General features: G+C 42.2%; 7 protein-coding genes across 14 annotated transcripts in view; 3 read left to right on the top strand and 4 right to left on the bottom strand.

Moving 5' to 3' along the window:
• The first annotated feature begins 866 nt into the window (after positions 1–866).
• Positions 867–9,543, top strand: eno1b (enolase 1b, (alpha)). The gene is made up of 12 exons (XM_055912711.1): positions 867–976; positions 2,125–2,219; positions 4,196–4,291; positions 5,620–5,678; positions 5,862–5,931; positions 6,121–6,254; positions 7,160–7,382; positions 7,584–7,781; positions 8,136–8,337; positions 8,617–8,725; positions 8,874–8,932; positions 9,088–9,543. Exons 2-12 carry the CDS (start codon positions 2,135–2,137, stop codon positions 9,152–9,154), a joined length of 1,302 nt encoding a protein of 433 aa, XP_055768686.1. The 5' UTR covers positions 867–976; positions 2,125–2,134; the 3' UTR covers positions 9,155–9,543.
• Positions 9,544–9,849: 306 nt separating this feature from the next.
• On the top strand, positions 9,850–20,596 carry rereb (arginine-glutamic acid dipeptide (RE) repeats b). 5 transcript variants are annotated; one of them, XM_055912710.1, is made up of 17 exons: positions 9,850–10,064; positions 11,434–11,482; positions 11,768–11,892; positions 12,394–12,493; positions 12,707–12,805; positions 13,197–13,277; positions 13,476–13,629; positions 13,784–13,864; positions 14,302–14,495; positions 14,652–14,819; positions 15,042–15,155; positions 15,403–16,667; positions 16,880–17,093; positions 17,623–18,343; positions 18,792–18,953; positions 19,093–19,296; positions 19,469–20,596. In XM_055912710.1, exons 1-16 carry the CDS (start codon positions 10,039–10,041, stop codon positions 19,293–19,295), a joined length of 3,756 nt encoding a protein of 1,251 aa, XP_055768685.1. In that variant the 5' UTR covers positions 9,850–10,038; the 3' UTR covers position 19,296; positions 19,469–20,596. The 5 variants fall into 5 exon arrangements, with proteins under 5 accessions (XP_055768685.1, XP_055768681.1, XP_055768683.1 ...); XM_055912706.1 differs by having other exon boundaries at positions 19,093–19,291; XM_055912708.1 differs by having other exon boundaries at positions 18,816–18,953; positions 19,093–19,291.
• Positions 20,597–21,566: 970 nt separating this feature from the next.
• LOC129844449 (PPARGC1 and ESRR induced regulator, muscle 1) lies at positions 21,567–32,053 on the bottom strand. The gene is made up of 4 exons (XM_055912705.1): positions 31,959–32,053; positions 25,554–29,262; positions 24,741–24,857; positions 21,567–24,420 (listed from the first exon to the last, which is right to left on the bottom strand). The coding sequence occupies exons 2-4, from the start codon at positions 29,260–29,262 to the stop codon at positions 24,311–24,313; spliced, it is 3,936 nt and encodes a 1,311-aa protein (XP_055768680.1). The 5' UTR covers positions 31,959–32,053; the 3' UTR covers positions 21,567–24,310.
• Positions 32,054–32,665: 612 nt separating this feature from the next.
• On the bottom strand, positions 32,666–35,431 carry LOC129834557 (RING finger protein 223). The gene has a single exon (XM_055899667.1). The coding sequence runs from the start codon at positions 35,346–35,348 to the stop codon at positions 34,632–34,634; it is 717 nt and encodes a 238-aa protein (XP_055755642.1). The 5' UTR covers positions 35,349–35,431; the 3' UTR covers positions 32,666–34,631.
• A 3,845-nt stretch (positions 35,432–39,276) lies between these two features.
• On the bottom strand, positions 39,277–45,230 carry c3h1orf159 (chromosome 3 C1orf159 homolog). 4 transcript variants are annotated; one of them, XM_055912713.1, is made up of 9 exons: positions 45,140–45,230; positions 44,267–44,351; positions 43,381–43,465; positions 43,094–43,189; positions 42,898–42,954; positions 41,693–41,827; positions 41,555–41,580; positions 41,354–41,384; positions 39,277–41,095 (listed from the first exon to the last, which is right to left on the bottom strand). In XM_055912713.1, exons 2-9 carry the CDS (start codon positions 44,336–44,338, stop codon positions 40,995–40,997), a joined length of 603 nt encoding a protein of 200 aa, XP_055768688.1. In that variant the 5' UTR covers positions 44,339–44,351; positions 45,140–45,230; the 3' UTR covers positions 39,277–40,994. The 4 variants fall into 4 exon arrangements, with proteins under 4 accessions (XP_055768688.1, XP_055768687.1, XP_055768690.1 ...); XM_055912712.1 differs by having other exon boundaries at positions 41,007–41,384; XM_055912715.1 differs by lacking the exon at positions 43,094–43,189 and having other exon boundaries at positions 41,007–41,384.
• Positions 45,231–57,531: 12,301 nt separating this feature from the next.
• On the top strand, positions 57,532–61,990 carry LOC129844584 (uncharacterized). The gene is made up of 7 exons (XM_055912716.1): positions 57,532–58,090; positions 58,869–59,031; positions 59,271–59,431; positions 59,539–59,587; positions 59,690–59,765; positions 60,078–60,193; positions 60,470–61,990. The coding sequence occupies exons 1-7, from the start codon at positions 58,035–58,037 to the stop codon at positions 61,754–61,756; spliced, it is 1,908 nt and encodes a 635-aa protein (XP_055768691.1). The 5' UTR covers positions 57,532–58,034; the 3' UTR covers positions 61,757–61,990.
• Positions 61,991–62,090: 100 nt separating this feature from the next.
• Positions 62,091–69,577, bottom strand: part of kbtbd12 (kelch repeat and BTB (POZ) domain containing 12) — a 9,268-nt gene continuing 1,781 nt past the window's right edge. Inside the window, exons 1-5 of the mRNA XM_055912718.1 lie at positions 67,551–69,577; positions 66,614–66,884; positions 64,458–64,608; positions 63,797–63,994; positions 62,091–63,066 (exon numbers count right to left, since the gene is read on the bottom strand). The exon at positions 67,551–69,577 is cut by the window's right edge and continues 1,781 nt beyond it. Of these exons, the coding sequence (XP_055768693.1) occupies positions 62,897–63,066; positions 63,797–63,994; positions 64,458–64,608; positions 66,614–66,884; positions 67,551–68,629 (1,869 nt within the window). The 5' untranslated portion in view covers positions 68,630–69,577 and the 3' untranslated portion in view covers positions 62,091–62,896. The remainder of the gene's footprint in view (positions 63,067–63,796; positions 63,995–64,457; positions 64,609–66,613; positions 66,885–67,550) is intronic.

Below are 69,577 nucleotides of genomic sequence, written 5' to 3' on the forward strand. Positions count from 1 at the left end.
TACATGTAACACAGGAGGTTGGTGGCACCTTAATCAGGGAGGAAGGGCTCGTAATAATGACTGGAGCGGAATTAGTGGGAATGGTGTCAATACATTAAACACATGGATTCCATATGTTTGATGCCATTCCATTTGCGCCGTTCCAGCCATTATTATGATCCGTCCTCCCCTCAACAGCCTCCACTGACTTGTAAATATCGGACTATAAATATAAAAATATATATATACAGTATATATAAACATTGTTAAAAATCTGTTGTTCTGCCCCTGAACAAGGCAGTTAACCCACTGTTCCTAGGCCGTCATTGAAAATAAGAATTTGTTCTTAACTGACTTGCCTAGTTAAATAAAGGTAAAATAAAAATAATGTTTAAAAATGGATCCTTCCTGTATTACATGTATGCTAAAATGTTTATTCTATTCTAATGCCATTTACTTTATGTTCGTATCTTTATATTTTCTTATTTCTTATTGTTGTTGCATTGTCGAGAAGGAACCTTCAAGTAAGCATTTCGTTGGACGATGTATGCCATGCTTATCCCATACATACGATTTAAATTAAACTTTAAATTTGAAACTGTAGGCCCTACTCCTAAGCCATAGGGGCAGTGTGGAGTTTTCTTGTTGGTGATTCCAGAGAAGAAGAGCAAAACACAGAAAAGGTTTACAACCACAAAGTGACTATATCACTAAAATGTGCTATTTGGTCTTAATTTAAGGTTATGGTTAGTCATAAGGTTAGCAGTGCAGTTAAGGTTAGGGTTAAGGTTATCTTTAAAATCACATTTTACGAAGCGACGTTGTAGAAATGGGCGGGGTTTATGACTTTGTGGCTGTGGTAACTAGTGACGATCCCAATGAAAAGGAACAAGCGGAAATCTCTTTGCGACGCCTCTCAGAACTTCGCACTGAACTGGCCGGCATCTCGAGAAAGACTGCTCTTCCTGTCACCTTGACCTCTATTTTAATTACAAAGGTAAGTGACTACCCACATTCATCTGTTTTGTGAGAAAACGTAGTGTTTTCACAATATTCAAACCGTTTTGAAGACATAGCTGAGTTGTTCCCATTGGTGTATAAAATAAGGTAATTCGTTTCCGCTAGCCAGCCCATCCGCTATCATGTTGATTCATTCTCTGTTTTCAAACAGTGCAATTCGCTCTTTCGCACATTTACTTTTGAGTAACTTTAGTTCGATTCCTAGCTCATTTGGCTACGCAACATTTAGTCCAGTGACTGTGTTAACAATGATGTAGCCATCTGTAGTGCATTTTCCTGTAATGTGATACAATTCATCTTCATCGCAGTGATGTTGCCATAACTGCGTGAGTATCCTTTAAATTCATAACGTGCATTCTCAACCCACGTACGATACTTTTTGCACACCAATTCCACGTTCAAGGGACGTTCCATTGGGAGGATTTATAGGGGATCTCATGTCAATCGGATCATTTGAGATCCTTGTATGTATCATTCTAAGAAAAAACGTACACAATGTCATCCACAACGCCAAGAATAGATGGCTTGCACCGTTCAGAATGATAAATTATTGGTTTGACTTCGTCTATTGACATCCAGTAGTCCTTCTAGCCTTGACCTAAAGATACCTTACCAATGCTGCAGTCCAGTGTCATGTGATTTGTCAGATGGACAGTAGCTAATCGAATTAGGCAGCCAACTCACTGCTAGCACGACTAAGCTTTAAAACCGCCTGGAAGGACACTTTTTTTGGGGGGGGGGGGGATCTTGAGTGAAAGATTCTTAGTTTTTAACCACCACTGACTGCTTGTACTGAACTTGAAGGGTTATTTGTATTCATCAGTCAAATAATGGGCTCTGATATGGAAAGGCCATTTGGGGCAGTGTTCATGTTCATTGCCTTGACCTGAGGTCAGATGATCTCTGAAACTTCAGTACCTCAAATTACTGATAAACTGAAAGAGACATGCTGATTCACATTTTCAGGCTCAGTAGAGAGTTTGCACAATGGACATTGAGGTATCATGTTTTATAGGACTAAGAACTTGTGTCGTGTTTTATAGGACTAAGAACTCGTATCATGGTGAGACTATCTGGTAGTCTTTAAAAAAAAAAAAAAAGTTTTATTACTTTTCTCCTCCAAAGGTCAAGCACCATGTCCATCCTGAAGATTCATGCCCGGGAGATCTTTGATTCCCGTGGCAACCCCACTGTGGAGGTGGACCTCTACACTGACAAAGGTAAACGTTGCTATCGGCCTAACATAAAGTTAAGTGGTCCTCTGTAGCTCGGTTGGTAGAGCATGGCGCTTGCAATGCCAGTATAAAACATTCAGTGCGTGCATACATTTTAAGTCGCTTTGGATAAGTGTCTGCTAAATGGCATATAAAATCTGAAAATAGCCTAAGCCTAACTTACCCAGATAAACACTAGCTTACAAAGAACTCGCAAGTAAAAGCATTTACTTCATGATATTAAAACTAGGTTAGGGCCTTTTGTTACCTTTTTGTATTGGACAGGACAAACCCATTTTCACGACTTCTGGTATATCATCAAAATAACTTAATCACAGCACGTTTTTGGACTCATTCAGCAGTTTTATCTGATTTAATTAGAATACTATTGGAAATTAATGTTGAAAGTGAAATGTTTATTCCTTAAACATCAGTTGAAAATGATTGTCGCTGTTTCCTATTGACAAGAACTTTTGATACATTTCTTGATGTCAAAACACAGTTTCTGAAGTGTCCAAAATCAATATGCAGAAACAGTTTATGATACTTTTGTGTATATATAGTGTATGTGGACACCCCTTCAAATGAGTGGATTCGACTAATTCAGCCACACCCGTTGCTGACAGGTGTATAAAATCGAGCACACAGCCATGCAATCTCCATAGACAAACATTGGCAGTAGAATGGCCTTACTGAAGAGCTCAGTGACCTTCAACGTGGCACCATCATAGGATGCCATCTTTTTAACAAGTCAGTTTGTCAAATTTCTGCCCTGCTAGAGCTGCTCCAGTCAACTGTAAGTGCTGTTATTGTGAAGTGGAAAGTCTAGGAGCAACAGCGGCTCAGCCACGAAGTGGTAGGCTATACAAGCTCACAGAACGGGACCACTGAGGGCTGAAACAACACTCACTACTGTGTTCCAAACTGCCTCTAGAAGCAACGTCAGAAAAATAATTGTTCGCCGGAAGCTCCATGAAATGGGTTTCCATGGCTGAGCAGCCGCACAAAAGCCTAATATCACCATGCGCAATGCCAAGTGTTGACTGGAGTGGTGTAATTCCCCCTCCAATTTGATGTGGTCAACATGAGTTTGTGTAATTTTAGTTACGCATAATGTTCACATCAAGGAAAGTTGTGTAATATTAAATATGGCTTAATTTAGGATGATAGTAAATGAAGCAAACGCAAAGACTGTAAAAAAATAAAAATAAAATATATATATAATCATCATCATACACTGAGTGTACAAAACATTAGGAACACTTCCTAATATTGAATTGCGCCCCCTTTTTGCCCTCAACAGCCTCAATTTGTCAGGGCATGGAGTGTCAAGTGTTCCACAGGGATGTTGGCCAATGTTGACTCCAATGCTTCCCACTGTTGTCAAGTTGGCTGGATGGCCTTTGGGGTGGTGGGCAATTCTTGATACACACTGGAAACTGTTGAGTGTGAAACCCAGCAGCTTTGTAGTACTTAACCCACTCAAACAGGTGCGCCTGGCACCTACTACCATACCCCATTCAAAGAAACTTTAATATTTTGTCTTGCCCATTCACCCTCTGAATGGCACACATACACAATCATGTCTCACAGGTTAAAGAAGGGGTTTTAACCTGTCTCCTCCCCTTTATCCCCACTGATTTGAAATGGATTTAACAGTTGACATCAATAAGGGATCATAGCTTTCACCTGGATTCACCTTGTCAGTCTGTCATGGAACGAGCATGATACTCACAATGTTTTTAACAGTCAGTGTATGTTTCTCACTAGATTATACATGTAGAGTTTTAAAAAGGCTCTTGTGCACAATTTAACCAGGCGCTCTAGAAATAGCTCCCATAGTAGTGACTGTGCAGCAGCCTGTTCATTCACCCTCCCTACCTTTTTTATACAAATTTGACAGTGAGTTCCTCCTATAGGTGATTTCCCTACTTTTCATGAGTCAGTATTTTATATCTCTGTCACTGTTCTCCATCTCCCAGGTCTGTTCAGAGCAGCTGTACCCAGTGGTGCCTCCACTGGTATTTATGAAGCCTTGGAGCTCAGAGACAACGACAAGTCACGCTACCTTGGGAAAGGTGTGTATCTGGGGTTAATATAGTGTAACTTAAATATACTGTATGATTATGATGGCAGTCTCTTCCAGGGAGGTCTCTAACTTGCCATCTGCAATCTTCACACAGTCTTCCTTCCTTTTTTATACTCTTCCCCTCTGTCAGGTCTAAAAAGGCCTGTTAAATTGGTGAGTGTGCTCCAATTATGTGTGTAAACCCTGGATTATCGATGCTATGTATTGGCCAATGAGTCTTTAAAGCCACAGGCTGCCATATTGGTTCTCCTCAGAAGGAGAATGAGTGGAATTCTACAGTATTTCAATAAAATGTTTTAATGACAAAATTACATGTATTTGTTGTAGTTGGGACTTTAGGATTAGTAAAAAATAATTTATTTTTTATTTTTTTATTTTCATTCACATAATATAATTTCAAAGTATACGTTAATGAAGCCTGCAGTGGTATTCAAAGTTGTTCAGCCAGGGACCCCTTTTTTTTATTTAATTCCACCAGAATTTCTGCTGATATGTCACAATCTTAAAATTGATACATTTAAAAAAAAATCAAAATAACCTTAAATTTATTACATTTTAATCTCTTATCACAAAGAAAAGAAACCTATACATTTAATTAAAAATGCTCTTTCTCAAAAACATTTCTATATGGTACCATAATTATACAATTGTACAATCTGTACTCTAAATTTTTTTGTCCCCCCCCAAAAAAGGTTTCAAATGTATATCTTTTTTTGAAGGGTGGGGGAGTTTAGAACACGACTTTGAATATCACTGCCTTAAGGTGTCTGTCATAGAATATACTTGGCAAAAACGAATGTAGATATTTTTATTGCTTTTTTACAATTGAGGAAGAGTACCAAAACAGTGCCCTCTGTCTGTCATACAGGGTTTATACACATTGAAGATTTGCTAGACAAATCAACATTCATATGTATCGACATACTGGAGAACTACGGAGTAGTAGTGATCACTTATGCATGATTTTTTTTACAAATTAGCTTCATTGTTTATCCAAGGCATCTTTCCTGTCTTGTTGTGTGATGTATGTTCTTGATGACTTTGGAAATGAAAAGCAGACTGATCTGTTGTCTCAACTACTGTACTCATCCTTGTGCATGAAGTCAACACTTTGTCACAGTAATGGTTGTATGATTCACCAAGCTTGATAACAAGGAAGCTAAAAAACATATTGGATTAGTAGTGCTCTGACTGTTTTGAGGACCATTTGTTTGCGTCTGAAAAAGCATACTGGATTGTTGATGTTGCTTGAATTGTTTCCAAATCCCCCATCTGTCTCCATGTTTCTTAGTCAGTAATGTTTCCTTGGCCTTTCAGGTGTTTCACAAGCAGTGGACCACATTAACTCTACACTTGCACCTGCACTCGTTGGGCAGGTAGGAACATACTACTTTTAAAAAGTTGCTGTTATTCTGGCAATGACATGGCATGTTGTATTGATGTTTCCCACCCTGGTAAAGATAAGCAGGTCTAGTGTTCACTCCACTTCCACATACTCCTAGTTCATGCAGGCCTAGTTCCTCAGTGTGCCAAACACTAATTTTATTTCTACATCTCAGGAGGTGTCTGTGGTTGAGCAGGAGAAAATCGATCAGATCATGCTTGACATGGATGGCACCGAGAACAAGTGTAAGTTTTTTCAGATTAGAATTTATGAGATGACAATTGTTTATATTGTCTTATGTTTTACCTAGTTTAGTTGAATGTACTGACTGTAAGCCACTCTGAATGAGGGCGTCTGCTGAATGACTAAATATTTCCCCCATATGAAAGTGTATCTATTTCACTTATTAATTTTTCATGTTTTTGACACATCAGCCAAGTTTGGTGCCAATGCCATCCTGGGTATTTCCCTTGCGGTGTGTAAGGCTGGTGCAGCTGAGAAAGGCGTCCCCCTGTACCGTCACATTGCTGACCTCGCTGGGAACCCAGAGGTCATACTGCCCGTACCGGTGAGCACAGGGCATACTTTACTCTTATTTAATATTGAAGTGCGCTCACACATGCCGCCTTGTCTTCAGTGGTGTAACGTACTTAAGTAAAAATACTTTAAAGTCGTTTTGGGGGGTATCTGTGGGGCGGCAGGTAGCCTAGTGGTTAGTGTTGATCAAATCCCTGAGCTGGCTAGGTATTAAAAAAAAAAAAAAAAAAAAAAAAAACTGTTGCTCTGCCCCTGAACAAGGCACTTAACCCACTGTTCCCCGGTAGGCTGTCATTGTAAATAAGAATTTGTTCTTTACTCACTTGCCTTTTTAAATAAAGGTTAAAATTAAAACATCTGTACTTTACTTTATATTTTTGACAACTTTTACTCCAAACATTTTCCCTGACACCCAAAAGTACTTGTTACATTTTGAATGCTTAGCAGGACAGGAAAATCGTCTAATTTATGGACTTATCAAGAGAACATCTCTACTGCCTCTGATCTAGCAGACTCACTAAACACATGCTTCGTTTGTAAATTATGTCTGAGTGTTGAACTGTGCCCCTGGCTAGCCGTTAATTTTTTTTTTTTTTGAAATCAAGTCGTCTGGTTTGCTTAATATAAGAAATGTTTAATGATTTATACTTTAGATACTTAAATACATTTCAAACCAAATACTTTTAGACTATTACTCAAGTAGTATTTACTGGGTGACTTTTACTTGAGTCATTTTCTTTTAAGGTATCTTTACTTTTACTCAAGTATGAAAATTGTGTACTTTTCCACCACTGCTTGTCTTACAGCTTGCTGTGTAGTTACATTTCTCCACCTAGGTCTCTTTGTCAAAAGATCCTAGGGGACTGATTAATAAAATAAATAGATTTTATTTAATGAAATGTCATTTGAATAAATTGTGGATTTCTGATTTCCCAGGCCTTCAACGTGATCAACGGTGGATCTCACGCGGGCAACAAGCTGGCCATGCAGGAATTCATGATCCTGCCGGTGGGTGCCAGCACCTTCAAGGAGGCCATGCGTATCGGGGCTGAGGTCTACCACAACCTGAAGAATGTCATCAAGAAGAAGTACGGCCAGGACGCCACCAATGTGGGAGATGAGGGAGGCTTCGCTCCTAACATCCTGGAGAACAAGGAAGGTACGAGAGCGACGGGATCAGAGGGTTTTATTTACAGCCCAAAAAACTATATTGTGATACTTGATTGGATTCAGCTCTTTTACATTAAGGGAAAAACTCACCTCATCCACCCCTGTGTAGTACCCACATGATCACAGGATGCTGCCAATATCTAATGAACCATATTTTAATAAATTTACATCTCTGCTTAATTTTCCATAGCTCTGGAGCTGATCAAAGAGGCTATCAGCAAAGCAGGATACACAGAAGAGGTGGTGATCGGCATGGATGTGGCAGCCTCTGAGTTCTACAGGGATGGGAAATACGACTTAGACTTCAAGTCCCCTGATGACCCAGAGCGTTACATCACTCCTGATGAGCTGGCTGACCTCTACAAGAGCTTCTGCAAGGATTACCCAGGTGTGTGTCCTGTCCTCTCTTGTTGACCTATTAGTCATTCCTTGATAATTGTTTTAAACCTATGAAATGTTGTCGCTGGCTGGATCAGCGTTATATGTATTTTAATTCTCACAATTCAATCATTGTACACTACAATGGAGATGGGCACTGTGTTGAATAGTATGGTTCAAATACCTATTGTAGGACTGCTCTGAGTTGGCAATTGAAATTAAAGTTATCAATAAAATTAAATTGTTGACTGTTTCATAAAATTATCAATTGTCCTTTTCTATGGTTGTCTACTCTGTAAGGTACAGGACCATGACTTTCCTCTCTGTATGTGATCACTTATGATCAATGTCCCCTCTTTGACAGTGGTATCCATTGAGGACCCCTTTGACCAGGATGACTGGGAGGCGTGGTCCAACTTCACCGGCAGCACGGAGATCCAAGTGGTGGGTGATGACCTCACAGTGACCAACCCCAAACGCATCACCAAGGCCGTGGAGGACAAGGCCTGCAACTGCCTGCTGCTGAAGGTCAATCAGATCGGCTCTGTGACCGAGTCTCTGGCTGCGTAAGTTTCAACCTCCCTTTACTCCATAATGACTTCTACAAGAGGAACTCCAGCCTCCTTTTATTTTGTGCCTTTTCTAAGATTTGAGTTGACGTAATTACACTCTAAATATGCATTACAATCATGATCTATTCATGAAACGATCAACAAACCGAGATGCGTCTCATAAGAGTCAAGGCAAGTCAAATAGTCTGACAGTTGCAAGTCTAACGTGAGCCTTACATTATATAATTTCCAACTGAACTTCTACCTAATGACTCCTCTCTTCCCACTGTCCAGGTGCAAGATGGCTCAGTCAAGTGGCTGGGGAGTGATGGTCAGCCATCGCTCTGGGGAGACAGAGGACACCTTCATTGCTGATCTGGTGGTGGGCCTATGCACTGGACAGGTAAGGGGCTTCCCAAAGGAAATACTCTTGGTATTCAACTGTATATGACAGTTGAAATACCAATTTGTATTATAGTCATTACTGTATTTTAGTTACTGTCTTCATTATTGCTGTTTAAGTAATGTTGCCTCTGTCTGTTCATCTCCAGATTAAGACCGGGGCTCCTTGCCGCTCTGAGCGTCTGGCCAAGTACAACCAGATTCTCAGGTGAGGGTTCATGTCCTTTACAGCCTAATCAATGCTGTGACGCTTGTAATTTTTGTTCTGCTACAAAGGCTTTCTTATTGAGCATGGTTTTCACATATGGCATAACAATTGTATTATTGAGGTTTGCTAAACTTTATATCCCTGTTCATTTTCAGAATTGAAGAGGAATTGGGAGACAAGGCTGTCTTTGCTGGGAAGAACTTCAGGAACCCCCTGGCTTAAATGAGTGCAATGGGAACATAATCATGGGCATATACACACAACGGTTTAGCAAGCATTCTAATGATTACTTACAAATGCTAAAGAAGCTTACTGATAACCAAAATCTGAAAGGGTTACATACACATAACAAGGTAGCTAGAAAGACTCATTCAAAGTTCCAGTCCAATACCATAGGTTATTACATACATTCCCTAGTCTACCTACATTCCGCTGCCCTAGATTAACAAATTACCTGTGAGTTGCAATGAATGTCTTTCACTGAATCTATTTCAATATAGAGCAAAATAATTATATCCATGAGTAATCAATGTAATGGATTGTGAAATTGCAAAAGCTGCAGCCTACCTGTGGCTGTAGATGCTGTGAATAAACCCCTTTTTTGAAACTGAGCCATTTGCAATTCTTTTGTCATTTATTCTCAGCAGGATGTGTAAATGTTTGATTGTCAAGCATATTATAATAAGTGTGATGGGTGAATGGAAATCATGAATTTAGTTATAGCTAACTGTTTTTTGTAAGGACAGTTTTCATTTAACCTAATCAGTTTTCTCGCTTTCTACAATCTTCCTGGAATTCTGAATTATATTTTATACGTTTGATCTTCTGTATTTTTTTGCGTCGTTGCTCGAAAGGGGCACGGCTCTGTGGACATCAAGTGGATGATCCTATTAGGGACCGCGGCACATGCTCAGTTATGTCTACAGAGAAAGGAACTTTGAAGGCTGCGTGTGGGGGCTGAGGTCATTGCACAGCTTAGTGGTAGGAAAAAAATCGACTCCTCGTAGCCTCCATTTTGAGTAGTAGCTATGAAATAGAGGAATTGCATAGTTTGTATCGACCACTACGCTGGCAGTGTCAACATAAAAACGACACAAGCCTCCGACATGGACGACTTGTTCAGTCCGAGAAGGTATTCGAGTTGCCTCGTTAAATGTATATGTTTTTGGACGCGAACATCTTGTATTGTAATGTTTACATTGTCATTTTTATGACATACTTGGGAATTGCAATTGTCGCGATGGAGTTGTTAGCCTAATCTATGTAAAGCTAACAAGCTAGCTACCGTACGGAGAAAAAATCATTACATTAGCTAACGTTAGTGAATTTTTGACTTTAGTGTCATACCGGTATGTGTCAAATCAACTGTGACAGAGTTGCTGTGGTTTCTGTCGATTTTCTGCTCCCTGTAAAGATGGCTAGCTAGCTACACATTGGAAAAGAGTATGTAGCTAGGTTATATCAATACTCCATTTTGCGAGACTTGTCGTGCCACGTAAATAGACGCGTTGACGACATGATGTTGATTATTTTAAATCTAAAATATGCGTTATACGCTCGAAAGCAATAAATGCTTGTTGACAATTTGTAAAAAGATGTCAATGTGTGATTGATATGTTTGCAAGGGCCTCGAGACGAGTCTCGTTTATGTAATGCTTGGAGGCGGGAACGTAATAGCCGCACTCAGATTGGCTCTTACTGATGGATGGGCGGGATTAAAGGAAAGCACTGCCCAATTGTAATGCAATTTTAAAACAGTAATATTCTGATATTTAGATTAGGGATTAAAATATTGCCACTACTCATATAGCCTATTTGCCTTGTGATTTGTGTCAAATATGCATAATCACGGTTGCATATAAACAACACATGCATTAGTATGTCATAAAAAGGGAGGTATCTAGCAGTAGATCTAGTTCTCTTTCCGTTTTAGAACAGAACATGAATTGTATAGCAATAAACATTTAAAATCCAATACAACTTTATTATCCATATGTTACAGCAGACAACAGAAATTTGATTGAGTTGAGAAGAGCATGGAATCAAGCTGCAGTGTAGCACCCCTGGATGAAGAGCATGTTGTGTGGTTAAGGGTCCAACCATAGGGGATTGTTGTTAAACTGTGAACCCAGCAGCTCTCCAGTTGCCAGATCAAATCCGCCCTTTATTTCCAGTGCCCGGCCCAGGATTCAAACCAGCAACCAGCTAATGTGACAACTCCTTAGCTGCTGGGCTACCTACCGGCCATACAGTGTTTACTTGATTAATAATACAGTTGATGAAATTGTGTCAAGTTGACTTGATGCAACAACAAATAAAATGACTTGTGTTTCTTGCATTGCATTGTCCCAAAAATATTTATCTTGGTTCCTTTCTGTTCATATCAGTTGCAAATATTATACACTAAAGGCTAGTTAATGTAATGAAATCTATAATGTAATAATATAACAATGTAATGCTATATGTAACTTATGTTATAACTGAATTATCCCTATTTCCAGGAGCCTGAACAGCACGCAGGGGGAGATCAGAGTGGGATCAAGTCATCAGGTAATAGTCCAACAACCCCCTGTAGGCAGGATGTCACTCTGTCTAGTCTGTATTGCCCATACGAGACCTTAGCAGTACCGCTATGTCTTTGACAATCTCTGTTGCAAAATCTGTGAGCTACTTGATTCATACAGTGTGTCATCATAAACTATCTCACGGTCATAACCTGTCATATATTTGCCCGTATTTGTGAATTACATGGTGCAAAAGTCATATCATTGTAATAAACTGTCTGTGACGGTGAGACTAACATTGTACCTGTCTGTATTATTTGTGTGTATGCAGGCCAAGCTCCCTGAGCTGCAACCACGCCCTGTGTTTGGTGTGCAGACCCAGACAGAGAATGAAGAGTTGGTGTGGATGCCAGGGGTCAATGATTGTGACCTCCTCATGTACCTCAGAGCTGCCAGGTTAGTGTCAACTCAGCAGCACTCAATTTAGCCTGGTCCCAGATCTGTTTGTGCTGTATATCCAACTCTTGTTGTTGTTGGCTATACAGCACAAATGGGTCTGGGACCAGGCTACACTCATACTGTATCTCTTGTGTGATGAATGGTGCATACGATTCCTGACAGATTTAAAGACTGATGGGATGCATTCAATACCTTGGTGTCTGTCAGCGTTGCATAACACTGGTGGTGAGAGGGATGTGCATTACTATGGTCATTTCAGATTAGTGAGCATATCAAGAAAGTGTGACTGCTGCTGGTTTTTAGTTGTCATTTAGTCTAAAGACTTGTCCTATCAGAGTTCTTCGAGCTAGCCTGTCAGGTCATTATTGTTAAAGATAATGTCATTTAAAAACACTTCTGTTGGGGTCTGTAGTGTACAATGCTTTTCATGCTTGTCATCCTGACTGACTGCACAGCCCTCCTAATTTATTTATATTCCCTGCCTCTTCCTGATTGAAGGAGCATGGCAGCGTTTGCAGGAATGTGTGATGGAGGATCCACAGAGGATGGTTGTTTGGCGGCCTCTCGTGACGATACCACACTCAACGCTTTAAACATGGTCAGCAGGATAACTTTGCTGCATCTAAATGGGAATATGAAATGGAACAATAAGATCATTTAATTTTCACCTGTTTTAATTAATTTTTTCTGGTAGAGAAAAAAAAATGGATTGAAAAAATATCCAGTGTACAATTGTGTGAACAATATATTGCTACGAGTAAGATCTGTAACCCTTCTCAGGAGCTCTGTGTTCCTTTGTCTCCCTCTACAGTTACACGCCAGCCGCTATGACGCGGCTAAAGCTCTGCAGCGCCTAGTGAAGAAACCTGTGCCCAAACTTATTGAGAAATGTTGGTCAGAAGATGACGTGGTAAGGCAGCGTGCACCATGCTTACTTCAGGTGCAAAGACAATGTTTAACTTTAGACACTATGGACCCGATTCAGAGTTGAGATGAGCGTTGCAGCTCAGGCTTTTGCATAAATCATTCCTTGATGTCAGCGCAGATATTTGAGTTAAGCGCTCAAATTTCAAGACAGAATATGGCTCTATGTGCTGTTAGGGCTGCTCTGTGGTTGCATCGGGTTACTCCAAGCAACAATGCTATGCATGTTCAATATGAATTATGGCCATTGTGTAACATAGACAACAGTGCAACATTACGAAACACGTTTACACTGCATGGCATATTGCACAAGACAAATGTTTGGGAACAATGTTGACCTTGTTTTGCTTCCACGACAATCTTTTTACAATCAACAGAAGCGGTTTATCAAAGGATTGAGACAGTACGGTAAACATTTCTTCAGGATTCGCAAAGAGCTGCTGCCCAACAAGAAAACGGTAAATGAAAACACCTGGTGTAGTATATTTTACTATCGTACTGCCTCTCATGTCTGGCTAGACATAACGGACAGATATAACTGGACATAACTATACACACAATCAACAGACCTAACTGTTTGCGATGCAGTCAGTATCTTCATTGGAATCTGCAATCTGTGCCCCTCCTCAAAATCACGCGTGTTGTGTTGTTGGCAGGGTGAGTTGATCACATTCTACTACCACTGGAAAAAGACGCCCGAGGCTGCAGGCACCCGGCCCTACCGTCAGCACCGTAGACAGCCATCCTCACGCAAGGCCAAGACTCGCGCTGCCCTTGCCACTGTGAATACCCCCTCCCAGGCCCAATCATGTGAGTGCCGGGGATGATCAATTCCCCTAAGATTTAGCTGATTTTATGGCAGGCCGTTAGTCTATCTTCTAGTCCAGTAACTGTAGATAACACAGTAAGATCGGAATGAATAGGAGTGGGTATAGTCTTTAATCGGATCTCTTCTCTCCTGCAGTGGACGTGAGTTCGGCCAGTGAGGACGATCTGGACAGTGAAGACAGCGAGCAGGGAACCTGTGGACACTGTGCTACTACCAGTGAGTACAGCTGAACTCTCCATTTATCTTCAGAGAACACAACAATGTTATTCCCCAATTGATTCTATTAGCTTGCATTGATGTCATGTATCGTACTTGCTCCACCAGCCACCAGGGCTCAGGTCAATGGGTTCTGATGCATTGTGTGTCTGTGTACTATGTAGCTGCCAAATCCAATTTCTCCTTTCGGGATCAATACCGTTGATTAAATTTAACTCCATCCCACAAAAACAGGCAAAAATGTATACTAAAAGGGCATTATCATCATTTCCACAATTTCACAGTATTATTCCAACCTCGTAGTGTGGAAATATGTATACATACATACATACATACACGCACGCACGCACGCACGCACGCACGCACGCACGCACGCACACACACACACACACACAGAGGAAATTGCCTTTTTTGACTGCACTGGGCCTTAATTTCAGCCTCTAAGGACTGGCAGCACGGCGGTAGAGATAACATCCTCTTGTGTACCACCTGTCGGACCTTCTACAACAAACATGGCCGCCTGCCGCCCGGCCCCAAACCTGCTGACCCTCCCTTCATGTTCAAACCTGTCAAAGAGGAAGAGGAGGGCAACGGGAAGCACGGCATGAGGACGCGACGCAGCAGAGCACCGGTAAGGCTGAGAACCTTCAATCTTAGCCCCATCTAGTGGATACCTCCCCTGCCACCCTCACTCATTTGTCTCAGTCAGTACCGTCCAGATCTTTGTCTATTGTTGTTATAATCATTCTCTCTTTCAGTACTTACTCAAAGTTGTATCTCTCTCCAGTTGTCTTCACTAAGAAGTGGCCACAAGAGGCGGACCGGCTCTCCTACCAGTGAAGACCAGCAGTCCAGTAGCCATCCGTCTCCTGCACCCAGTGGAGCTAGTTCCACCTCCAACACATCCAGAAGCTCCTGCTCAGACAAGACTGACTCCACAAAGAAGCCTGGCAAGGTACATGTTCTTTTTTACATTTTTAAGTCAGGGATATAGATTTGTATTCAATGTAATGGCGCATTTGTGAATTGAAAGTACACTTAATCTCTTAACAAATGTCTAGTTGTATATCTGCTATTCAGACCAGAGCTTCCTCTTCGTCCGAAGACTTTTGACTGCATTGTAGGTAAAACGTGGAACTGAATTGAATAACCGAATTCTATTCCTTCCATCCAACAGAAGATCAAGGAAGAGGTGCCCCTACCAAAGAGTACTAAACGTTCCAGGGAGAGTGCAGCCCAGGACCCAGAGGAGCCTGAGAGAACAGCAACTAAAAGAACGAAAACACAGCAGGTGAGACTAAGACGGTAGCGAGGCAATGACAGCGAACAGGATCAAGATCAGTGAAAAGCAAAATGTACAAAACCAGCTCTCAGAAACGCTTTTGTTTTCTCATTATTCTTCAGTTAATGTCTTATCTTCCTGCGCTGAGCTACATTGTTGGGTGTGCCTGGAACTATCCAGTGCCTCTTTTCGTGTAACATTAACATGATGAGAACTCCCCTCATCAACAATTCTAACCGTGTGTCATTCCTCTCAGGGTGAACAGGTGGAGTGCCGGTCAGAGGGCGATGGAGAGGCAGAGGGGGGAGAGGTGGAGGAGGAGTGCTGCTCAGACAGCCGCAGTGCCCAGGACGACGGCAGCAGCGACACCAAAGACATCGACCAGGACAACCGCTCCTCCTCCCCCAGCATCCCCAGCCCTCACCAGGGCAACGAGGGCAACGAGAGTGACTCCGACTCCTCTGCCCAGCAGCCCCAGGGTGCCCACCAGGCGGCAGCAGAGACCATCAGTGCCCCTGCAGCTGCTGCCCTGGCTGTAACACAGACCGCACCGACTGTTCCTCCAGCGCAGGCTGCAGTCTCGACCACATTCCTGGCCCCCCAGGGCACCTCTCCCTCTGCAGAGCCTGGCCAGGTACAGGCCCAAGCACCCCCCTCCCCAGAGCCCCCCCAGCCTGCTCAGGCTGGTCAGTCAGCTGGCTATGAGTCAGGCCCACCACACAGCCAACCCCCACCCCCCTCCTCTCACCCCATCTCTGGCCCATCACCCCTCCCTCCACCACTGGGACAGGCCCTTCATCCTCCATCTCCTGTGTTCCAGGGTCCTCTTCCTCCACCTGGATCTCTTCCTCCCACCCTGCCCCTCCATGGTGCTCCCACCCAGGGCCCCCGCTCCCAGCGACCCCCTCCTCACATAGCCAGGGAACCTCCTTTCTCCCAGGCGATCACCCTTACATCTGGTCCCCAAATCAAACCACCCCCAACCACACCCATCCCACCATCGCACAAGCAGCAGCCACCGCACCTCTCCTCTGCTCCCCCTTTCCTCCAGATGCCGTCCAACCTACCCCCACCGCCAGCACTGAAGCCCCTCAACTCCCTGCCCAACCAGCACCCTCCCGGTGCCCCTCCACCCCCCCTCCAGCTCATGCCCCAGTCCCTGCCCATGCAGCAGGGACTCCCACCCCAGCCTCCCGTGCTCACTCAGCTGCAGAACCTCCCTGGCAGAGGCAGTCACTCCCACTCCACCCTGCCCTCATCTGGCCCTTCGGCCTTGCACCCTGTCCCCTCTGCCTCTGCTCCCTCTACCATGGGTCCAGTCCCTGGTCTCCAGCCCTCCTTCTCCTCCATGCCCCTGCGCCCCTCGCCCGGAAACCCCATTGGCATGGGAGGGTCACATGTCCAGATTAAAGAAGAGCCATTGGATGAGTGTGAGCCTGAGAGCCCGCCCCCTCCACCCAGAAGTCCCTCGCCAGAACCTTCGGTTGTCGACATCGCCAGCCACGCTAGCCAATCAGCACGGTACTTACTGCATGACAACGCTCATGGCGGTCCTATAGAATAGGTCTCCTTTACAGATTTAATTGTGGCCATATTGTTGACCTTCTTGTGGTGTTGTGTTTCTCGGTGTATAACAGATGTTGTTCATCTGAGTTTGCTACATTCTCAAACATAATGTTGTGTGATTTCAAAATATGCTGTTTTGATACACTGTCCATTGTTTTTCTTTTCAGGTTTATCAAACACCTGGACCGTGGCTACAACTCGTGTTCCAGAACAGACCTGTTCTTCACCCCTCTGGCCTCATCCAAGCTGGCCAAGAAGAGAGAGGAGGCTGTGGAGAGATCCAAGAGAGAGGCTGAACACAACGCCCGAGAGAGGGAGAGGGAGAAGGACAGGGAGAGAGAGCGGGAGAGGGAACGAGAGAGGCAGGAAGAGAAAAATGCTGTGAGTAATATGCTGTGGTTTTCCCTCTATTCCTTGTTTGTTTTCTTTGACATAAATAAATCGTGGCCCATTCAGAAGGGAAACCCGAGTGTGGTGGCATCAGCGGATATTGCACAAGTTGGATTCGCACTCTTATTTACATGCGGTCTATTTAAGTCGACCAGTTCTACGCATGCTTCCTCGATGTCAGGCGCACGCATGCGCTGGTGTCTCTTGCTGCCGTGCTGCTGTTACTCGCTATGCTTGCTGTTTTCTGATCCTACCCCCAGCCTCCGCCTGTCTGATTTCTGTGTTTCTTCCAAGGGATTTGATGGAGCATATTGTGCTCACTGCTCTGGCACTGAGCTACATGAAGGAGCAGAGCCTATCGTTTCCTTTCTGAAACTGACATGTCTTACCATCTCCTATCTCAGCAATGATATTATTACATAGTACAACAACGTAATCAGTTAATCAGTTAATGATGCCTGTAGGGCTCTATACATTGTTTTCTCGCTAATTTTAACCACCTAAATGTTCCCTCTTCCAGAGAGCGTCCAGCTCGTCCCACGACAGCCGTATGAGTGATGTCCAGATGATCGGCCAGGTCCACATGCGTTCCTCCTTCGAGCAGCCCCCCACCAGCGTGGCGGCCGTCCCCCCTTACATCGGCCCCGACACCCCGGCCCTGCGCACCCTTAGTGAGTACGCCCGACCCCACGTCATGTCCCCCACCAACCGCAACCACCCCTTCTTCGTGTCCCTGTCCCCCGGGGACCCCCTGCTGGCCTACCACATGCCCGGCCTTTACACCGCCGACCCCAGCATGCGAGAGAGGGAGCTCCGCAACCTCCGAGAGAGGGAGCTCCGCGAGAGGATGAAGCCCGGCTTTGAGGTCAAACCCCCGGAGATGGAGACCATGCATCCATCAGCCAACCCCATGGAGCACTTTGCCCGACATGGAGCCCTGGCACTGCCTCACATCGCTGGGCCGCCCCACCACCCCTTTGGCCACTTCCATCCGGCCATGCAGAACCACCTGGAGAGGGAGAGACAGGTGCTGGCCCTGGCCGGGCCCCAGATGCGTCCGGAGCTGAGCTACGCTGAGCGGCTGACTGCCGAGAGGCTCCACGCAGAGAGGATGGCGTCTGTGGCGAACGACCCGGCCGCCAGGTTGCAGATGCTGAATGTGACGCCGCATCACCACCAGCACTCCCACATCCACTCACACCTGCACCTGCACCAGCAGGACCCACTCAACCAAGGTGAGGGTAAGGACACTTGTATGTTTTTTTTGTGTTTTTTTTCTTGATTTTGTTTCATCTTCAGGATATGTGTGTACATATGTGTGCTGCATATTCACAAATCGATTATTGTTTTAGTTCTGTCTTCTAAAACAATAAAATCCAATCTTTTTTTTTAAAAAGCACAGAATTAAGTGGTAATAGTTGTTCCACATCTATGGTGAGTTAAGCTTAAGGACCAGGCTCTGCTACAAGGTAGCTATCTTCATTTAAAAAAAGATTCATTCTTATTTAATCTTAGTCTTTGGTAGTCTTATTTATTGTTGAGAGAGGATGCTTCTCAATATTACTGTGTCTGCCTACCAGTGTAATTGTCAGTTGGTATGCGTGTATTACTCATCCCCCCCCGCCCTATGTTAACTGATGTGTGTGACATGTGTTAATTGATATATTGTTTGTTCTCCTGCTTCATTAGATGATGTGTGTTACTGTCACCCAGGTAATGGCCCCCACCCTCTGGATCCCTTGGCTCCAGGGCCCCGCCTGGCCCGCTTCCCCTTCCCCGGAGGCCCCATCCCCAACCCTCTGCTCAACGACCTGCCCCATGACCATGACATGCTGCGACACCCACTGTTTGGTGAGAAACCTCAACCTTCACTGTTTTATATGGGAACGCACACATTCAGTTCACTGTATTTAGTCTATATTTCTGTGTTATTGTGAGTTGACTGAGACTCACTCTGAGGTTTTGTGTCCCTTGATCAACATCCAAACAGCCTATGCCGCTGTTGCAGGAGCAGGGTACCCCCGTGAGCTTCAGGGCCCCATCCCACAGATGTCTGCAGCCCACCAGCTCCAGGCCATGCACGCCCAGTCGGCAGAGCTGCAGAGGCTGGCCATGGAGCAGCAGTGGCTGCATGGACACCACCACCTACAACATGGGGGGCCTCTGCCCGGGCAGGAGGATTACTACAGGTGAGGTGATTACCACCTCGAAAAACAACCAACAACAACAGTTTAGCTGAACCACAGCGCTTTCATTTATGCATTTATTGAGAAGTCTTAAATCACTAGACGAAAGTAGGATCTTGGTTTATTGATGAGCTATTGCACTGGCATTTAATATTGTATTGTTGTTGTTTTCCTCCGCAGCCGCCTGAAGAAAGAAGGTGACAAGCCATCGTGAGACACCTTATGGTGTGAGTCACCATGAAAATACATAGAGATAGCAATGCTGTGTACTTTTGACATTATGCGACAACTAATCTTAGTGTATCCTTTTCTATAAGTCTAAATGTAATTGAGAATTAACAATCTTTGGATCTGTATGCTTGTTTCCTGCTCAGCACTTAAAGGGATAGTTTACCCCCAAATCATCCACGTTTGTGAGACTTTTTCATATTTCAATAATGGTCTGGTTATAAAAATAGAAGATTAGCGTAGTCTCTATTCCCTGCCATTTGTTGTCTACCACTTAATATGGATTTTGTCATTTCTACAGTTCTCCTAATGCAATATATAGCGAGTGCGGAATATGGCTCACCTTTTTGGGAGTTATGAAAACATCTGACAAACTCTGATTTGGGGGGGTGAACTATCATTTTAATTTCTAAACAATCTGAATGATCTCCTTGTACAGAATGACATTTAATATTAGATGTTTGGATGATTGACTGTAATAACCTTGCATGACTGTTTCCCTTTCGATTTTCATCAGAACTTAAGAGTAGCGTTGTTCATTTGTGTTTAGACAACTAAAAAGCATAGTAGATTAATTTTATTCTATATCTGCTAAATATTTGTCTAAACCCTAAAGTTTTATATATTTCAAGATAAGTTTTCACAATTTAACCTAAGCTCTGACACACACAGTACATTTTTGAGATTGTAAATAATATATGTTCAATATTCTATATTAATAATTATGATTATTATTAATATGAGGTGTGAATTCTTGACTTGCAAGCTGGCACAATAAAGTTAAATTATTTAGATATACACACAGTATATATAGCGCTATAAAGTAAAGTGGGTTAGCACAGAAAATTATAAATTGGAGTATCACTATTGTCACCCCTGACAGAAAACGGTGTTTAGAACAGTGGATCCGGATAGTAATATTGTGTTGGTTAGACGAAACAGAAAAAGCATTATAACCTTGGCATCCATACCATGGACAAATCCTGTTTTAATATTTATGTGAAATAATAATAATATGGAAAAACAAAATGTATGCATTGCATATTTATATGAATAAATAATTCTGCAATAACATGATAACATTTGTTCAAAGTATGTCTTCTGTATGTATGGTTGCTTAGGATAGAACTTTTGGGGCAATTGTTCTGGTAACAGCATTTGGCCAATAGGGGGCAATCCTCACCCTTCCTCATTGAAGCTGTGCTGTTTCAGTATGATCACTGTACACTCTGTGGCAATTTCAAATCCCAACACACTGAGTGTATGGTAATGTGACCCTACATCCAGACTTGTGCAATTATATGTAAATGAAGTGGAGACTGAGAGGAAGAGATGCATAGTGGTACATTTAATTGCTAAACAATGACAAATAGCTTCTTGAAGTTATTCCATCAACTTACACACACACAGCACCATATTATTATATACACTTTTCTAAGGTGAAAAGTGCTAGTGTTTGATATTCATTTCAAATTTCTCAAATATTGCAGATACCATTTGGCCTTTCTTTCCACTTCCGAGAAAACAAATCGGAGCCTTGCATAGACTATGTTAATATTGGCATTTAAAATCATGCAGAATCATGCTGAAGTACATTCAGTTACTTTAATAGGTGCACAATGTGATATCATATGTTGTGTACACAACAGAGCCCTTGGTGGAAATGTAATTGATATCTGAGATGGTAATTTGCAACAGCTGAATGATTTGTTTGGACTGACCATCGTTGAGATCCTTTATTACACAGCAACCAACCACGCTTTATCAAATTGTATCAATTCTTTCATTTAGACATACTTAAAACTCTTCCTCCAATTCTTTTTCTTCGCTCAACGTAACGCTTTGGAAGGACATTCTGTCATGAAATGTATAATACACTATATGTACGTTGACCATGTACAATACACTATACGTACGTTGACCATGTATAATACACTACGTACGTTGACCATGTACAATACACTATACGTACGTTGACCATGTACAATACACTATACGTACGTTGACCATGTATAATACACTACGTACGTTGACCATGTACAATACACTATACGTACGTTGACCATGTACAATAAACTATACGTACGTTGACCATGTGCAATAAACTATACGTACGTTGACCATGTACAATAAACTATACGTACGTTGACCATGTGCAATAAACTATACGTACGTTGACCATGTACAATAAACTATACCTCGTTGACCATGTGCAATAAACGATACGTACGTTGACCATGTACATTCACATGAAATGTTGCACATCTCCCTTTTTGCAAGCACAGAATATTTAGCACGTTTCTCCCGTTTGCATGCATGACAAAGCAAAGACATATACTGTAGGCTGTAGCCTCTCTCCGAGCATCAACACAAACCTACCAGGCTGACTGACATCTTTGACTTACACGTAACTCTTGACAAATCCATTTTCTCCACATAGACTTTCTACATACAAATTGCGTTAATTTTGCTTTGCACATTTGTCAAAAATAGACACTATGGTTAGCTTTCAAATTCTCTTGATAAAATGTAGGAACTGATCGTGCTGACTGACTTAATCACAACAAATGCTTTTTACAAGACCCAAATACTCTGTTTTATTACATGAAGGCACCACATAGTCATGCTTACCATGTTACTGTAAAGTTACATTGACATACTGCACAGTCTCTATTAGTCTCTATGGTCCACATCAACCTCCGTTCACCCAGAACATTTTTATCCCTGCTATTTAGGTGTGTTTAATGCTGTCTGAGAAATATTTGCATACTGAACATCGTAATTTAGGTAATGTCTCACTGTCAAAATCTAATATCATTTACCAGCTCAAGCTTCCTGTTGAATAAAACATTAGTGGCCTGTGTCCCAGACACAGATTAAGCCCAGTACCAGACTAAAAAGCACTTTCGATGGAGATTCTCCATTGAGCCTGCTTTTCTTTGTCCCGGACTAGATTTAATCTGTACCCGGAAAACTGCCCCTATGTGGATTAGAATGCTTATTAACTTTACTTATACTGTCCTGCCAGTAAAAACGGTGTAATGCAATGGCAATTACTACTGTGATTGAGATATACAGTTGAAGTCGGAAGGTAACATACACTTGGGTTGGAGTCATTAAAACTCGTTTTTCAACCACTCTACAAATTTCTTGTTAACAAACTATAGTATTGGCAAGTCGGTTAGGACATCTACTTTGTGCATGACACAAGTTAATTTTCCAACAATTGTTTACAGACAGATAATTTCACTTATAATTCACTGTATCACAATTCCAGTGGGTCAGAAGTTTACATACACTAAGTTGACTGTGCCTTTAAAGCTTGGAACATTCCAGAAAATGATGTCATGGCTTTAGAAGCTTCCGATAGGCTAATTTACATAATTTGAGTCAAGTGGAGGTGTACCAGTGAATGTATTTAAAGGCCTACCTTCAAACTCAGTGCCTCTTTGCTTGACATCATGGGCAAATCAAAAGAAATCAGCCAAGACCTCAGAAAACAAATTGTAGACCTCCACAAGTCTGGTTCATCCCTGGGAGCAATTTCCAAATGCCTAAAGGTACCACGTTCATCTGTACAATAGTACGCAAGTATAAACACCATGGGACCACGCAGCTGTAATAAGGCTCAGGAAGGAGACCCGTTCTGTCTCCCAGAGTTGAACGTACTGTGGTGCGAAAAGTGCAAATCAATCCCAGAACAACAGCAAAGGACCTTGTGAAGATGCTGGAGGAAACAGGACAAAGTATCTATATCCACAGTAAAACTAGTCCTATATCGAAAGGCCGCTCAGCAAGGAAGAAGCCACTGCTCCAAACCGACATAAAAAAGCCAGACTACGGTTTGCAATTGTACATGGGGACAAAGATAGTACTTTTTGGGGAAATGTCCTCTGGTCTGATGAAACTAAAATAGAACTGTTTGGCCATAATGACCATCGTTATGTTTGGAGGAAAAGGGGGAGGCTTGCAAGCTGAAGAATACCATCCCAACTGTGAAGCACAGGGGTGGCAGCATTATGTTGTGGTGTGCTTTGCTGCAGGTGGGACTGGTGCACTTCACAAAATAGATGGCATCATGAGAAAGGCATATTATGTGGATATATTGAAGCAACATCTCAAAACATCAGTCAGGATGTTAAAACTTGGTCGCAAATGGTTCTTTCAAATGGACAATGACCCCAAGCATACTTCCAAAGTTGTGGCAAAATGGCTTAAGGACAACAAAGTCAAGATATTGGAGTGGCCATCACAAAGCCCTGACCTCAAACCTATAGAAAATTTGTTGGCAGAACTGAAAAAGCGTGTGTGAGCAAGGAGGCCTACAAACTTGACTCAGTTACACCAGCTCTGTAAGGAGGAATGGGCCAAAATTCACCCAACTTATTGTGGGAAGCTTGTGGAAGGCTACCGGAAAGTTTGACCCAAGTTAAGCAATTTAAAGGCAATGCTACCAAATACTAATTGAGTGTATGTAAACTTCTGACCCACTGGGAATGTGATGAAAGAAAATAAAAGCTGAATTAAATAATTCTCTTCTATTATTCTGACATTTCACATTCTTAAAATAAAGTGGTGATCCTAACTGACCTAAGACAGGGAATGTTTACTAGGATTAAATGTCAGAAATTGTGAAAACTGAGTTTAAATGTATTTGGCTAAGGTGTATGTAAACTTCCGACTTCAACTGTAAATGGTTGTTCGTGTTTCTACGTTGTATGAAACTCTTATGACACTCCTATGGACCCAAGTTAAAATGTCTGGAAAGGTTTCTCTAGAAGCAATAGCTATATATCATGCCTTATCTTCAGTTGAATCATTCAGATCTCCAGCTTCCCTTCTCTTCACCACGTAGCGCCGAAGATACTGGATGGCAGATATGGCACTCACATTTGCCAGCAGAGCTGAACAATTGTTCAGAGAGAGTTGTTTACATAATTTGAAACCTGTTTCGCAATTATACCAGTCCGGTCTAAGCTCTGTTTGTGCTACCTTGGTAACTCATTGTCCGGCCAATGTTTGGCATGGCAATTCCACAAGGAGTTGGCAAGTGCAGAAACAGACTGGCATCCTGGCTAAAATTAGACATGAGTAATTGACTTATTTATATTCTGTTTTAATACCTAAGAAATGTATAGAATAAATACAATAAAACATTGATATAAAAACCAATGATAATTGATGACAGTGCTTTTAAGCAATAGTAGCGGTTCTATGGATTTACCTGCTTTCCATGTATCTGTAGCCATTGGATCTGCTGACCTCAGTACCCAGGAGGCAAAGGCAATACAGACCAGACACATGTCAGACTGCTTCAGTGAGAAGAGGATGCCATCTTTTTCTACAGGAAGGAAAACACATGTAACTGGGATGGGTCAATGAAAATACATTACCGTAATACATGAAATGTATTAAGTATTATGTATAATGTACATGTAACTGCCAAAATAAAAGAAACACCATCATAGTGTCTTAATAGGACGTTGGGCCACCACGAACCAGAACAGCATAGATGGCATAGATCCTACAAGTGTCTGGGACTCTATTGGAGGGATGTGACACCATTTTTCCACGGAAATGTGTTGTTTGGGTGATGGTGGTCGAAAACGAGGTCTCGGGCACCGCTCCAGAATCTCCCATAAGTGTTCAATTTGGTTGAAATCTGGTGACTGAGAAGGCCATGGCATGTGGTTTACATCGTTTCATGCTCATCAAACCATTCAGTGACCACTTGTGCCTAATAAATGGGAGCATTGTTATCCTATGGGGGAATAGCCATGGTAGGCAAAATAAGGGCCTGTCCAGGATTTTTATACATGACCCTAAGCATGATGGGATGTTAATTGCTTAATTAACTCATAACCGCACCTGTGTGGAAGCCCCTGCTTTCAATATATTTTGAATCCCTCAATTACTCAAGTGTTTCCATTATTTTGGCAGTTACCTGTATGTGTATAAGTATAAGAGTATGTATGTACACAATGTGTGATTGTATAGGTAAAGGATCAACCATCTCACATCACTGGATAATACTTACTTGACACTGAGACGGTTGTCTGTAGGCTTTTGAATCGTCTCTGCTTCTCTGAAAGCTGTCTGAAGATCTGGTGTCCGAGTTGAATGACCTCAGGTGGAGGAGGGGAGATCCTGGTTGCCTCATTGACAATTGTATCAGCTTGGCTGCTCGGTGTAATGGGAGGGGGAAAAGCCCTCTGAGCCTGACCCACAGGTGGAGACATCCAGGCACCAGACCTCCAGCACCAGCTACTGCTAGTGCTGCCCATTCCTGGGAAGCGGATCCTCCTCAGGGAGAGCAGACTCTTCCAGTTCCCTGTCCAGCCTCTCTGGCTGTAGAAGTGGGTGTTTGGTGGGTAACCATCTGGGACTGCAGAAGCGGACGAGGAGAAGGACACAGCCTCTTTGGCCTGGATGTCGGAGCGAGTCACCACTCGGATAGGGGAGCAGTCATCCTCCTCGGATTCGAGATATGTGTCTTGTTGTGGGAAGAGAAAATCTTCCAGTTCGGGGGACCTGAGGTCTCGTGCAGCCGAGCGAGAGCAGGAGAAGATGGGGACTGGTTCTCCTTCACCATGCAGGGACTGCTGGACCAGGGGAGGGAATAACACTCCAGCTCCGTACTTAGAGAGAGAGTACTCATAACAGCACTCAGCCACTGACGTAGACAAAAGGGACTTGTAGACAGAGAGGACATCCTCTGTGAACAGGTACTCGTATAGTTCTGGAAAGGTGATTCTGTAGCGCTCGTCCAGTATGTCTGTATTGGGTAGAATTGGGGAGGGCATTCGGATGATTCTATCAATCACTGCAAGAACAGGATTCTCCGCAATGTCTAAGTCCTGACAGCTGTTGAGAAATAAGCTCTTTTCGGCTTCCTCGAGCATGTCCTTTAGCTCCATCTCGACCTCCAGAGCTTGGGCATTGCACATGTCTTTTGGCCTCATCTCTATATCCAGACCTTGTACAATGGGCACGTCCTTTAGCTGCATCTCTGCCACCAGAGCTTGTACATTGTGCACGTCTTTCAGCTGCATGTCGACCTCCAGAGCTGCTTGTACATTGCACATGTCTTTCAGTTGCTTCTCGACATCCAGAGCTTGGGCATTGTGCATGTCTTTCAGCTGCGTCTCTACTTGAGCTACCTCCAGATCTTGCACAATGTTGAGCATGCTTCTGCTCTTCCTGATCCTTTTCAGGCATGTAGCTTCTGGGAGGAGGCTGGTGTTGGAGATGCTGTCTTCGTTGGGGATGCTGTCTTCAGAGGAGGAGGATAGTGCTGCAAGCTCCTCACAGTCAACAGGAGTGGTCAGGCCAGTACTGGAGTCTGTTTCATCCTCCTGTGAGATGGCTCCTGAGCAGGGAGACTCTGATCTTCTCCGTTCGAAGTTCCCAAGCTCAGGGCTGGGGATTGAGCTAGTGCTGAAAAATGGTATGTACTCTTCGTCAAAATCGGAGAAGGTAGAGAACTCGCAACTCGAGCGGTCTGGCTTGGGGGAGTCATCGTTGTGTGTGAAATAGTCAGAGTCTGCAGTATCGGAAGTGTCCATTAGTAAGCTGTCTTGTGAATAGTATTCCTCAATATCAGTCAGGGAACTGTTCAGCATGTCTGCGTCTGTGACTGTGACATCAACACGTGCACTGTCAGATTCCTGAGGATGGAGGGTCTCCTTCGGGGGAGATGGGCTTCTGCATACCCTGAGGTGCAAGATGTCTTTAATCGTCAATTTTTCCATTTCATCCCAAAAAGCAGAGATGGCATACACTGGGCGAGTGGGGTCTGATGCATTATACGATGTTTCAGGGTTTTCTGTTGGTGTCACTGTTACTTCGGGAAGAGGAAGAGGAGGTTGATCTTCCGAAGTGTTCGTCTGTGGTAAATGTTCCCAGACTGTAAGTGGCTTACCAACTCTGTGTGCTGGTGTCTCATTAGTCATGTGGGAGTCAGGGCTGTGGTTTGAATCAGCCGGCACTGAGCTTTCCTCTGACATTATAGGGTTACTGTTACTGTGACCAGTGGAGGGACATGTTCTGACAGACTCGATGTAAGCCTGGTCAGCTGTGTTTTCATAACCTTCACGTTGTGACAACAAGGGGAAATTTAGACAGTCTTCCTGAATTAGTGGCTGTGAATTAGCAGTATGGGTTTGTAGGGAAAGAGAGGCGGAGAGAGTGGAATCTATCTCACTGGAAGGTGTGTTAGTATCCTCCATTTCTGTGGCTGAGACATACTCCTCTTCAGAATCATAGCTGATGCTGGTGGTGTAAAATAGTTCCCCTTCCTCATTCGAGTACGCAGACTCAGAGCAGTGAAGTGCAAATAATAGGTGTTGTAGTTTGGATAATGGATGGTCTACTGACCTTTTTAAGCCAACGGCTGAGCTGTAATTTTCCTGTTTGTTTTCTTCTATAGATGACTCTGGGTCGAGCGCCTCGGTAGAGTCATCCCTCTGAAGGGGCGACTCTGTAGAAACATTCACTTCTTCACTGAATGATGATGAAGAGCTTAATGCTGAAAAGAGAGGGGGTAACTCTGAATAGCTCACATTTATTTTGGGAAACTCGATATGGACTTCTCTACGAAAATTATTTGGCAACGTGTGTGTGTCTGTCAGTGGTTTTGACTTATTGCATGACTGGGTACTAAACTCATTCATGGTCTCCTGTCCGTTAGATTCCTCCATTACGTCTACATCTATCTCTGACTCACTCTCAGGGGGAGGGTCTGGCCCCTCTGAGGTGTGGTGGCCCCGTGGGACTGAATTCCTACAAGTTTTTTTTTTTCTTCGTTTTTTTCTCACCGCGGTGGCAGCATGCACTCTGTGAGGCGCTGGACTTTCGTTCACGGTCACAAACCAGCGCTCTTTTTCTTCCCTTGGCGCCACTCTGGCGTGTCTCTCGCATAATATAGCTGTTTCTGTGTGGCACAACAGCTGCTCCTGGCTGATATTTTGGCCTGGATACAGGTCTTGGGGTGGCAGTGGAACAGGCTGTAGGGAGAGGGGTGTTAAGATGTCATGTAATGTACCAGTGCCACCTTCGCTTGGCAGCTCTCTGTCGAATCCTTTGATATCTGAGACATCACAGGCCCCAGAGGGGTCACTGTTAGCTATGCACGTGTTGCTAGAAGATTCTGGAACTGAACCCAGATTTTTTGTTACGTCCTGGTTTCTAGAGGTCTCTTCTGTGTTCTGCTCAGCAGTCTCTCCTGGGGTTTCTTTTACCAACTCTGTGGTGAGGCTGTTTTCTTCAAAGTAGCCAGATTCTCTGTTTTCTCCATAGTAGCCAGAATCTGATTCTTTCTGTGCATGGGGGGAGTTGTCAAAGACCCTGTCCAAGAGAGCACCACCCTCTTCCTCAGTTAAGCTCAATGGATCATTTAGTTGTGTTTCTTCAGAGCCACTCTCACAAATCTTTACAGGCAGGTCTGTACAGATGAAATCCTCTCTGAGGGTAGCCTCTTCCTTAACACTGAGCTCAGATGGGATGGCAGTGTTTGGAGCTGCATTCTGCTGCCGGGGGTCATCTTGGACATTGCCTAAGGCCGGAAACACTGGACACACAGAATCCTCTGGTTCCTCATCACTGAGGCCCAAGTCGTCTGAGCTTGCGAGCTCGGGCTGTGGCAGAGAGCATTCCTCACTCTCCTTATAGAAGCTGTCCCAGTCACGCTCCGCTATGTGCACACTGTGGTCTAAGTCATCCATGGCAACCTTCACAGGCTCCTGCATCTGTAAACAACACAACATTTAAGGGTGTCAGTTAAAATGTCAAAGTTGAAAGGTTATAGAATCCTTGCATTTCGAAAGTATTCAGACCCCTTGACCTTTTCCACATTTTGTTGCGTTACAGTTTACACACAATACCCCATAATGACAAAGTGGAAACAGGTTTTTAGAAATGTTTGCAAACTTATTAAAAATAAAAAACAAGTACCTTATTTACATAAGTATTCAGACCCTTTGCTATGAGCCTCGAAATTGAGCTCACGTGCATCCTGTTTCCATTGATCATCCTTGAGATGTTTCTTCAACTTCATTGGAGTCCAACTGTGGTAAATTTAATTGATTGGACATGATTTGGAAAGGCACACACCTGTCTATATAAGGTCCCACAGTTTACAGTGCATGTGATGTCAGAGCAAAAACCAAGCCATGGAATTGTCCATAGAGTTCCCGAGACAGGAGTGTGTCGAGGCACAGATCTAGGGAAGGGTACCAAAAAATGTCTGCAGCATTGAAGGCCCCCAATAACACAGTGGCCTCAATAATTCTTAAATGGAAGAAGTTTGGAACCACCAAGACTCTTCCTAGAGCTGTCCGCCTGGCCAACTGATAAATTGGGAGAGAAGGGCCTTGGTCAGGGAGGTGACCAAGTACCCGATGGTCGCTCTGACAGAGCTCCAGTTCCTCTGTGGAGATAGGAGAACCTTCCAGAAGGATAACCATCTCTGCAGCACTCCACTAATCAGACGGAAGCCACTCCTCAGTAAAAGGCACATGACAGCCTGCTTGGAATTTGCCAAAAGGCACCTAAAGGAAACTCAGACCATGAGAAACAAGATTCTCTGGTCTGATGAAACCAATATTGAACTCTTTGGCCTGAATACCAAGCGTCTTGTCTGGAGGAAACCTGGCACCGTCCCTACAGTGAAGCATGGTGGTTGCAGCATCATGCTGTGGGGATGTTTTTCAGCGGCAGGGACTGGGAGACTAGTCAGGATCGAGGGAAAGATGAACAGAGCAAAGTACGGAGAGATCCTTGATGAAAACCTGCTCCAGAGCGCTCAGGACCTCAGACTGGGGTGAAGGTTCACCTTCCAACAGGACAACAACCCTAAGCATACAGCTAAGACAACGCAGGAGTGGCTTCGGGACAAGTCTCTGAATGTCTTTGAATGGCCCAGCCAGAGTCTGGACTTGAACCCGATCGAACATCTCTGGAAAGACCTGAAAATGTCTGTGCAGCGACGCTCCCCATCCAACCTGACAGAGCTTGAGTGGATCTGCAGAGAAGAATGGGAGAAACTCCCCAAATACAGGTGTGCCAAGCTTGTAGTGTCATACCCAAGAAGACTCAAGGCTGTAATTGCTGCCAAAGGTGCTTCAACAAAGTACTGAGTAAAGGGTCTGAATACTTATGTAAGCTTTTTTTGCTTTGTGATTATGGGGTATTGTGTGTACATTGATGAGGGGAAAAAATGATTTAATCAATTTTAGAATAAGGCTGTAACGTAACAAAATGTGGAAAAAGTTCTAGGGGTCTGAATACTTTCCGAATGCACAGTATTCTCACTTGGGGGGAGAAGTGTGCAAAACAAATTGAAAGTAACCTAAGGCACATGCTGTTACAGTATGACACATATTGTTTATACATCTTTTACTAATTATATTTACAGATATTTATCTGAAGATATAATGAATACCTTTAAGGAAATGATAAAATATTACTTTTGTAATTGTTTTCTTCTGCAGTGTCTGCAAGAAGTGTTATTTTTTAAATGTTTTATGTTGTTCCATAAATCAAGCACAATGCGGTACAGAATATTTTGAAAATTATGATTGTAAACGGTGCCCCCGTGCCATTTCAGACTTAGAACTAATGTTTGATTTGTCTTGGGGTGTTGTTGTGATGACCTCACTGCCCTCCTCTCTTGCTATATGAAAGCTGACTCTAGTTCAAGCAGTACCTTGTCGAAATCTACACCCGGTAGATCAGTTCATGTAAAAATGTTATGGGCTAGTATGCGTCACAGAAACATGGCAGTTGCAGTTCCATAACAGACCCCCAAAATACATCATGGCCCTACTCCTGGAAAAATGGTCATGTGATCAGAGTTGGGCAACCACACTACTGTAACCTTCCACCTACAATATCACAACATACTATGCATACTGGAAACATCTCAAGGTTAAAATTCTATTAGCGTGTGCAATCTATGTTAGACATATTGTAACTCACCTCTTCACTCTGCATAAACTTTGGCATACAGTCCATACCCATATAAATCCTAATGTGGTTCAAAATAAATACATTCAAGTTCACGTATTTTTTGTTTTCACATACATTAAGATATAAGATTCATATGCATTAAAATCTACTTCATGGAAAGAGCTTTAACCCGCCCAACTCTTCAAAGTAAACAGGTTCAGATACCATTCAGCGTATGCTGTTGAGGCTTTGTTCTGCTTTGATAGACAGCTTTTTATAATGAAAATAAGTCAGAAATGTGCAAAAAATGTGCAAAGGACACTCTGAGGCCTTGTAGGCTAGTGGTAACTTTTGTCATAAGCACAACACGGGTCCATAAGTAGTATTCTAGCATTCAGTAAGAAGGATGGGAACTGTATTGTAGGCTACAATATTTGTGGTGTAGGTATTCCATGCTGACATGTTTAGTGTCTGTTCAGCAAGAATGGCCTCCTACCTGTGGGATGAGTATAAAGTCTCCAGGTTCAGCTTTTCCTGCAGCAGTGACATGCTGTGTGTTTGTCCTCTTGTGTCCCCCTGTCCTTGCCTGTGGTGTAGCAGAGTCAGAGTGGGGCCTAGCCATTCACCACATTATAAATAGACCTGTAGCGGTGTGTCTGTCTCCTGGTCACATGTAGGGCTCTGCTCGGGTCTGGACCCCCCCCCCCCCCCCCCCCGCCCCCCCACAACCCCTCCCGTTCTGTCTCTCCCTCCCAGAGGTGTAACATTTCAGTGCCTTGAATAGAAGCCCTCTGAAGTGGAAGAGGTAGGATAGGATCAATTGTATAATTACCTATTACCTTACACAATAACAATGGTGAGCATATTATATCTAAACAGAGGCAGTGATAAAGAGAGGATTAGTGTGTGTGTGTGTGTGTGTGTAGACAAGTTGATATGGTACTGAGAGTTATGTCTTCATGAACGAACCATTATTACATAAATATCTGGGAGCATGAGGTGATACACTGAACAAACAGACCATTTGATAATATAGCGCTCTTAAGAAGGTTGCTTAAATAGATGAACATGTGATGAACATGTGTGTACAGACAGACACGACAAGTTGATTGCACAGACAAGAGAGCAGAAATAGAGGTGTACTGGTCTTTATATAAGGAGGTACAGTACAATAAAATAGCTGTGTGTCAGCTGATTGAAAGTAATAAAATGTGTAAGTGTGAATGTGAGACGAGTAACACGTGCATGCGGATTAGATGTGCTCATGTGATGATCACCACTCAAGGCCATGAAAATACCAAGATGCCGCTGTCTTTTCCAAAGAACCCACAAACCAAACACTAGGGGCTCTATTCAAAACGCATCACGGAAGTTCAGCGTTACAGCGTGATTGACATTCAAAGGCAATGTTCCCGCCTTATCAGAGACTGCATTCATGGAAAACACTGCATATGTTGGATCAATTGGAAATTACCTTTACATTTATATTGCGGAATCTGTAACACTTAAAAAATATATATAACAATTTATTTAGCGTTACAGATTTAATTGAGCCCTAGGTATCCTAAAAAAAGACAGTATGATTTGCTAAAAACAAAATTGTTTAATTTGGTACATGATTTAATCAAAAAATATCTCACATATAAAACAAACTATCATATAAAACAACGTACCCTCAAAGAACCTATGAATTTGAAAAATGTATCTGCACAGTATATTTGTTAGCTAGCTAGCCAGACAGTTTTAGAATAATGATCCCATAAACGTTTTAAATTAAATGACAATGTGCCAACATTTTTCCAGAAAATGTGTATAAAAACCATATAAACTGTATTTATAATTATATGACAATATTTTAGGTTGACAAAAATGATATTACACAATTTCTGATATATCACATGCCTTACTTTTAATATCCTGCATAAGTAAAATCAGGATTATGTCTCTACTGGCATTTATTCCAATTAGACTGGTTTGGATTTCTCCCTGACCAATATATGGCTGGCATTTTCATCCCATTCTGGGACTTTCAGGGTTGATGACATACAGTGAGCTCCAAAAGTAATTGGACAGTGACTCCTTTTTTATTGTTGATGAAAACCTGCTCCAGAATGCTCAGTACCTCAGATTGGAGCAAAGTTTCACCTTTCAAAAGGACAACGACCCAAAGCACACAGCCAAGACAACGCAGGAGTGGCTTCGGGACAAGTCTCTGAATGTCCTTAAGTGGCCCAGCCAGAGCCTGGACTTGAACCTGATCGAAAATCTCTGGAGAGACCTAAAAATATCTGTGCAGCAACGCTCCCCATCCCACCTGACAGAGCTTGAGTGCATTTGCAGAGAAGAATAAGAGAAACTCCCCAAATACAGGTGTGCCAAGCTTGTAGCGTCATACCCAAGAAGACTCGATGCTGTAATCACTGATAAAGGTTCTTCAACAAGGTACTGATTAAAGGGTCTGAATACTTATGTAAATGTTATATTTCAGTTTTAAAATGTTTATAAATAAAAACCGTTTTTTGCTTTGTCATTTGTTTTTATTTAATATAACCTTTATTTAACTAGATAGTCAGATAAGAGCAAATTATTATTTACAATGACGGCCTACACGGCCAAACCCGGACGCCGCTGGGTCAATTGTGCACTGCCCTATGGGATTCCCGATCACGGCCGGTTGTGATACAGCCTGGATGTCATTACGTGGTATTGTTTGTAGATTGATGAGCAAAAAAAACATTTAATACATTTTTAGAATATAGCTGTAACGTAATAAAATGTCAAGGGGTCTGAATACTTTCCGAAGGCACTGGTATGTACAAAACGTGCTGTGATTTCTAAACGGTTCCCCCGATATGGATGACAATACGCTCAAATTAAAGCTGACAGACTGTACTTTAATCTCAGTCATTGTGTCATTTCATATCCAAAGTGCTGGAGTACAGAGCCAAAACAACAAAACATGTGTCACTGTCCCATTACTTTTGGAGCTCAATGTAGCCCATTTAGTAATTGAATAGGATCTATATGGCTCATTTGAAGTCATTTCGCCAGGAGAGCTAGCTTGTCTTTCAGTCTCATCCTTCACAGTCCTGCTGTGCCAGTCAGAGTCACCTGCGATAATAAGGTGCCCCCAGGCCCTTTGCGGCACATTGGGTCTCTCCTCTTTATCTCACCGTAGCAGCTGAGTGATGGTGGAAGCTGTAGAGGGAGTAGGGGTCTGCCCCAGAGTGGCTGGAGCCTTGCTTTTCAAACAACGAACCGATCCTGTACTAAAGACACACTGCAGCGGCCACATGATGACACACACCAGCATGACCAGCAGCACCACGAACAACACCAGCCGCTTCCAGTCTGAGAAGAAGCTACAGAGGCATCGTCTGCCCCAGACGCGTCTCCCTTGTTCAGCCTCAGTCTGTCTGGACACAACATCCTCCTGGATCCTCCCAATGTCGATACAGATACAGGTGGTGGAGCCGACAGGGCGGAGGGGGTCAGGGCTGCCGAGGCTGGAGTAACACAGCTTCTTCCCCTCCATCCACACCCTCTCCTCCTGCTGCAGGTGGGTGGGGAGCCTGCCCAGAACCTCCATGCTTGTGAGGAGTGCAGGGGGACCGCTGGCGGGGATGGAGGTGGGGTGCCTGCAGAGGGGGCAGGGGATCTGGCCCCCGTCCTGTTCCACAGACACGGCCATGACCCGGGTGACACACTCCAGGCAGAAGGTGTGGGTGCAGTCCAGCAGCTTGGGCGTCTTGAAGACATTGTCATAGGTGTTGAAACAGATGGAGCACTCTGGCTTGTCCCCGTCGGAGGAAGGGTCCAACTCCTGCTCATCCTCCTCGGGCACTGGGTCCAGGGCCTGGGTGTGCCAGACCTTGGTGACCTCCATGGTTTACTCTCCCTCTGGTTTTCTGATATGCACCTACAGAAATAGATGCCCAAGTTGACAGTGACTGTTTGAAAACGTTTAAGTTGGTGTCATGCTTTGTTTGCACACCATGAATATTAAGAAGGGATAGTCTTAGGTCTGATTAGCCTGTGTCAATTTGACTAAAGGTTTTGGCACAATGATTCCTTGAGGGCAGTACAATACCAAAGAAAACGTCTCTCTTCAAATATTAGACAGTGCATTGAAATACACATTATAGATTAGACTGTTTGTTCACTTTCTTCATGTCTTGCTTCTCTTCTCTTTTACTGAACATGTTTTCAATGGAGGCTTTTCATTGATGCAACTATGCCAACCAACCCTTAAACATTACTGTCTGTTTGGTTGTATTTTAAACATTTACGTTATACTACATTACACATTTACATTGTCTGGTGTATTCTGTCTGTCCTTGCTATAGTCTGTCTTAACCTTTTTGGATAGACATGTGTTACGTTGAAAATGTAAAGGAAACATCAGGGGAAATGGAAACAAAGGAAAGTGTAACAGAAATCCCAAATCCCCATAACAGAAATCCCAAATCCCCATTTCCTTATTGATCTGGCTAGGTCCTTGAGTGTAGCCAACAGGTGAGTGAGGTCTTTGTTAACAGCCCAGTGGAAAGGTGACAGGCGTCGTTTTATGTCCAGCAGATGAATCATTAACTTTACATTCTACTTCCTGATTCTCCCTTCCTTCTATATATGGAGCAGCATGGGAAGCTCGAACATCCTTATAACATTTTTAAGATTATTTCCATCAGTTTTACCAGTGACTGTCAGGCATCAATTTACAGTATAGAGATGTTTTAGCTTGGTAGCAGCTTTAGTTTAAAATGTTAACATGCATTAACATATTATATTAGCAGAAAGCTTCCTTTATGACTTGCTGCCAATGACATCTCACAACAACAAACAGAGAGATGAGAATCGAAATGTGTTCTCATTACCATTCATTTCAAAACAGTAGTATAGCCCTTACCTGCAGGGAGTGGTATTAGTAGTAGTTTTGATTCAATGTCTGTTGAATTTCCAGAGGAGGTGCTTTTTTCGTCCAGGGGGCAGTATTTGGCCAACTGATAGAGCATCAACAGCTATGACCTTTCTCTTGTCTTTGTGATCCTTCAGGTAATAACTCAGTCACTCCCTCTCTCTGCTTCCCTTGCTCTGCTGTCTACGAACTAACAGTGGAGTCTCACCTACACCTGCAGTGCTCACAGGCTTGTCTGGAGAACAGGAAGGAGGTGGGAGGGAATGGAAAACACTTACTCACTCCTCACACACACATAAACACACACACACAAACATCTTGCCATATAACAGTGACAAAAGATTTGATAAAGTTTGTTTGAGAAACCTTTAGTAGGGAGTGAGCCTTACTGTAAAAACAAAGACCTCTTCCTGGTATGACATACTGTAGTATGGGTGTGAATGGAAACATAGGGCCTACTGGAACTCATATAGTATTACCCATTCATGATAAAAAACACATAAATCGGCTTGAATTTGACCATTGGGCTGTATGTTTGAGGGACATACAGTACCAGTCAAAAGTTTGGACACACCTACTCATTGCAGGGTTTTTTTCTTTTTTTTTCTTACTATTTTCTACATTGTAGAATAATAGTGAAGACATCGAAACTATCCAATAACACATATGGAATCATGTAGTAACCAAACAAGTGTTAAACAAATCAAAATATATTTTACATTTGAGATTCTTCAAAGTAGCTACCCTTTTGCCTTGATGACAGCTTTGCACACTCTTGGCATTCTCTGGAATGTTTTTCCAACAATCTTAAAGGAGTTTCCACATACGCTGAGCACTTGTTGGCTGTTTTTCCTTCACTCTGCTGTCCAACTCATCCCAAACCATCTCAATTGGGTTGAGGTTGGGTGATTGTGGAGGCCAGGTCATCTGATGCAGTACTCCATCACTCTCCTTCTTGGTAAAATAGCCATTATACAGCCCAGAGGTGTGTTTTGGGTCATTGTCCTGTTGAAAAACAAATTATAGACCCACTAAGCGCAAACCAGATGGGATGGCATATCGCTGCAGAAGGCTGTGGTAGCCATGCTGATGAAGTGTGCCTTGAATTCTAAATAAATCACTAACAGTGTCATCAGCAAAGCACCCCCACATCCTCACACCTCCTTCTCCATGCTTCACGGTGGAAACCACACATGCAGAGATGATCCGTTCACCTACTCTGTCTCACAAAGACACGGCGATTATGACAAAAATCTCAAATTTGGACTCATCAGACCAAAGGACAGATTTCCACCGGTCTAATGTTCATTCCTTGTGTTTCTTGGCCCAAGCAATTCTCTTCTTCTTATTGGTGTCCTTTAGTAGTGGTTTCCTTGCAGCAATTCAGCCATTAAGGCCTGATTCACACAGTCTCTGAACAGTTGATGTTGAGATGTGTCTGTTACTTGAACTCTGTGAAGCATTTATTTGGGCTGCAATTTCTGAGGCTGGTAACTCTAATGAACTAATCCTCTGCAGCAAAGGTAAGTCTGGGCATTCCTTTCCTGTGGCGGTCCTCATGAGAGAAATTTTCATTATTTCGCTTGATGTTTTTCACGACTGCACTTGAAGAAACTTTCAAAGTTCTTGATTTTCCGCATTGACTGTCCTTCATGTCTTAAAGTAATGATGGACTGTTGTTTCTCTTTGCTTATTTGAGCTGTGCTTGCCATAATATGGACTTATTCTTTTACTAAATTGGGCTATCTTCTGTATACCACCCCTACCTTGTCACAACACAACTAATTGGCTCAAACTCATTAAGGAAAGAAATTCCACAAATTAACAAGGCACACCGGTTAATTGAAATGTATTCCAGGTGACTACCTCATGAAGCTGGTTGAGAGAATGCCAAGAGTGTGCAAAGCTGTCATCAAGGCAAAGGGTGACTACTTTGAACAATCTAAAATATAACATTTATTTCGTTCAACACTTTTTGGTTACTACATGATTCCATGTGTCTTTACTATTATGTGAATGAGTAGGTGTGTCCAAACTTTTGACTGATACTGTATTTTAATACATCAGTATACACAGGGATGTGAACCAAAACAGACAATGTCTTACTACTTCCAGTCATCAGTCAGAAGATCAAAACACTATTTATACAAACACGTGTTTAAACTGGTTTTATTGCTTTATATCCAATGCCTATCCATAAACACTTTGAGAAATAGGTCAATAAAATCTATATAAAAGTCACTGTGTCATAAAAGGTGTTGTGACTTGGTTGTATTGAACTGTGTCACTACCCAAGGCAGAGCTACATTCAGAAACTGACTTATTGCCACAATAAAGCTTATCTGAACTTCCATGGTGATTATTTTCCAAGCAGCCAGAGAACTATATTCAAATACAATTTCCTCATCCTGAAAGTAGTACACATTACACAGATGCATCTCATTATTTCTGTCCCAAAAAGATTAGACTAAACTTCACTCAATTAATTATTCAGGATTTACAGATAACAATATTGTTGAGTGATAATAATTAGAATTCATCCTCAGGGAAGGTGCTCCAATGATCATGTTAACATAGTTATACTGTAGTAATCCAGAACTCATAAACTGGTCACTACCAATCAATGTGACAGTGGATTAGGGGAGGTCATGTAGCACCCCCTACTGCAGCTTGCATTTGGATACTAGCAGCAGTCCTGCTTCCCTATTTAAACACACTGCAGCTGCAAATATAATACTCTTCTCTTTCCAGGTACTCAGCCTTCAGAGGTTATAGGCAAAAGAGTATGTTATGGCAATCTGTTTATTCCAATTTCACAACACATCCTATTGTAAAATCCTACTATTTACCAACAGTAATGTAAATATTAAATTATAATAAATGAACTAATCACAAAGGATTATGAGAAAGGTGCTTTATTTTTGAAAATCATACATACTCTTCAGAATCAGAAAATACTTCAGAAATGTAAAACTAGAATCAATAAGTACAAAATACCACATTACAAAAACAATACATCGTTTGTATAAAAACTATGTACATGTGTACAATTTTACAAATGGCTGTACAACAGCTAATGTAAGGAGGATAAATTCTATTTGGGATTAAAATTATTTTACAATCAGTTGTTCCTGTTGTTGGAAAAACCATCACTTCAGACTCATGCCTACTGAACACACAAACTGGAATTACCAGTCACACTAGTTCTCAAAATGTCTTCATACCACAGTTCCAGCATAAAAACCTAAAAATGTAACTTAAAACTAACTTGTCCCTAAATTCACCATATCATCACTCAATCACCCTTGAAGTTTAGCAAGTAAAACCCGTTGTACCGTTCCTCCAGCAAGAAAAAAAACAAATACTCACCCTGGATTTAATACAAGGTGTTGCTAAAAATCCACAGGAGATTACTCAAATACCCAATAATAAACCAAAAGACAACATATGCACCTGTCTTTAAAATGATCACCACCCGTTTCCTGGAGAAATCTTTGAGCACACGTCACATCAATGGCACACTAACGACTTCAGTTTAGTGCACATTCTTTTGGTAAGACAAGCATCACAACATATTTGGCAACAGTGACAACAGTTGCTACTCTTAGCCAACAAATGTCACAATTTATGCTTGAAATAAAGAAATTCAAGTAATAGCTTATGTGCAGTGGTTCTGAAAAGATTAGGCAAAATGTCAGCATGAATTTCCCACATTATGGCCAGATAAAGCATACGTCATATTAGCTAGCACCCTTTTCCAGGTCCTATTACCTGTGTTGGGGTGAATATTATAAAGATTTTTACTGAGAAGCATTTTTCATCCAACTCTTAGATGACCATTTTCCTACTTGATAGAAAAATAACATTTTCTGAGGATCCATCTTTCCATGTTTTTGGGATGAATTAAATAAGACATATAAAGATACTTCACAGCCAGTGGATCACATGTTAGCGTTCTTGGTGTGTGTTGCTCTGGAAGATCCACACCTTTCATGGAATGCGAGGAGAGCTCTTAAAGAGCTTTAAGCGTTTTTACATTATGTTCTCATTTTTGTAGTGTTTGTATTTGTGCACGTATTAAATAAATTAAAATACATTCAGTTTGGTTCAGTGCAGAAACCACAGACAAACAAACAAACAAACAAGAAGTATGCAATTTAAAACTCCTATGAGAAGATTCACTAAATGAGATCAATAAGAATATTGAAATCAGCTTGGAAATTATAAACCTCAAATTAAGGGCTATCACTGAAGCTATCACGGTCCACCTCATCCCATTCTCTACAGAGTTCAAGTAAAACAATTGGCCCAATTCTAGACAGCAATAGAATAAAATCTAAATAGAAAAAAACATGGATTCAAAATAAATAATCTAAGGTCTATTTACATTACAAAACAGAATTCCGGTAACAAGGCTATACTGCAGGTGTTGCAGAGTCAAAAAGCTGACACCACCTGCTTTTGAATTAAGTAAACTGTCTTCTTAGGCAACACTACAGAGGAGGGACAGGCCTACACATGCTCACCAATTTACTGTGGTGTGCTCTGGCCTGTCCCTGTCATTTGGCACCTGCTAGCAAGCTGGCTCAGGCCTCCTCCATTGGACCTCATCCTTCCCTACACACTGTAGACTGTGGTAGTGGTGGTGGGGATGGTGGCAGCGCTGGACGCTGAGTTTGCTGAGGGCCGCTCCCTCCTCACATATCTGGGTTTCCTAACTACAGATTACACAACACAATGGAGAGGAGGATGATAAACCCAATAGGATACGGTTTGACCCCAATGTTGACATTTCCCACACACAGTAGGTAGTTCAAACTCTGACTAAGATCGTGCCAGGATAAAGGAGTGAGATCATGTAAAACGTTTGAAAACAATGATATTACGCAATTGCCAGACAGACACATTTTTCTCAGTGAAACCACGACCAAAAACCCTATCGAAGGCTGTGAAGTGTTTTAGTGAAATGTTCTTACCTGAAGAGGTTGCCGATGGTATCATGACAGCCTTGAAGAAAGATGAAAATTCACAAGTCATATTTCTTGATATAAATTTTCAGTACTGCATATAAAATAACTGTAATGTATTGTTTATTCGATGTGGTGATACATTTACTCCATTGTTACAAATGTACATTTTTCACAATAAATCGGTTGAAATGTTTGAAAATGACTTACCGTCTCATTTGGTTGGAATATGTAGGCTGTGAAAGTACACCAGATGTATTAGTTACCTTTTCCATATTTCGAGCACACTATAGAATTATTGTCCTGTTTACAGTTATTCAAATTCAACCCATTATCGTAACGACTTACCCTTATTCCGCCGGTAGAAGATACCTGGGAGACGGTTGGAGCGTTTAAGGTAGAAAAAGGAGGCAACAGAGAGAATCAGGAACAGGCTGATCAACAGAGTTCCGAACAGGAGAGAGGCTGCCACACCCGGACCACCTGTTCACACAGACAGACAATTGTTAAATAAACCTTATCACGCCTAGTGTTCTCACTAAACATACAGCTCATCTATTCTAGCCCCATGCTGTATTAGGGATCAACTTGCCCATCGGTCAAGTCAGGAGTATTTTTTGGTTGCCTGAAGATTATGATCAATTAGCTATTTACATACAGAAGTGCCATATATTGCCTGCCTTTCACATACACATAGGGGAGGGGTCAGAATGATCAGTTCTGGAATTCTTTGTATTCTGGTTGTTATCAATAAAAAATAACTTTTCAGAACAGGCTTCACTTGACCGACTGCCATTAATTGTCTGTCTCTCACTTAAACAACGGGGAGGAATGAGAAAGATCCATTTTAGGCCACAGGAATTCTTTGCAGTTAGGCTGTCTTCACTTAAGGGGCAAACTCAGAGCAGGCTCAACTTGCGCAACAGCTCAGGTCACTTTCCCCAGGCATCAGGACAACCCTTAATGTTAATGCCTGCTATATGTGCTATAACCAAATCGTATGGCATGACAACAATAGAAGAGTTGGATACAGCCCATACAGTTTTTGACAGTTCAACACACAGATAACTGCCAAAATAAAGGAAACACTTGAGTAAATAAGGGATACAAAGTATATAGAAAGTAGGTTCTTCCGCACAGGTGTTGTTCCCGAGTTAATTAACCAACTAACATCCCATCATGCTTAGGGTCATGTATAAAAATGCCCAGTTGCCCATTATTTTTGGCATGACTAGAAGAGACCTCAGTGACTTTGAAAGAGGGGTCTCAAAGGAGCATAGGGGGTTTAAAGGGTGTGTGTCTCAGTCACCAGATCTCAACCCAATTAAACACTTATGGGAGATTCTGGAGTGGAGCTTGAGACAGTGTTTTCTACCACCATCGACAAAACACCAAATTATGGAATTTCTTGTGGAAGAATGGTGTCGCATCCCTCCAATAGACACACCTGTAGAATGCCCTATTAAGACACTATGTTGGTGTTTCCTTTATTTTGGCAGTTACCTGTGAATTAACCAAAATGTATGTAAAGAATAACTGGCACCATTTCTTACCAATTGTGGGAAGGACTGTAGTTATATTTGTACGATTGGTCCTGTCTGTGATGTATGCTGTTAAAGGCAAAGAGATAAAGGTGGGAAATGAACAGGGTCAGGACACCTGTGGAACCCCCACCCCCCAACTCTCTTCAGTGGCCAGAGTTCTTATTCAATAGTACCTAGCTTTCATGTCCAGTACTTGTCCACTTACTGTAGTTGCAAGCGGTGAAGTTCTCAAGATCTGCAATAGTCGAGTCACAGTGCATACACACAGTTGTGTTGTTCTCAAGGACACGCAGGTAGCATCCTGAGTAAATAGATTTGATGATTGCTCAAATGTTGGAAGAACAAAGGCCCATGTCTATTTTGTAATCCTAGTACATGTGTTTAATCCAAAAGGGGCTACTACTAATGTATGAGGAATTCACTGTTGCAATTCTAAAGTTAATGAATAACATTTAACAGAACTGCACTATAAGATGACATGGTGGTCAGTACCTGGCTCGCATTGAGTGCCATTTGAGCACGAGCTGTTCAGCCTCTGTCGCTCTCCACAGCAGTCAAAGGGATTCTGATATAGGGCCTACAAAAAAAACATAAACACACTGTAAACCTTAACCACCCTAAGCACACAGCCAAGACAATCCAGGAGTGGCTTCGGGACAAGTATCTGAATGTCCTGGAGTGGCCCAGCCAGAGCCCGGACTTGAATCCGATCTAATATCTCTGGAGACCTGAAAATAGCTGTCCCCATCCAACCTGACAGAGCTTGAGAGGATCTGCAGAGAAGAATGGGAGAAATTCTCCCAAGCTCGCTGTTTATTATCTCTGCAGTCACTTTACAAATTACCTCAACTAACCTGTACCCCCGCACATTGACTTGGTACCGGAACCCCCTGTATATAGCCTTGTTATTGTTATGTAATTCTCTCGTGTTACTTTTTGATTAGATTTTTTATTTAGTAAATATTTTCTTAACTATTTCTAGAACCGCATTGTTGGTTAAGGGTTAAGGGCTTGTAAGTAAGCATTTCACAGTAAGGTGTATTCGGCGCATGTGACAAATAAAATACAATTTGATTTGTAGCGTCATACCCAAGAAGACTTGAGGCTGCAATCTCTGACAAAGGTGCTTCAACGAAGTACTGAGTAAAGGGTATGAATACTTATGTAAATGTGATATTTCAATTTTGTATGTTTTATACATTTGCAAAAATGTATAGAAACCTGTTTTTGCTATGTCATTATGGGGTATTGTGTGTAAATTGATGAGGGATTTTTAAAATCCATTTTAGAAGAGGCTGTAACATAACAAAATGTGGAAAAAGTGAAGGGGTCTGAACACTTTAGGAAAGACCTGTAACGTTACTGTATGTTACTATACCTTAGTTACTGGAGTTTCACGACTGATCAGTATCAAAGCTGCTGAAAGGACCATGAGGTATGACACAGCCATATTCAGAACAGTCCTAGAAAAAACAGAGAAAGGTAGACTGACTCCCAGACTATAGTAACAAAATATAACATCTATAGCTATAACGTTAGCTGCGTATCCTGAGAGATCTGAAAAATGACAGCTCAGATAATGACTGAGGTCGTTGGGTGGCTAACGACATTAGCTAGTAATCTGGCAATAAATGCAACGATTGATTGCTCTGGACGTAAACAGCATCTTACAACAGTTTTTTTTATTTATTATACCGTATCTTACTACAGTAACTAACGTTACAGCAGTTAGAGTCGGACTGGAACATCCAGTCTGGTGAGATATACTGACTGTGCAGGTGCTAACGTTTGCCTTTTGGTAGGCCGTCATTGTAAATTATAATTGTTTCTTAACTGACTTGCTTAGTTAAATAAAGGTTAAATAAAAAAAATAAAAAAACAACGTTAGCTATGTCATGCCCTACAGTCATTGGTCATGACACATGCTGTATAACTAGCTAACGTTAGCAAGCTAGCCAGCCATGCTAAGATTAACAGACTGCATCAGAGCCAATAAAGCCGTTTTGAAGCAGTTTTTCAAATCTAGCTAGCTAACATTAACATCATAGCAAGCTAGACTGACTGTCAGCAATCACGTCGTTATGCGCACTTCTAGCTCGACGACAGAAGTTAGCTAGTTTTTGCTCGATTTCCATTCAAATAAGAACAACACTAATGTAGCTAGCTTATCTATAATCAGCATGTTAGCAATCACATAGAAAAACAGTTATTTGTTATATTGAACGTCATCAATAAAGGAAAACCAACCTACCGTTGCAAATCACAACACAAGTTTTCGCTCGACAGATGACAGCTGTTGTACAATTAGCAGCATTTAGCTACAAATAATATTAACTTCTGGCTTTTCATCTTTCAAAATAAAAGTAGCGGATCATTGACCACAAACTAACAAACGTAGCTATTTGTGCTATAGATGCAAAAATACATTATACATCACTTGTATGTCATAAATACATTACAAATTAGACTTGCAAAAAAAGTATTGCAAAATAGACTGTTAGGTGAATGAATCTTAAAGAATGAACATTTTGACAGCTAATAAAATGAGAAACTACGTTTCATTGCTTCACATTAGGAATTTCATATACATTCTTGAACAGAGAGTACCTAAATGATTTATAATAAAAAGCATACAAGGTATGATTATTAAATCAACACACTTTTGACTTATTAACCAATTATGTCACACTTGGCCTCGAAGAGCTATCTATTGAGGACTTTTATTTAGTGTTTGAATTTCCTGTTTTGTGGTTTTGTAGAGGGATAACTGTTGCTAAGAGAACTGAACCAAAGATTTTTTTAACGAACTGATTTTCAACTACAAACATCAGCTGGTCCAATCAGTTGCTAGGATACAATATGGATGGCCATGTCGTCGTTGTGTCTTCAACAAATATTTTTTTGTATGCATAATCAATAACCCCTAAGATATCCAAATGCAGTCTTTTAGAAATCTTCACAAATAAAAACATGACTACTATAATTGTTCACTTATATTGAAATACCACAACACTTTATTTGAACCTTCTTCAATGGCTACATAACACTGATATAGATATGAAAGTGCTTTTTATTAACCCTTATGACAGATTGTTCAAGTGTACCTGAATCAGTAAACATTATCACAACAGAAAAATTGTCAGGCTGTCTAATGAGTCATGACTTTATTATGAGGGCAGTCACTGATACATCCAAATAATTTAACCCAAATGTTTGAGCCACGGTTCTCTTGCAAGTGGGGCCTCTTCAAACAGTCAGACGGTAAGGGGTGCAAAAAGGGGACTGGTTTCAACTTCCAGCGGCAAATGTTCTCATAACACAAAAACTGTCCAGTTGTGCTGATGATTATACAATGTTTGTATACAACATTGGCTTGATGTTGCAAGAACATTCCCAGGACATTGCTCTCACATTTTGTTGTGGCAGTATATTCTTTAAACATTACTGGTACATTGTGTTAGTTATTACCTTACCTGGAAACCTAATGAGAATGTTTTGGGAATTTTCTGTGGTGGTTGTTACACATGTTGTGCACAACTTGTAGTGGATGTTAGGAAAACAATCCAAGGATATTTCATTTTCTGAAAAGAATTTAAAAAAGAATTGTTATCCATGTTAAATAGGCCTATTCAAAAACAAATAAAATCACTTTCACATTCAAAGTACACTGCCCTGTTGAAACAACTCCCTGTTGTCATGTTTTGAGAAACTATGTTTCTTAGGGGTTTATTGGACAAAGAAAAAAGAAAGAAAGAAAGAAAGAAAGACAGACAGACAGACAGACAGACAGACAGACAGACAGACAGACAGACAGACAGACAGACAGACAGCATATGCCAAAGACACAGGCCAACTCATGAGCATGGGATTGTACAGCATGTGAATATTTGGCAAAGTAAAATGAGAGGGATGGAGCATGGAGGAATATCATGTTTTCCTCAGGTCTACAAGGTTTACATTAGGCTATTGCCTATTGTGTGTCAATTATGTGATTATGTCAACCTTGACTTTATTCAACAGATTTTCAGGTGTTGGAAGTCTGGCTGCAATTCTGAACTTCTGCAGAAAATAATTTCTGAATTTGGTGTGTAAATGCCCATGGAAGCCACTGGGAAAGTGTCACATTCAAAAGGAAAAAATGTAATTGGTCTGGCCTAATTATCTGGGCAGGCACGTGCACAGATAGGGCTCAACCAGCTACCAAGCAACTGCCCTTTTGCCCTCCTATAAAAAGTGCCCCCCACAGCTTGGTGGATTTTATTTTATAAATTACTTTTCAATTTTATTTTGATCCTCTTTTCATTTTTAATTGTAATTTTAAATGTAACAAATTGCACATCCAACGTGCTAATTTCATAAGCACTTGAATCTCCTAAAACTCGCCAACCCTCCCACCCCAAGGGGCCAATTTAGACTTTGGAAATGTAGGCCTTTTTTACACTTTTCATTTAAGCACTTCTCAGCATTTGGAATTCAGACTTACCATACAGTGCCTTCAGAAAAGATTTACACCCCTTGACTTTTTCCACTTTTTGCTGTGTTACAGCCTGAATTTAAAATGTATAAACATTTGATTTGTTGTCACTGGCCTACATACAATACCCCATAATGTCAGTGTGGAATTATGTTTTTAGAAATGTTTACAAATGAATAAAAAATTAAAAGCTGAAATGTCTTGAGTAATTAATATTCAACCCCTTTGTTATCGCAAGCCTAAATCCATTCAGGAGTAAATATGTGCTTAAAAAGTCTCATAATAAGTTGCATGGACTTCAAACACAGATTCAACCACAAAGACCAGGGAGATTTTCCAATGCCTCGTAAAGAAGGGTGCCTAGTGGTAGATGGGAGAAAAAAAACACTCATGGAATATTCCTTTGAGAATGGTGAAGTTATTAATTACACTTTGTATGGTGCATCAATACACCCAGTCACTACAAAGATACAGGCGTCCTTCCTAACTCTGCCGGAGAGGAAGTAAACCACCATGAGGCCAATGGTGACTTTAAAACAGTTACAATCGCTCTGATAGGAGAAAACTGAGGACGGATCAGCAACATTGTAGTTACTCCACAATACTAACCTAAATGACAGAGTGAAAAGAAGGAAGCCTTAACAGAATAAAAATATTCCAAAAGATGAATCCTAATACCTTTTTTGCACTATTGGTTTAAGCCTGTAAGTAGGCATTTCACTGTAAGGTCTACACCTGTTGTATTCGGTGCACATGACAAATCAACTTTAATTTGAACAAGGCACTAAAGTAATACTGCAAAATATGTGGCAAAGCAATTCACTTTTTGTCTTGAACACAAAGTGTTATGTTTGGGGCAAATCCAATACAACACATTACTGAGTACCACTCTCCATATTTTCAAGTATAATGGTGGCTGCATCTTGTTATGGGTATGCTTGTAATCATTATGGACTGGGGAGTTTTTCAGGATGAAAAAGAAAATAAATGGAGCTAAGCACAGGCAAAATCCTAGAGGAAAACCTGGTTCAGTATGCTGGGAGATGAATTCACCTTTCAGCAGGACAATAACTTAAAACACAATGCCAAATCTACACAGAAGTTGCTTACCAGTGAATGTTCCAGAGTGGCCGAGTTACTGTATAGTTTTGACCTAAATCTGCTTGAAACTATATGACAATACCGGGAAAATGTTTGTCTAGCTCTAAGGATTGACGCTGGAGACAGGAAGCAGGTACAGGGAGAACATTTAATAAACTATGGGCATGAAACAGGACAGGAACAGCGTCTGAACAGGGGACAAAGTAACGACATCAATGCTGACAGAGGGATGAAACAGAGGAAATAAATAGACAAAGGGGAGGCAATCAAAAAATGATGGAGTTCAGGTGGGTCCAATGATGAGGCGCAAGTGCGTGTAACGAAGGTGACAGGTGTGCGTAATGATAGGCAGTTTGGAGCCCTAGTGCGTCAGAGAGGGAGCAGGCGTGATAGTACCCCCCCTAGGGTCACCACCCGGCGTCCCAACTGGGCGAGCCTGACGGGTCGGCCGGGGCATGGGCGCTGTACAAGCTGGCTGGGGCAAGCAAAACCTCTTGAGCCAGCTAGGGCGTGGAAGACGGACGAGCTAGCTGAAGCACACTTGGTTCCATCAACAACGGCACCCGGCCCCGACTTCACCAACAAAACCCCAGGCCTCCCTGATGCTTCCAATTGTGGTGTCAGCATTCTGTGAGGATCGATGCTGGAGACAGGAAGCAAGTACAGGAAGAACATTTAATAAACTACGGACATGAAACAGGACAGGAACAGCGTTTGGACAGGGGACAAAGTAACGACATCAATGCTGACATAGGGATGAAACAGAGGAAACAGACAGATAATGGGGAGGCAATCCAATCATGATGGAGTTCAGGTGGGTCCAATGAGGCGTAGGTGCGCATAACGATGGTGACAGGTGTGCGTAATGATAGTCAGTCTGGCGCTCAAGAGGGAGAGCGGGAGCAGGCATGACACTAGCAATGATCAACAACCAATTTGACAGAGTTTGAAGAATTTTGAAAAGAATAACGAGCAAATGTTGCACAATCCAGGTGTGGAAATCTCTTGGAGATTTACCCAGAAAGACTCTCAGCAGTAATCGCTGACAAATGTGATTGATTCTAACATGTATTGACTCAGGGCGTTGAATGCTTATCTAATAAAGATATATTAGTGTTTTATATTTCATAAATGTTTTACAAATGTTAAAATTTCTGTTCCACTTTGACATTACAGAGTATTTTGTTCGGTATTTTGTTTTGATCGGCTATGAAAAGCCAACTGACATTTACTCCTGAGGTACTGACCTGTTGCACCCTCGACAACCCCTGTGATTATTATTATTTGACCCTGCTGGTCATCTATGAACATTTGAATGTTCCTAGGTTCTGGCCTTTCTAGGGAGTTTTTCCTAGCCACCGTGCTTCTGCATTGCTTGCTGTTTGGGGTTTTAGGCTGGGTTTCTGTACAGCACTTTGAGATATCAGATGATGTAAGAAGGGCTTTATAAATATATTTGATTTGATATGATATTTTGTGCAGATCATTCACAAAAAAATAACAATGAAATCCATTTAATCCTACTTTGTAACACAACATCATTTGGAAAAATTCAAGGGGTGTGAAGACTTTTTGAAGGCACTGTATGCACGTGCATAACGAGGTTTGTGGTTGTGGCTCCCTTGTGCGCACTGAATACATTTAATAAAATCCCAGAAAACACATCCACTGGGTTGCCTACCAATTTGATCAGGGCAATTCCACGGTAACAGAGTGATGCTGAGACTAAGATTTTTCATTTTAAAATGGAAACGGTAAAAAGTAGTCCTTGTGCACAGAATTGTATGATTTGTTTAACTTCGCAATCCCTGAATTTTGCTTGACATACATTTTAAAGTAACAAATCTGAGTTAGAATTGTCTTTTTAATTTTCTTCAATTTGTTTTTTTTGTTAATTTATCCAAAGCAATCCTTTTAAATACTGTGTACTTTCAATTTCAATTTTAACTGCACAACATTAGAATGTAGCCTATGGAGAATGCTTTCAGAATGGAGATCAATTAAAGATAGCAAACAAAACATGTATATATTTATCTCAGTTTCAGAACCTATGAATATTTCATTTCGTAGGGCAGGTAGCCTAGCGATTAGAGTGTTGGGCCAGTAACCAAAAGGTAGCTGGTTCAAATACCTGACCAACAAGGTGAAAAATCTGTTGATGTGCCATTAAGGAAGGCACTTAATCCTCATTTTCTCCAGGGGTGCTGTATGACTATGCCTGACCCTGTAAACCAACACATTTCACTGCATGTGACAATACAATTTAAAAAACATTTTTTTTAACACTGATATTTCACAATATGTACAGTGCTTTCGGAAAGTTTTTTCTTCTTCTCATCAATCTACACACAATACCCCATAATGACAAAGCAAAAACCGTTTTTTAGAAATGTTTGCAAATTTATAAAAAATACAAAACTGAAGTATTCAGACCGTTTACTCAGTACTTTGTTGAAGCACCTTTGGCAGCGATTACAGCCTTGGATCTTCTTGGGTATGACGCTACGAGCTTGGCACAACTGTATTTGGGGAGTTTCTCCCATTCTTCTCTGCAGATCCTCTCAAGCTCTGTCAGGTTGGATGGGGAGCGTCACTGCACAGCTATTTTCAGGTCTCTCCAGAGATGTTCTATCTGAGCTCTGGCTGGGCATTCAAAGACTTGTCCCGAAGCCACTCCTGCATTGTCTTGGCTGTGTGCTTAGGGTTGTTGTCCTGTTGGAAGGTGATCCTTCGCCCTAGTCTGAGCTCCAGAGTGCTCTGGAGTAGGTTTCATCAAGTATCTCTCTGTACTTTTATCTGTTCATCTTTCCAATGAGTCTGACTAGTCTCCCAGTACCTTCCGCTGAACAACATCCCCACAGCATGATGCTGTCACCACCATTCTTCACCGTAGGGATGGTGCCAGGTTTCCTCCAGACGTGACGCTTGGCATTCAGGCAAAATAGTTCAATCTTGGTTTCATCAGACCAGAGAATCTGCGGGCTGTCATTTGCGGGCTGTCCTTTGCCTTTTACTGAAGATTGGCTTCCGTCTGGCCGTTCTACCATAAAGCCCTGATTGGTGGAGTGCTGCAGAGATTGTTGTCCTTCTGGAAGGTTCTCCCATCTCCACAGAGGAACTCTGGAGCTCTGTCAGAGTGACCAGTGGGTTCTTGGTCACCTCCCTGACCAAGGTCCTTCTCCCTCAATTGCTCAGTTTGGCCTTGTGGCCAGCACTAGGAAGAGTCTTGGTGGTTCCAAACTTCTTCCATTTAAGAATGATGGAGGCCACTGTATTCTTGGGTACCTTCAATGCTGCAGAATTTTTTTGGTACCCGTCCACAGATCTGTGCCTCGACACAATCCTGTCTCGGAGCTCTGCGGACAATTCCTTTCAAAAACATGTCCAATCAATTGAATTTACCACAGGTGGACTCCAATCAAGTTGTAGAAACATCTCAAGGACGATCAATAGAAACAGGAAGCAGCTGAGCTCAATTTCCAGTCTCATAGCAAATGTATTTATTTTATTTATTTAACCTTTATTTAACTAGGCAAGTCAGTTAATGGTCTGAATACTTAAATAAAAAAGGTATTTCTGTTTTACATTTTTTTTAAAATTTGAAACAATTCTAAAAACCTGTTTTTGTTTTGTCATTATGGGGTATTGTGTGTAGATTGATGATACTTTAAAAAAAAAATCAATTTTAGAATAAGACTGTAATGTAACAAAATGTGGAAAAGGTCAAGGGGTCTGAATACTTTCCGAATACACTGTATGTTTAGGGACTTTTTCATGAACCATTTCATGGAAAAATAAGGTTTGGAGAGCCTTTAATAAGCACACACACACAAAAAACGGTGGTTTGATTAATTCAGAAAATTGCCACATTCAGTTCTTCAACCCATGATAATGTTGGAAGATAAGTGTACATATAATTATAATAGGGAGAATAGTATACCCTGGCCTATTGCCCGCACTGACCATGAAACTGTGTGATGACACAGCCAAGTATTGCGCCATGCCTCAGGTTCAAACTGTTACGGCTTGGTCTGTGCTACATAATGATTTAATTATTCTACATGTTCATTATTATTATTATTTTTTACAATCAACTGTTGCTACGGGTCGTCAGCAACAACCACACGGACATGACAGCGTTTACAGAGGAAGTAAATTAAGGTTAACAAAACAATGATCAATTGGCAGTTAAATATGTGTTATTATTACTGACAGTCGATACTGATAGTGGCTAATATTTAACATGACCGAAATAGTCATATATATTTTATCTATATTTTTTAACAAATTTAAAAAAGAAACAGAGAACAGTCAGGGCATAAAATGTAAACATTTGAGAGTGCACAATGGTTAAATTTGGTGCGAGTCATTGCGCAATGCTTTGCATCATCATCACATGCTCCAGGCTGCAGTAGCCTATCCATTTGCAGTAGTAGCTTATCCAGGCTGCAGTAGTCTCATCACTGCAAGTAAAAAGGCCACACAATTAAAATGCAGAAGGTCACAGCTTTTCATAAAGAGGTGGAAATGCCTGTCCTGTAGATTAAAAAAAGTTGCATTATTATTATTATTTTGATATTTTGGGGGGGTTAAACTTCAATGCTTTTTTAAAATACTTGTTTAATTGAACAATAACACAAAATGTAAAACCAGAAATATACAGACAACAGTACATACACTTAATGTAGACAGGGATATTTCAGTTTTTAGGTAAATTTACATTTGTATGGTACATACTCCTTTTTTTGTTTCTACATTTACTGATAATTGAAAAATAATGTTTCAGTTCTATCTTAAATAATTTGAAGAGGGGTTTGTTCTCCGCCCAGTTCATCTTGTGAATAAAGAATTTTCCAAGAAAAAGAATCAAATGAACAATTAAAATTGAATCATGGGTCTATATCAGTGGGGTCAAAATAAAACATCATATCAGAGTCTTCCAAATAAACATTAACAGTAGTTCCCCTTAAAATAAAGTATTCTAGCTCAATTAAAAACCTTCTGACATGAGAGCAGTCCAATTTTTTTTGTAATCAAGAGTCCCTGCGTCACAACCACAAAACACACATTTGTCATCTATAGCAATTTTGATTCTGTATACAATAAAGGTCTTTACAGGGTAGACTGTAAATGAGTTATGATACTTCTTTCACCTTGTTAGATATACAATATTTGCGAGACAACAACAAAAATTTGTTCTAGTTCACATGTCCCAGTGATGCATTCCAGTAGAATCTAGCAGAATGAATAGTAACACCTTGACAGAGATTTCTTATATACACTGTATATACAAAACATGAAGAACACCCACTATTTCCATGTCATAGACTGACCAGGTGAATCCAGGTGAAGGCTATGATCCGTTATTGATGTCACTTGTTAAATCCACTTCAGTAAAGGTAGATGAAGGGGAGGAGACAGGTTAAAGAAGGATTTTTAAGCCTTGAAACAATTGAGACATAGATTGTGTATGTGTACCATTCAGAGGGTGAATAGGCAAGACAAAAGACTGAAGTGCCATTGAACAGGGTGTGGTGGGAGGTGCCAGGCGTACCTGTTCGTGTCAAGAACTGCAACACTGCTGGGATTTTCCACAATCAACAGTTTCCCATTTTAATAAATAAGATTTTTTTCTTAATTGACTTGCCTAGTTAAATAAAGGCTAAATAAAACATGTATAAATAACTGTATCAAGAATGGTCCACCACCCAAAGGACTTCCAGCCAACTTGACACAACTATGGGAAGCATTGGAGTCAACATGGGCTGGCATCCCTGTGGAACACGTTCGACACCAGCCCCGACAAATTGAGGCTGTTCTGAGGGCAAAAGGGGATGCAACTCAATATTCGGAAGGCGTTCCTAATGTTTTGTACACTCAGTGTATATATGTAATTAAAAGTCTCATTAAAGTTTGGCTCCATTTTCTGGCACCTCCCTCTCGTCAGGATTGGTCTGGACATGATGACAGACTGTAACCAATACACATAGGCTATCATCAACCCTTTGATATGTACTGTAGGCTAATTATTTATGTACATTTACATACATGTATGTTTTTCTTAACAGAATAGCTGTTTTCGGGTTTTCAAATCAATTCAATTGGCTATTTTGGTTAATAGCCTTGGAGCCCTGATAGATTGGGCACCTCTTGAAGGCCAAATGGCCTTGCCCCTAAAATCAGGAAATACCAGTTCTGGATAATGATATAGTTGTCTATCGTTATTCAATAATTGTTTAACCCAGATACTGCTGTTGTCAAACCAGTTCTGGAAAAACAAAGACTTAATCAGGAGTTAAATCTCATTCCAATTTTCTCTACAAGAGGAAAGAAATTTGAATTGGCCCTTTCTTTCTGATCTTTGCTAATTGTAATACCAAGATATGTGATCACTGGGATATTACATTGAGTTCATAGATGAAGACTTCAAAAGGTTATGTGATGAATTTATTTCTATCATTGAAATAAAAAAATGTATCAGTAATTTAAAAGAGAACAAATCTCCAGGGAATGATGAGTTTATTACTGAATTCTATAAATACATTTCAGGAGGATATTGTTGAAATTATATTTTATATCTTAAAAGGTGGCAATTGATTTAGGGGTGCTGCCTGTTTCTATGACACAAAGCCTGTCATGTTGATATGCTCCAGGGTGAACGTGCTGAGGAGTATTTTCTACGCTAATACAGGAGTAATAAAGACCTAGTTCATATTATTTTTTGATGTAAAATTTAAAAAAAAGAAAGTTGTATTTCGATTTATCAGGGTGTGCTCCAGCACCCTCAACACCTGTACTTCCTGTGGCTATAAGGCTAATACATTTTTAAAGTTAAAAGACAAATATTTACTATTAGGCCCAGATCCTATTAAAGTAAAAGGGATTCTACACTGCTACTCAATAATAGGAAGGTGTTCCTAATGTTTGGTATACTCGGTGTATATGTAATTCTAAACTCAGCAAAAAAAGAAAAGTCCTCTCTCTGTCAACTGTGTTTATTTTCAGCAAACTTAACATGTATAAATATTTGTATGAACATGACAAGACTCAACAACTGAGACATAAACAGAACAACTTCCACAGACATGTGACTAACAGAAATTGAATAATGTGTCCCTGAACAAAGGCGGGATTAAAATCAAAAGTATCAGTCAGTATCTGATGTGGCCACCAGCTGCATTAAGAAACGTTCCTGAATAAAGCCCTGATCATCCACATACCTGTCGATAACTGACAACTGCAAGGAGACTGGTGCCAAGAGCAGTGGGCCAATTTTTACCCCCTGGGACCTGTAGTTTTTCCTTATATGTTAACCTAACTAGGAAAACTCTGGATCCTATAAGGTATGACAGTGATTAATCAGTTGTTAAAAGGTTTTATATGGGCTATGATGTGACCAGTTGTTCCTAATCAGGTCACATGATTTTTTTTAAACTCCTGAAAAAAACTCCTGAAAAAAACTCCTGGTCCTGGGGGGGATGAAAACCCTGTCAAACTGCAGCTACCTTATATTTGTTCATATAAATTATATTTAGACTAGATTAGGAGGGGGATTTCCTCTATCCAGACACATAGACAACAACTGATAAACAATAGAACTCACAGGGCAGAGCTAGCTTTATACATGTTTGCATCATGCAGGCCCATGCAACTGTAGGCCTTATAAAACATTTACTCACATCCATCCTCACCATTATGTTGATTCATTAATTCTAGTTAATCATTATGTGCAATACACCTACACATTAGAAATCTGACATGCTGTATGGGATGAAGACGAGAGTATTTTTCAGTCTGATCAACTGTAAGCTGCTAATAAGAGCAGCTGCATTCAGCCTATGCGCCCTGTCCATCTGGTCAGGGTAAACTAATTAGCAACGTTATGGTGCAACATTTATATTATGAGTTTTTTCTTGTGTCTATCTGGTGTGATTATGTGTTATCATCTTTGCTAAATAAATACTGGAGGAAAGTGGAAAGCCTACTTGAGCGCTCGCGAAAAATTGCTCTGCGTCAAACTGCCTTTACTCTTTTAATGGATGATGCCATGGAAGCTATCAAATCATTCGGAATTGTTTTCGACATTCCAGAAAAGAGTCGAAAGTTCGATATGTTCAGCAAGTAAAGCATCGTAACATGCGATTACCTCTGCAAGTACCTTGTAGTTGCCCTTGTCGGCGGAACTTTCCATCTAGTCGAGTCTTCTAAAAGCTCATTCTTGCTTATAAATTTGTTCAGCACTTTTGAAATGCGTTTTAGGGCATCTAAAACGCATTTCAAAAGTGCTGAACAAATAGTTATACCGACTACGTTCGTCCTAGCTCGCTCATTAACAAAACCACATTTGTTAGTCAGCCATTTCAGCTATGTTTTTTTAAAGGCATTAAATTAGTCTGAATGAACTGTTTCGTTGCCAGACAAGGCTCCGCTGATAGCCAGGTGGAAGGATTCACTCCATGGTGCTGAAAAGAAAGCTCTGCTGTTGGGACAGCGTTATGTAGGCCCTAACAGTTTGTGTGCGCCGTTTGTCACCGTTACAGTGCAATTCATGTATTGTTTAGTGTTGTGTTGTGTAGTGGCTTTGCTGGCATGCATCTAACATTTTTGGGGGGAGTTTGCCCCACCAGCATTTCAATGCTAAAATCACCACGGCTTCTGCAACCTCCAATACCTGGCTGGCACATGCGTTTCCCCTGAATCATTCCACATAGAACACTCATCTGATTTGCATGCGGTTGCCAATTAAAAACGAGTTTGTTTCAGCAGCATAGCAAACATATTTACGACAAAATTCGCTTTTATCAGCTCGTAGCGTTCTTATTTTAAATCACGGGCTCATAGCCAGCCACTTTTCCCGATGTCAATCATCTCCCGTTGTCTTTAGGCCTAAAAGAGTCACACGGCAATATAAAATAAATACGCCTATGAAAGGTTGAACTTTGGGCTACAGATGCAGTTGGTATGTTATTCATTTTTAATGATGAATTATGAAAGTCGATTTTCTGTGGTGGGGGGGGGGGGTCTGCCTTTTTGTTTGTTGCTTATTCTTTGCTTGAACCCTTACGAGGAACGATTGAGAGGGAACATTTGGGAAGGCGGGAGGTAATCGCCACGAGCATCTCCTTTTAACCCACCTGCACGTGATGAAATGTTTGTCCACTGTGGCCAAGCTCTGCAATAACAACGTTATTCATATCAAACAATCGGCTGTTTTCGTGTGTTGTTGATCACCGAAAAGGAGCTAGCTAGCTAACTAGAACACGTTTCCCATTAGCCATATTTTTGGGGGAACTAGCATATAATTGAGTTGTCAGCCAACTTCATAGTTGGCTACTACATGACTGCAGTGGTGAGTAGCTAACGTTGTTCGAAAAAGCAGAACAAGCTAGGTAACATTAGCTAGTAGCCAGGTCATAAAGTCCATAAATAACTAATGTTAGCTAGCTAACATTGCCAGCCAACTAGCTGGCTAGCTAATACATTTGCTGGTTGATTTGTGTTTTTATAATCATTTGTAATTGGTTTATAACGTTAAAATAATGATTTTATTTTTACTCAAACAGAAATAGCAATGAATCCCAACGTGTGGAATATCAAAGAGATTTTAAGCATCCCAACTGGATCCATGTAAGCATAACTCATTTTAGCCAAGAATATAATCCCCCCCCATAGCCAAGAAAATAATCCCCCCATAGCCAAGAATATATTCCCCCCATAGCCAAGAATATAATCCCCCCCATAGCCAAGAAAATAATCCCCCCATAGCCAAGAATATAATCCCCCCATAGCCAAGAATATAATCCCCCCCCATAGCCAAGAAAATAATCCCCCCATAGCCAAGAATATAATCCCCCCCATAGCCAAGAAAATAATCCCCCCATAGCCAAGAATATATTCCCCCCATAGCCAAGAATATAATCCCCCCCATAGCCAAGAAAATAATCCCCCCATAGCCAAGAATATAATCCCCCCATAGCCAAGAATATAATCCCCCCCCATAGCCAAGAAAATAATCCCCCCATAGCCAAGAATATAATCCCCCCATAGCCAAGAAAATAATCCCCCCATAGCCAAGAATATAATCCCCCCATAGCCAAGAAAATAATCCCCCCATAGCCAAGAAAATAATCCCCCCATAGCCAAGAATATAATCCCCCCCATAGCCAAGAAAATAATCCCCCCATAGCCAAGAATATAATTCCCCCATAGCCAAGAAAATAATCCCCCCCATAGCCAAGACGATAATCCCCCACACACAATTAAATACATAACTGTTAGCTAAAGTGCACTGCAGCAGACAATTAATGCAGCTTTCAAAAATGTATTATTGAAATTTAGCGAGTTAGCCTAAATGTTTGTGTAGCCCTTAAAATGAATTAAGTGTGTGTGTGTTTATAACATGTAGTGTGCCCAAGATCACCAGCAGGAATGGGGCTACCAGTGACTACTCCAGTTTGACAGACTCACAATTCCTGTTTGGATCCCAGTTTTGGCCTGAAAACTCTCAGGGCATGTCACAGGACATGGGCTTTTCAAACAGAATATCCGGTAGCTCACAGTCACAGGAGGTAGGTCTATTAGCCCATATTTTCTTCAACTTGGTAAACCATCTCATTTTCTCATCATGTCCACCTTTGTGCCACAGTCCTGAGCTCAGTGAATGCATTTTTTGTTGCTCACGTATGTAGTATCCCATTCATTTATAATACAACATTTAGCAATTCACTTTATCAGATGAACCCCAGAACTAACTCAAAACTGTCAGAGCTTTTCTTTGTTTTATGATGAACCAGTCATTGTGTTTCAGGCAAGTGAGCCAAAGATTTTAAGCAATTACTATTCCAAACCATTCCTGTTCGGAGACGGAAAGGACAAAGTGAAGGTGCCAAGCTTTACAAGTGGCAAAGCAATTGGCATACTGGACAGGTTTGAAGAGGACAAGAAAAAGGCAAAAGAAAAGTGTGAGAGGTAGCTATGTCTCATGAGTGTTACCTGTTTCTGCAGGGATTTTATTATGAAAGATACAAACAATATGGTATTTTGTGGTTTAATTATTGTCCTGTCTGTTTTATCAGTGACATTCTCACCTCTGGATTTCTACAATTTCGTGAAAAACTAGAAAATGTAAGTGAACAATCCAGAATAATACATTTTTGCAAAATGGTACTGCTGGTCTGGTACTCATTTTCATAATAATGATAAACCCTTATGCTATGTGTGTTTCAGATTAAGCTCTCTGTAAATCACATTGATGAGAGCACTACAACAGGCAACAAAGATTTTGCAGATTTTGCAAAGACATGTGGGTTGCTTTGAACAATTTCTCTCAACTTCTAGTAGAATCAATTGTGCATTGCTCATTATTAACATGTTTATAAAGAAAATCATCTCTGGGACCAGTAGATAGTGCTATAGTTCAGTAGTGAAATTATGATCTCACGCATATATTTTAATATAGAAATATTTGATCTAATACCTCGATTTTGAAATTATGATGAATGAGCCGGTCTCTTTGGCTATAATGGGCAGTGTGTAGATCGTGGCTATCTTTTTACATAGGTCTTGATTGCTATGGAATGGATTGTGTATTCATTGGGGTTACCATATTTTACAGTGCAGCAAAACATAGCCAGTCTGCAGGATGGCTTTGCACAGCAGTTTGAGGCCTTGCTGAATAAAGTGAGCTCACAGAATCAGATGCTGAAAGAGATGGAGGACAGAGTAGCCAAGGTAAGGACAGGTGGCATTTATAACTGTATTGTCAAGCCTTTGTCCTGATGTTGAATTTATACTTAATAAAGGTGTGTGGGGTGATAGTGTGATACCAACATATGACTAGTCTCTCGTGACAAATGAAACATTAGTTGGCTGGCACAAAAAATATTTGATTCTGGGTGCTGAGAATACTATTTGACATACTTAATGTTGATAATTGAATGTTACATATCTATATTTGATTTTGATGTCTTTGCTATTAGTCATATATTGTTTTCTATTCTGTCCTAGACGGGAGTGGCGACTACAGCACTCAGCTCCCACATGCAGGGCCTGCAGCAGAATCTGGAGGTCCTGAGACATGAGCAGAGCCGAGATCAAAGCATGCTAGGAGAAGCCCTGTCCCTTCTAAGCACCTTGATTTCCCAGCACGGGTCCGAACCCCACCCCACACCTGTCAGGCTAACAGAAAGCACGGTCCAGACATCCCCAGGACTGGTAGAGAGGTTCTGCCTGGTGAGTGAGGAGAAGAGGTACTTTGAAGGTGTACGTCTCTGTGGTGCGACAGCGGTCACAGCGCCTCGTAAATCAGTGGCATCATGTGGTGTAGGGGAGACGGGAGGAGAGGCAGCAGGGCGGCTGCACCCTGCAGATAGAGGAACCAGAGGAGGACCCTCGGAGACATGTGACCAGGGCCAGGCCGCAGCCCACAGACCTCTGTACCCTCCTGTGATGATGGGGGAGGTGGAGGAGGATCAGCTGGAGCGGTGTAGCCAGATGGTGCTGGATGAGACGGCTAAGACTTCCTGGCAGGGGGTGTACCCATACCCCACACGCTCTACCGCTGTGACTCATGGACCAGGAAGAGGTGCCGCAGCCCTACACTATCCTATGCAGGGCCTACAAGACCCCAGCACATCGGGGGGCGCTCCAGCTCTACAGTACCCCATGCAGGGTTTTCAGGACCCCAGCAGGGCCTACGCGCTTCTACAAGATGTGACTATTAGGAGCACCCGCACCATCATGAACCCCCACTGCGACACGGAGCAGAGCAGCCAGCCTGACCACAGTGAGCCTGCAGCGGTCCCCTCAGAGAGCCCCAGGGGCAGGAGCACCATGGCTGGACGTAGGTTCACCCAGAGAGGCCAGGGACAGAGGAAACAGCCCTTCAGAAGCAGGAGGAGGGCACTAATGCCACCACAAACCAGGAGTAACGGTCGATTAGTGGGCAGGGTTGGGGATGAGAACCGACAGCCCCTCAAAAACCAAAGGAAGCAGGGAGCTGGATCGACTGGCAAGGAGCAGCATGATCCCAACAAGATGGAAATGGACACACTCATACCAGAAGCTCAGAAACGACAGCAGGACAAAGAGAAGAAGTCTAATAAAGCCACCGGAGGCTACCGCAACCCTTTCAGCTTGTGGTCCCAGGAAAGTAACAGCTCTGTGTGCGGTTCCACAGGGAACAACGCCAGGCCCGCCTGGGAAAAGACACCATCGCCACCTGAGCCCCAGGCTGTCTCAGAGAGAAACAGAGGCTTATGGCAGCTGTTTGACATGAACTGTGATTCTGACTGATGTCTGAAGGGGAATCAGGATGTCAGTGTGGGGAGGTATTGAGGAGGGAGTTGTTTGACAAGCTGTTGTTGTATTTGGTTGACCTCAATGTAATTGGTTTTGACAACAAAATTCACCATCAAAAATGTACTTTTTCATTGATTCCCTATGTTTGTGTTTTAGTGTTTTCAAAACCCTTTACACTGTTAATGTTACATCAGACTTTCCCATTAAGATTAAACTACAAATGAATGAGCTATTGTTTCTGAGTACATTTTGGGGCAAATTGTGGGATAACATGTACAGAAATCATGCCCACAAAAGAATACAGGATGAAAAGAGGAAAGCAATTGTCAGACCAGATTTATAAGTGAAAGTCTGATGGTGTTAAAGTCAACCACGAGGGTGCCAGGCATTAATACACTTTCTGCTATATTACCAATACAACTTTCTACATGACGGTATAATTGGAGGTTTTTATAGCGTTTAATTAAGGGACATCTCTTCTGTTGGCATAGAGGAGAAGGGCAACACATAACTAGGCCAACACGTACCAGTGCCACGTGTAGAATCCTCTCTCATCACCTCTTTTTGCAATTCTAGTCTTGTACACTAGCTCCACAAACACATGCTAACGCCTGAGCAAAGACTCAATTTAATGTAAGCCTTATTTGCATGACAAAAATATAATCTTGAACAAAGATGTAAAGAGCAAAATGGACAATTGCTATAAAATAACTTGATTGTGAAGGACCTGTCTGGTTTTCTTTACAGCAACATACAAAACAAAATCGCAAAATAATTATATTTACAAGCTATATTTCAGTGTCACAAAACCCACTAAGGTATGATATTCAGATACAATGTTTACTTCTAAATGTGCAACTCGGTAGGTCATATACAGTTCAAGACAAGGGCAGAGTGTTATTTTGTGCAGTGCCCCACTCAGGTCAGGGCTTTTTAACACCAACTGCGCAATGTCTGTCAACAAGCACCACCAGGATCAGCCAGCACTACTGCATTACTACATTTTGACTCCTGGCCCACAGCAGCAGAAAGAAAGGTCTTGTTGCTCAATGTTATCAGCTTTCAGAATACATAATTATAGCCCAAGGTACTCTTAGCTAAGAAGGGGTCATTAGACCTTAGGGCAGGTGAATGTCACTGAGTTACTAGGTCTGCCGGGGGAGACATGAGGTCCCGTGGATTGAGGCTTGCCACCAAGCAGACGTCGTAGGCATCATGCATCAGAACGTGGTGGGCCACAACGGTCCAACGGTTCTCCCACGGGTCTAGTTCCAGGATGTCCTTGATTATGTCTTCATGACGATCTGAGGGAGACAGGGATTAGGATAGGCCAGGAATATCATTGTTGTCACTATTGGAATCACTTGACTGACAATATCATTTTTTTTCAAAATAACTTGTGGCAAGTTTGCTACCACATGGCGTAGAATAGTGGCATTTTAAAGAGTGGTGTGGCAATCAAACGAAACAGCATTCATCTACACAGTCAACTTGTTTGCTCCTTAAAGGGACAGGTCATCTTTTACTCAAACATGTGCCACATGATGTCACAGTTTTGTGAACAGTGGAAAGGAAAGTAGGTTTAGTCAGAGAGGAAGAGGCAAGCGAGAGGGATAACTGGGCCCAAAATCTGTCTTCTCCAGCAGGTGACGTTTTTTATCCTTATTTTTTTCGCTCACCAAGCGAGGAGTTTTTGTTTGGAGGTCAGTGAGTGTCTAATTTGGATTGCAAAAAATGTATGGCTTTTTTTCTACATGTGGCTTATTTGATCGAATAGAAGTTTCATAATGCTTATTGTGTTACGAGGGTACTGATATAAGTAAGAGGTGACATTCCAGCAACTTTGAGAAAAAACTTTTTATCTCGGAGTTGTGCCTGTTGTTCACACGCGTCTGCCCTCTCATTGGCTAGAATGGTCCCACCTGATCTTGCCTCCTCCCAACTGCCTTCCATTTTTGAAAACATGTATTTTCATCATTAGAGCGGCCACTTGAGTATCTGGACAATATAATGGATAATCTGTGATTTAGTTACCTGCCCCCTTGTAGTATCCACAGACATAAAGCTTGCCCCCCACCACCGCGGCGTTGGAGGCATTGCTGCGTAGGGATAGCTGTGGAGAGGGCATAGTAGGCCCATCCCTCCAGAAGTTTCCATCAGGGTTGTAGATTTCCACAGCATCAAGGCAACGACGGGACTGCCCATGATCAACCCCCTCACAGCCGATACCTCCTGTTAGAACACAACTGTGTTGGTACTGGAACATTTATTACTTTGTGTTGTTAAAGTGCTACTTTAAAAAGAACTCTTGAAATCGGGTTTTGTCCAAACATACTGTTTATGTTGAAGGTTGGGGGTTTCACTAGGACAGTGTTACTTAATCCTGGTCCCAGGGACCCTAAAGTGTGGACATTTTGGTTTTGTCCCGAGCACTACACAGCTACTCAACTCATCATCAAGCTTTAATGTTTTAAATCGTGTGTACAGTAGTGCTGAAGCAAAAACTAAATTGTGCAACCCTTTGGGTCCTCAGGACCAGGATTAGAAACACTGTTATAGGAAAAAACAGATACTAAAGATCAAATTATGAGGAATAATCACTGGTTGCTGATACAAAGTGACCATCATCGTCATGACCATCAGGAAACTAATGAGAACAAATGGCCAATTGTGATATTTATTTATTTAATCTCACCCATCACGTAGATCTCTCCATTGAGTGCCACAGCACCACAGCGGTACTTGGAGTACTTCATGGGACCAAGCTCTGTCCACTTGTTTGTCTTAGGGTAGTACTCCAGCAGACGGTTGCTCAAGCGGTCTGGCTCGTCGTCCATCCGCCAGGACTGCCAGGGGAAGTGACAGGACAGGTGCAGAGTTGAGAGAAGGAAGAGGGGATAGAGAGCGGGCTAAGAGTAGCACACTGACACAGATAGTGTGTCTCTCTGCTGTCAAAGCTTTGCAGCCTCAGGCACAGTGTGTACATGAGTGAGAGTGAGGGACTCCAAAAATACATAGGTGTTGTGAGATTGAATTAAACAAATGTGAAATCCCCCCTTGGCCTTCCTGCCCGCACATTGTGTGTGCGCGCACTCACGCACGCACGCACGCACGCACGCACGCACGCACGCACGCACGCACGCACACACACACACACACACACACACACACACACACACACACACACACACACACACACACACACACACACACACACACACCTAATAGAGTCTAACATTCACGGGCTATTCATCTACAGTACCAGTCAAAAGCTTGGACGCACCTACTCATTCCAGGGTTTTTCTTTATTTTTACTATTTTCTACATTGTAGAACAATAGTGAAGACATCAAAACTATTAAATAACACATATGGAATCATGTAGTAAGCAAAAAATGTGTATATAAAATATATTTTATATTCTTCTAAGTAGCCACCCTTTGCCTTGATGACAGCTTTGCACACTTTTGGCATTATCTCAACCAGCTTCATGAGGTAGTCACCTGGAATGTATTTCAATTAACAGGTGTGCCTTGTTAAAAGTACATTTGTGGAATTTCTTTCCTTCTTAATGCGTTTGAGGCAATCAGTTGTGTTGTCACAAGGTAGGGGTGGTATACAGAATATAGCCCTATTTAGTAAAATACAAAGTTTATATTATGGCAAGAACAGCTCAAATAAGCAAAGAGAAACGACAGTCCATCATTACTTTAAGACATGCAGGTCAGCCTATACTGAACATTTCAAGAAGTTTGAAAGTTTCTTCAAGTGCAGTCACAAAAATCATCAAGCGCTATGATGAAACTGGCTCTCATGAGGACCGCCACAGGGAAGTAAGAACTGGAGTTAACTCTGCTGCAGAGGATAACTTCATTAGAGTTTCCCAGCCTCAGAAATTGGAAAGCAACTGCACCTCAGATTGCACCTCACAGAGTTCAAGTAACAGACATATCTCAACATCAACTGTTCAGAAGAGACTGCGTAAATCAGGCCTTCATGGTCGAATTGCTGCAAAGAAACCACTACTAACAAGGACACCAATAAGAAGAAGAGACTTGCTTGGGCCAAGAAACACGAGCAATGGACTTTAGACTGGTGGAAATCTGTCCTTTGGTCTGATGAGTCCAAATTTGAGATTTCTGGTTCCAACTGCTGTGTATTTGTGAGACACAGAGTAGGTGAACGGACGATCTCTGCATGTGTGGTTCCCGCATGGAGGAGGAAGTTTGATGGTGTGGGGGTGCTTTGCTGGTGACACTGTAGGTGATTTATTTAGAATTCAAGGCACACTTAACCAGCATGGCTACCACAGTATTCTGCAGCGATACGCCATCCCATCTGGTTTGCGCTTAGTGGGAATATCATTTGTTTTTCAACAGGACAATGACCCAAAACACACTTCCAGGCTGTGTAAGGGCTATTTGACCAAGAAGGAGAGTGATGGAGTGCTGCATCAGATGACCTGGCCTCCATAATCACCCGATCTCAACTCAATTGAGATGGTTTGTGATGACTTGGACCGCAGAGTGAAGGAAAAGCAGACAACAAGTGCTCAGCATATGTGGGAACTCCTACAAGACTTTTGGAAAAGCATTTCAGATGACTAACTCATGAAGCTGTCATCAAGGCAAAGGGTGGCTACTTTGAAAAATTTAAAATCTCAAATATATTTTGATTTGTTTAACACTTTTTTGGTTACTACATGATTCCATATGTGTTATTTCATAGACGTCCTCACTATTATTCTACAATGTAGAAAATAGTACAAATAATAAAAAACTCTTGAATGAGAAGGTGTGTCCCAACTTTTGACTGGTACTGTATTTCAAATCCCTTCTCTTTAGTCCATTACCTGTGGAGTTCGACCCCCGAGCACGTAGAGGCGGTCCTTCAGTCGGACCACGCTGTGATAGGCCAGCGGTATGGGTAGCGAGGCGGCGCTATGCCAGGGCCCACCCTGCAGGGACCAGCGCTCCACAGAGTTGGTGATGAGGTACTGGTTCTTCAGCTTCATCTGGCCTCCCAGCAGGTAAATAGTATCACCCAGCGCCCCCAGAGCATACGAGTCTCGGTACTCTGCTGAGCTCAGGTGCTCCCAGGTTCCCTGGGCCTCCACCCTGTGCCTGAGGAGGACAACAAAACCAAAGTCACGGGCAGGGGTTAGGAGATTCATCCTATTTTAGTGAGACTCCACCATGCTAAAATGAAGACAGGAGTGCTATAAAAGCCCATTAGGCAGGCCTCTGGTCTGGAGTTACTGTCAATCATTCTCATACTGTCACTCCACCTGGCCACGCACTCCACCTGGCCACGCACTCCACCTGGCTACGCACTCCACCTGGCCACACACTCTACCTGGCCACACACTCTACCTGGCCACACACTCCACCTCGCCACACACTCTACCTGGCCACACACTCTACCTGGCCACACACTCTACCTGGCCACACACTCTATCTGGCCACACACTCTACCTGGCCACACACTCTACCTGGCCACACACTCTACCTGGCCACACACTCTACCTGGCCACACACTCTACCTGGCCACACACTCTACCTGGCCACACACTCTACCTGGCCACACACTCCACCTGGCCACACACTCTACCTGGCCACACACTCTACCTGGCCACACACTCTACCTGGCCACACACTCTATCTGGCCACAAACTCAACCTGGCCACAGCACATAAACAGTATGCCATTGACTGTCACTCTCATCAGTGACCATTGTTGATGATCTCATTCACACACGGAGTTCATGATACCATTCGTCCAGATTCCTACCTGAATATCTCCACATTCCTGTTTGTCTGCCTGGCCATTTTCCTCACCCCTGCCTCCCCGGCCACCACAATCTCATTGCCTTCAGTGACGACCCCTGCACACACGAATCCCAGAACGTCTCCGTAGCGTGGGGATGTGATGTAGTGGGTGCGCCCCGTGGAGGGGGCGTAGCAGAAGCTGCGTTCCGAATAATTTCCATACCGTGATCGGATCCCTCCACCCTCGTTGCCGATGCAGAGCAGCAGATCCGTGGTCTCCATCCCATAGCGGAGCTTCAGTTTACGGGGTGAGGAGGCCGGATGCATCCCTGTGGCCTCCAGTGCCTCCTCCATCATCTCCAGACACTCTGCATCCGCCAACAGAGACATATTCCTCTTCATAGCCTCCCTTAGGTAGTCAGGGGCCACCAAGGCGAGACGCACCTTCCTCAGGAGCTCAACCAGGTGTCTACTCCGCCTGTCCTCCACCCCATCCCCTGGAGTATCCTGCCTGACCCAGCGCAGCACCACGTCCAGGATGGTCTCCTCCCGCGACACGTTAAGGTCGTCGGAGCTCAGCAGCGCCCCCAGTTGGTGGGCCTCTAGTTCCAGAATCTCCTCGCTCATACACACCTGAACGAAGTGCGTCCGCAGGTATCTCTGGGCATGGTCGGCCAGCTCCTCAGCTCCCAGGTCGCGGGAAAAGTAGTACACCCCGAGGCAGTTGGAGGCGTCCATGTTCTCCCTCATGTGGCTCTGGCAGTGGTTGAACACCTCGTCCATCTGCAGGAGGAAGGCAGCGACCGAGACCCCCTGTACATTGGCGTTGTTGAGCGGGAGCTCAGAACAATACATGTAGTTTAACAATAGACCCAAGCTATCGGCTGGGGTGTCACGCAAAAACACTTCCCTAGTACTACACTCCCGCAGGCCGCAGGTGAACATAACCCGGAAGTAAGGGCTGAAAGCTGAGAGGACCACGCGGTGGCAGGGGAAGCTGATGCCCTCAGCCACTAGCACCACATCTGTCAGCTTCTCTGTCTCCCTCATCTTCCTCAGCTGGTCCAGAAGACCCAGACTGTGTTTAGCTCTCAGATCCATTTGGATCAAATGTCTATTCAGGAGTAGTAACAACTCAGAAAAAATGAATAAAAATAAAAGTAGAATAGAAATACATAAAATATAAATAAATATCACTAAGTGGCAGTGTAAACAAGGAGGTTCTTTATCTGAAAAGGAGAGAAAGAAAGAAACACAAGTTCAATGTTGATCTGATCAAGCCCAGTAGATATTTACGCTCATGCCGAGTTGAGTTTGTTGTCATCTAAGTCATTCTGTAAAGATTGGAGAGTTAAAAGGCCAGTCACTATCTTCAACTTTGCAGTTCTGACATTGTTAACATAAATCTGTAAGTATGAAGAGCCATTCTTACTGCAATTCCCGTTACCCACATTGACACTTAGACGACAACATAACAGTACAGCAACAAAAGCATAGCCATGCCCCGCCTGCCGCAGTGAAACCAGGAATCCATTTTAAACAGGGATATGTCATCAATATCATCTCCAACCATGCATTATGACACTAAACTCTTTCGCCCCCATTACTGTTTTGAGCTTTGATCACACAGTAGCCAAGCCTATGTCATCCTGTCCTACCATTCAGTGGGAATCCTCCAATTCCAGTAGACCGTCATGTTCCTCAGCCAGCCAGGCTGCAGGAGTTCTTGTTAATGTGGCTGAATGCATCTGGAATTAGGGTCAGAGATAGACAGGCGGCCTAGCTGTCCCCTCTGAAACACAGTACTGTTTACCCTCCCCTCCCCTTCCCTCGCTGCCTGCCTGAATGCCCTGGCCCTCTGAGCTGAGCACAAACCTTAAAATAGACTGTGATATGGCCAATGGAACGGCATGCATGTAAGGGCGAGGGGAACATTTTGGTTTTACCAGGAATAATGTCAGGAGACTCACACATGATAATGTTGTGTAATGTTGAGCAATGCTCATGTCGAATTTAACAAGTATAATTGCTATTATTTTCTATTGCTAT

The sequence above is a fragment of the Salvelinus fontinalis genome, chromosome 3 (assembly GCF_029448725.1).
Source record: "Salvelinus fontinalis isolate EN_2023a chromosome 3, ASM2944872v1, whole genome shotgun sequence".
Classification (NCBI taxonomy): domain Eukaryota; kingdom Metazoa; phylum Chordata; class Actinopteri; order Salmoniformes; family Salmonidae; genus Salvelinus; species Salvelinus fontinalis.

Excerpts from the sequence above, each read along its gene's own strand:
- eno1b (XM_055912711.1), top strand. The coding sequence starts at position 2,135 with ATGTCCATCCTGAAGATTCATGCCCGGGAGATCTTTGATTCCCGTGGC. Across the intron at positions 7,383-7,583 it reads CATCCTGGAGAACAAGGAAG|CTCTGGAGCTGATCAAAGAG; the intron begins GTACGAGAGCGA and ends AATTTTCCATAG. Across the intron at positions 8,726-8,873 it reads TGGGCCTATGCACTGGACAG|ATTAAGACCGGGGCTCCTTG; the intron begins GTAAGGGGCTTC and ends GTTCATCTCCAG.
- rereb (XM_055912706.1), top strand. The coding sequence starts at position 10,039 with ATGGACGACTTGTTCAGTCCGAGAAG. Across the intron at positions 18,344-18,791 it reads CCCACTCAACCAAGGTGAGG|ATGATGTGTGTTACTGTCAC; the intron begins GTAAGGACACTT and ends CTGCTTCATTAG. Across the intron at positions 18,954-19,092 it reads GCTGCGACACCCACTGTTTG|CCTATGCCGCTGTTGCAGGA; the intron begins GTGAGAAACCTC and ends ACATCCAAACAG.
- LOC129844449 (XM_055912705.1), bottom strand. The coding sequence starts at position 29,262 with ATGCAGGAGCCTGTGAAGGTTGCCATGGATGACTTAGACCACAGTGTG. Across the intron at positions 24,858-25,553 it reads GACAACCGTCTCAGTGTCAA|AAAAAGATGGCATCCTCTTC; the intron begins GTAAGTATTATC and ends TCCTTCCTGTAG. Across the intron at positions 24,421-24,740 it reads TACAGATACATGGAAAGCAG|CTCTGCTGGCAAATGTGAGT; the intron begins GTAAATCCATAG and ends ACAATTGTTCAG.
- LOC129834557 (XM_055899667.1), bottom strand. The coding sequence starts at position 35,348 with ATGGAGGTCACCAAGGTCTGGCACACCCAGGCCCTGGACCCAGTGCCC.
- c3h1orf159 (XM_055912712.1), bottom strand. The coding sequence starts at position 44,338 with ATGGCTGTGTCATACCTCATGGTCCTTTCAGCAGCTTTGATACTGATC. Across the intron at positions 43,466-44,266 it reads GTGAAACTCCAGTAACTAAG|GCCCTATATCAGAATCCCTT; the intron begins GTATAGTAACAT and ends TTTTTTTTGTAG. Across the intron at positions 41,385-41,554 it reads TATTCCAACCAAATGAGACG|GCTGTCATGATACCATCGGC; the intron begins GTAAGTCATTTT and ends TCTTTCTTCAAG.
- LOC129844584 (XM_055912716.1), top strand. The coding sequence starts at position 58,035 with ATGAATCCCAACGTGTGGAATATCAAAGAGATTTTAAGCATCCCAACT. Across the intron at positions 58,091-58,868 it reads AGCATCCCAACTGGATCCAT|TGTGCCCAAGATCACCAGCA; the intron begins GTAAGCATAACT and ends TATAACATGTAG. Across the intron at positions 60,194-60,469 it reads TGGAGGACAGAGTAGCCAAG|ACGGGAGTGGCGACTACAGC; the intron begins GTAAGGACAGGT and ends ATTCTGTCCTAG.